General features: G+C 47.4%; 1 protein-coding gene across 4 annotated transcripts; it reads left to right on the top strand.

The window, feature by feature from the left end:
• The first annotated feature begins 43,800 nt into the window (after positions 1 to 43,800).
• Positions 43,801 to 71,860, top strand: B3gat1 (beta-1,3-glucuronyltransferase 1). Of its 4 annotated transcripts, none has more exons than XM_048458715.3 (8): positions 43,801 to 43,977; positions 61,597 to 61,707; positions 61,837 to 61,983; positions 62,174 to 62,270; positions 65,895 to 66,403; positions 67,046 to 67,342; positions 67,924 to 68,024; positions 69,729 to 71,860. In XM_048458715.3, exons 3-7 carry the CDS (start codon positions 61,840 to 61,842, stop codon positions 68,008 to 68,010), a joined length of 1,134 nt encoding a protein of 377 aa, XP_048314672.3. In that variant the 5' UTR covers positions 43,801 to 43,977; positions 61,597 to 61,707; positions 61,837 to 61,839; the 3' UTR covers positions 68,011 to 68,024; positions 69,729 to 71,860. The 4 variants fall into 4 exon arrangements, with proteins under 4 accessions (XP_048314672.3, XP_048314671.3, XP_048314674.1 ...); XM_048458714.3 differs by having other exon boundaries at positions 43,806 to 43,977; positions 61,597 to 61,691; XM_048458717.3 differs by lacking the exon at positions 62,174 to 62,270 and having other exon boundaries at positions 43,816 to 43,977.
• Positions 71,861 to 72,089: the final 229 nt, after the last annotated feature.

Below are 72,089 nucleotides of genomic sequence, written 5' to 3'. Positions count from 1 at the left end.
AGTCAAGACACACCTTTTCTCTTTTTAAAGTATGAACCCTATAAATATTCAAGATTCATGATCAAAGATGAAGGAAATTAGGAAGATGAAACCATTAATTCATCCTTGGTTGCATCAGTTTTGAAATGAAAATTTAAGATATCTACCATCAGGGATATTCATTCAGGAATCCATTCCTGAACCTGGGGTGTGACATCCACTCTCTCAGACACCCCAAGTACTGCAGGACAGGAGTTAGAATGTAGAAATAATGGTTCCCACTCCAGAGAGATTCTTAGTCTTGTGGGAATGCAGGGAAGCTATAACTATCAAAACTGGAAGGACAAACTCCCGGATGTACCTGGAGGACCATTTCTACATCTAATAGACACCTTTCAGCATAGTGAAAGAGTCATACCACTTATTTCCCATGGCTCTCTCTGTGAGGTCATAGAAAGTTGAGTTTCATGAGAAATGTTCATAAAAACAAATTGAGACCCAAAGGAACTTGCCAGAAGGAACTCATAGAACACTGCCTGGACAAGCTTGTCTTTGCCTGAACTCATAGCAAGGGAAGGAGCCTCAATCGGTGCTTTCATAGCATCACATAAGTGGAGTTTGCCTTTCATTTGAATCCCAATTTTTCCCTCAGTTTCTTTTAAAAGAAAATCAACTGTTCCCTACGACAGACCCTTAGCTATAAGAGCAGCAACCTAGCAACTTAGATGCAAGCATTCATTGAAAAGCCACGCGATGACAGGACTGGAAGCTGGGAGCTCCTGACATAGGCTACAGAATCTTCAAAGCTGGGGAGGGATGTCAGTGTACCAGTCTGGAGGAACTGTCACTCAGTAGCAGAGCAGTCTGTGTAAACATGGCGCACTGATTCAGAAGACAAGTTGTTTGATCCCAACAGTATATGAAAATACAGAAAAGAAAATTGAGTTTAATCACATGGCAAAGCAGAAGATGCCATGGCATCTTTCAATATTTTTTTTAAAATAGGCAATCTGTAAGTGCTCCAGAGGCCCACTGTGAGCGAGGACTGGAGTGACTCTCCTGAGGCTACAGAACCGCACTGCAGGGCGCTGATGGAGAACAGTCTTGGCACCTAATGTAGAGGAAGCAGGTCCATACATTCATCCTGATCTACTGCAAAGGACCTGTGATGTCTTGGGTAAACTCATAGTATCTCACTAATCAAAAACAACTTGGTGTGCATTTAAGCAGTGAAGCACTAGTCTGGGGGTGGGGGGGTCCTGTTTGAGCCACCGTTCTTGGCCTTGAAGTCTCACAGCCATTTATGGAGTGGGTTGTTGATGAGCACCATGGCCAAGGACCAGCAATGCCACTGTCCTCAACAGCAGGTGGAAGGTTTTGTAGTCAACAAAAGAACACTAAACAGTGAGAAGAAGGGCTGATAGACTTGCTGGCTGAGAGATAATGATGCAACTTTCCAACAGAAAAACCAGTGTGGCACTCTGCAGCAGTGGCAGGGAGCTCAGGGCTGTCTGGAAACCTGGGAGATGGGAAAGAGAAGAATGGAGTTGGAATTTCAAGTTGCAGCCTTGTAGAGCTAAGGAGTTTGCCTTGGACTTCACCTTGCAGGCAATAGAAGGTTGAGAGAGGATCTGGGTAGAATGATGATAGATGTACAGGGTCTTCAAAATATATATATTTAAAATATATAGATTTATCATGTAAATTAAATTATTTATATATGAAATATATTTAATAATCATATATTTATTATAAACAAATTGTTTTTATTACAAATTTTCATAAATATAATTTATAATAAATATGTGGCTATTAAATATATTATCTATAAATGTTTATTATTTCTATAGCTTATATTTATTAATAAATTATATATTATTATAAATGTATATTTATCAATGAATATATGCTTATAAATAAATATAAATTGTAAAAAAAGATAGATAAATACTTATAATTATTTACTTTTATATGTGTGTGAATATATACACATAATTGTATTATTTACTTCTCTATGTGTATGTATATGCAAACCAGAAGAGCATCAGATAACCTGGAGCTAAAATTGCAGGTGTTGTGAGCCATGAAACACAGGTGCTGGGAATCAAACAGCCAACATCCACAAGAGCAGTAAGCACTTTAAACTACTAAGTCATGTCTCCAACTTCAGGTTGTACCGTTTAAAGGAACCAAAATTCAGCACAGAGAAGGTACGGCAAGAACCATTAGGTGAGTTAGGAACCTGCTTCAGACACCAAGGAGAGAATAAGGGTGTCTCAGACCAAAGTGATGATGCAAGATGGGGAAATACTAATGGATTGTGGAGTATTTGGGACATGGAAACAGTGGCTTAGAGGGAAAATGGCAAAACGATGCCCAATGGTAAGCAAGGAAACAATTGCGGAAAGTGGAAAATCCATTTAGGATTCACCTGTGGTATTTGGAGCTGTGTAGAAAACAAAACAGCCCAAACTTAGTTTCTCCAACCATGTGCTCACAGCACAGACTGGGTTTTGCTCCAAAATGTGTGGGGATTGTTCATTTCCGAAAGCAAGAGGTGTTAGCTTGGGATCTTCTAATTTAATTAACTGACCAGAAGAGAGTTTGGATCCTCCTAGTTTAAAGTTGATACCCAAGACTGCCCTTTGCAATTCTGATGTCCAATCTCAAGGCCCAGACTGTGACATGAAGTCTTGACTAACTAGCCATCAGAATGCCCAGGCTCCCTCATTCTGAGTGCCTCATGGAAAATGGAAAACATGTATTAGGCTTCTTGCTGTGTTATAAAGGATACTACAAAAGATGAAGATAAAGAGATTCGTGTGTGGCATTGTCCCTGGGCAGATGGCAGCAAATATCTACTCACCCAAGATTGGGGACCAATGACATACCAAAGTAAGGATACCACCAGAGTCCAGTTTGAAGAACAAATGAGTTTTACTACGGTTACATACAGAAGTGTGGGTGAGGGGTTATTTACTGAAGCAGAAATGACTCAAAGACAGTAGCAGCACAAGAATCTCCAGCATGGGTCATGGCTCATTATCCATTCAGTGTTGAACCCTGGAGCTCACGGCACAACTTGCAGATGACTCAACAGGTTAAGGAGTATCTTTTCCAGGTAGCTGGGCTGGTCTTTGCTTCCTTAGTCCTTGGCTGCTCTCTGCTCCTTTCCCGCAGCTCTCCTGGTCTGAGCCTCTTCTAGGCAGCTCTGTTTGTCTAACAGTATCTCTCAGGAGTCCTGACTACATACACTGAGGGAGGGAGGAACCTGGTAGATCTGATCAGTTTCAGCAACTTCCTGAAGTCTTTGAGTTGTTTGTTTCCTGAGCTTAAGGTAAGGCCCTGCAGAATGGAATGGTTCACCTCCTTTTAGAGCATTCTGTTCTTAAGCTTCTCTCCAAGATGGTGTGATGGTTGCATTTGAAGTTTATACTTACTTTGCTTGAGAGGCCAAACAACAAAAAAAATGCCTCTAACATGTAAGCCCCAAGCTTGTATAAACTGTGCCTACACATAGACAGAATACATGTAATCTGTGGTTATTAACTACATAAGCCTTGGGCTGACCAGGCTCAGGAACACCTTCTAGTGCTCCTCATACAGCCTCGTCTTTCTCTGGATGACTAATCCCACACTAATAATGAGTCCTAAAAATGATAGTTAGGAAGAAATGAGGCTCTGCAGCTTCATCAGTAATACACCCAGAATGTTCCCCAAGATCTTCCCTTCATCTCTGGGTTCCAGGACAGCACTCCCAAATGAGGGACAATAGGCATTTCTACACCAACACCGCCCGACTTTGCTCTCCTGTTGTCTCTGGCCCAGCAGTTAGAACCACACGCACGTGTGCGCACACACGTATATTCAGGTGTAGCTTCTCCTCTGAGACACACAGCAGCTCAACTGTGGTTCTCTATGTGTTTTCTGCTTAGATTCCTGATCCCTCTTAGCATTTCCAAAGTCCATGCTTCAAACATCAGGAACAGAGACAGAGAATTTAGAATGATGTTCTCTCCCCTAAGCAGCATTTCCTCCCTTCTGAGTGGGCATGCAGATGCTCAAGGAGCCCCTCCCAGACAGTATGCCTTCCCACCACAGAGACCCTATTCACATTTTGGTCTTATTCTGATTCCAATAAGGTGAAAAGATGTTTCTGGGAGCTCCCTATTAATAATGTTGAGTCACTAGGGCCCTCCTCAACCCTGGCCAGGTCAGAACTGGCCAGAGAATGTCCATGCAGATGGGCCTCAAGTCCTCAAATGAATTGCTGCAGGGAAATGAGATTAATCATGCTGCTTGGCTGCCGGCTTCTGCAGCAGAGCCCACAGGAGCCAGCTGGCCAATTTGGCTGGACTAGATCCCTGGTTGTCCTCTCAGATTCTTATACCCTCATTCCATGCCTTCATTGCTGCTTTCTCCTTAACTCACGCCTAAAATCTCTGCTGAGGAGAGGCCCTGTGCCCTTCTCCTTCAGGCACAGGTAACATTCATGAACCTTCAGCACAAGCTTCTGCAGTGCCGGGTGTCCCCAGAGAAAGCCATCTTCATATGCCTGCTAGCCAGGGCAACGCACAAAAACCATCCTGAAAGGAACTCACTACTGGGCATCACTAGGTAGACCCAGGAGGGGATCTGCTTCCCTGAGATGCACTGCGAGTTTCTTTTCCAGTAGATAAGAGAACGGAGAAGGCTTCTGCAAGGCAGAGCAAAACTGGCCTCTGTAAAAAGAATCAGAAATAGGACAATGGAGATTGTTCACATACAACAACATGGGCCAATCTGAGCTGTTCCTCAGCAGATGCTGCAGTTTTTAACAAACTCTAAACACCAAAGCTCAAGCTACACAGAGTATCTCTGCGTCACGCTGTCTTTACACAACACAATTTAGAAATGGCCTGAAATGAGATTAAATGGCACTTTGGTTGCGCTTTAATCACCGCAGGCAGATCGAGATGCCACCGTGATTATGACCACGGAATCTATATTTGTCGTCTTGTGGGGATTTGCATCAGAGATGTAGTGATCTTTCCGCAGTCACCCAATTTATTCATAAGGATGTAACAAGCCAATGCAACTGGTGGTGAATCATTTAGTGTGACTTTCTCCTGTCTGGCAGAGCCAGGGAGCAAGCTCGTCCACTCAACAGGCACTTTGACATCCAACTCTAGTCTATAGAACCGAAAAGTTATAGTTAGACAGAAACAGGGTAGGGCAACAAGAGCCACTTCAGACCTCATTCCCTGAAATCACCAGGCTGTCTCTAATGTAAACTTAAAACACACACAGTGAGGAAGAAAAGCCCAGGCCAACCATCCAAGACTCAGGCAAAGGGCGGTTTCAAAGGGCCTTGGACTTTCCTAGCTAGTTCTCATGTGGGACTTGTGATTGGAAACCTCCACACTGAACAGGGATTCATATAACGCCTACACCATGCCAGGCTGTGGATGAGGAAAGTGTGGGAGGATGGAGAACACAGTTGCAAAAGTGGCTAAAATGTCAACCAGTAGGGTACAATGTGACAACCAAGTTGCTCAGACCCTTGCAGCATCTGAGACTGCTGCACTGTGAGCCAGCAAGGCAGCCAGGTCCGGTGCTGATTCCAGACCTGGTATGGACATGGTAAATGAGTGAGAAAATGGACATGCTAGCTCCATCATGCTTTAACAGGCGTGAGCGGAGTGAGACGTGGTTATGTGGAGACAGTCAACCAGGCAGGAGCCTAAACTCCCTTGTGTCTCTGTCCTTCCTCAGCTCACAGCAGACTCAAGCCTGCACTGGAGAGCTGACTACACACACTCTGCCAAATTCCTGATGTAAGAATCAGCCACGCAGAGAATATTTATGCCACCCAAACTACCAAATATTCCTGCTGTCCTTTTAAGAAGGTCCCTTCCAAAGCCTGTGTTGAAATGTAACTGCTACTGCCAAAGTAGTGGGAAATGAGAGAAAGGTGAAACCTACTAAAGTCAACTTCCATCGAGGGGCAGATGCCCTTGTTTTCAGAGAAAGGGCTTCTCTCGGTGGTTCCCCCATGTTTGCTTGCCCTCCTGGCACATTCTAACACAGCACCAAGGCTCTCCCTTCTCATACAGAGCTGCCTCGATCTCATACTTTGCTCTCATTAGATTCTTGAGCCCTAGTCACCTCTATTGCTTACAAATAGCCAAGCCTGTGCTACTCTGTTATAGGAGCAGAAAACAGGTACAGGAACCACAACCGAGGCCTTTGGTTCCTTGCCATCTGATAAGCATTTATCGGAACAACACAACCTCTAAATCTGAATGGTTAGAATATGTTGGATTTGAGTGACCTTCGCTTGTGCTTTAACCCATTCTGGTGCAGCCTGTCTTCAAAGAATCAAAGAGTTTGATTAAGTAAAAGGAGATTTGGATCTGTGTCCTACCTATCTCCATGAATGGCCACCAAGCTGTGCTGGGGGAACTGAGGTTAGCAATTGCTAATGTTTACATAAGGCAATACTGCCTCTCTGATGCACACACATACACACACACACACACACACACACACACTGATACACATACACTTATGTACACACAGATATATGTATACACATATATACAAAAACATACTCATAAACATATACCTACATATGCTCATACACATACATACATATACACACACATACACACACAGATATGCACACACATTCGCACACACATATATAACATATACTCACACAAATACATACATACATACACATACACACATATACACATATATACATACACACAGAGAAAGAAGAGGGAGAGATCATATATGGACTTAGTATTTTCTCTGTGCAGAACTGGGGGGTGGTCTTTCTTTCATGGCTGATATAGAGCTTTCACAATTGTACTATTTATTCCATTATATGAGAAACACATGGATATTTGCCCATTGTTTAGATGAGGAAACTGAGACTAAGCATGCTGACTTGTTCCCATGTCTAGGAACACCTCAGACCAGACAGTGTTATTGAGCCGAGCTTCTGTCTCAGGGTTTCCATGGAAATTGTCTTGTGGGAACCAAGAGAAAAACCCAAGAGCACAGTAGCATGTGCGTGTGCACAGAAGCACCAGGCAGGGCCAACTACCAACAGAAATACAACAGTGTCTCTGCCCATTTTGTGTCGATAAAACAGAATAATGCGAACTGCATGAGTAATACTGAATAAAGTTATTTGACTCATGGTTTGTGAAACTGGGCCACCCACAATTGCAACTGGGGAGAGCCTGCATGCTGCATCATGATCTGGACATGGGTAACATGGCCAGAGAGTGAGACTGGAATAAACACCCTTCTTTAGCCTACTCCCATGGCAATGCTAGTTAGGAAGAGCCCCTGTGACCTGAGGGAAGCCTCCCCATCCTGCTACACTGGAAATAAAGTTTCCAACTTTGGGAGGCACATTCAGGCAATGCAGCCTGAGTTTGGGACAGAGATACCAGGGAGCTGGGCAACCATGATTCTCTCAGGTACAGAGTGTCAGAAACTTCTCCCCCTTAGTCCCCGAAATGGGAAAACTACTCATATAACACTAACAGAAGAATGGAAACGAAGGTCCACTCTGTCAAAACCAAGGCCACTTGTCACAATTGCTGCTTCCTTCCACAGCTGAGCCATGGGGCTAAAAACCAACTTTAGGGGAAACCAGACTGGGAGATTTTCAATTAGTCTATCATCTACGGTCTGGAGGTGCCAAGGACACTAGAGATCTCTCTGAAGCCAGCAAAAGAATCCCTGAGAGCAGGTGAGCTCCTGAGAGAGTTGCCTGGCTGAAGCAATGCCATAAAGCAGAAAAAGGCACAGCAGGCTGTAAGGTAGGATGCGGTGCCACTACCTTCATGGAGACGCTGAATGGGAAGAGGGTGAGACCTATGTCTCTGAGGCCCTGGTAACTCAGGCTTTGTGAGTGATCCTCTGATACACCCTCGGAAGAGCCCAGAGCATCATCCCAAGGCAGACATCTCCTCTTGTTGTTTTGGGCAGTAGTGGCTTCTTTCCTTCTCCAAATGCCACATTCTGCTTCCTCCTCTTTTAAAGATGTACTTTAATATTTATTTTTGAGTCTCTCTCTCTCTCTCTCTCTCTCTCTCTCTCTCTGTCTGTCTCTCTGTGTGTGTGTGTGTGTGTGTGTGTGTGTGTGTGTGAACGTGTGTTGTGCGTGTGTGTGTGTGTGAACGTGTGTCTCTGCATGTGCAGATGCACGCACACCCAGAGGCCAGAACAGAGTGTCCGATCCACTGGAACTGAGGTTACAAGCTGGTGTGAGCCACATAACATGGACACTGGGAAACTAAAAGCCGTCCTCTAGGAGGACATCAAGTGCTCTTCGCTGCAAAGCCATCTCTCCAGCTCTAGCTCTCTCCTCTTTTGTCTCTCACCCATGGACAGATAGAGAGATTCCACCACACAGATGTGATTAAGCCGTCTGAAACCATTCGGCAGAATTACTAGCTAAAGAGTACTAAATGGGATTCAGAAGCCAGACACTTAAGACATCCAGGGTGATGGGAGAGAATGAGCTGTCTGGCCTGTTGTTTAGCGATAGATTGTAATTCTAAACACGATGTTCGTTATTCCACTGTGTGGATTCTAATTAACTGCCAGAAATGCATTGTTGAGGGGATGATGGATTATGCCGGGGAAACTATTAATACAATTCACTCACTTCTGCCCACGTGCAGATCAAGCCCAGAGCAATTGAATCTTGAGAGGCTGAGCCGTGAAGAGAGGACTGGAGACGGCTGCTTCATGCCCACAATGAGGACATAATCGGTGCCACCACACTGGCACCTGCGAGGGCAACGCCTCCATCCACCCAGGTTCCATAATTGCAGCTGACAGGTCTCTCTCTGATGGAGGGGCACCAGAAGACACCCCACTGAGTGCTAAATAACACACACACACACACAAAATGGGCCAAATTTAGTGAAGTGGTAATTACTTGAGACAGATATAAATTCCTGGATGAGTCAGCCAAAATTAGTCACATGAGTCTACAGAAAATGTGAAGATCACGGATAGGCATATGTTAGGAGTCTGTCATCCTCGGGAGTTCCCTGCTCCTTCTGGTGCCTTGCTAGCTACCTAACCTCTACGGTTATTCAAAGTGAAACACACAAATCAAAAGCTTAAAAGCTAACTCACACACAGAAGAGGATGCATGCAATATTTGTCCTTTTGGTTTGAGTTACCTCCCTCGGGATGATTGCTTCCTGATCCATCCATTTACCTGAGAATTTCATTTTTCTTAACAGCTGAATAATATTTCTCTGCATACATGCACCACATTTCTATGACCCATTCATCAGTTGGTGGGCATCGAAGTTGTTTCCAGTTTCTGGCCATTATGTAGAGAGCAGCAGTGAACATGAATGAGCAGGAGAGAGAAAGAATTTAAGTTTGGTGAGTAGGGAGGTGTTGCAAAAGGAACGGCGGGCTGCGTTCCTGCCGCCCAGCTAGCTTTAGCCGAAAAAATTACATGGAAACTATATTCTTTTAAACACTGCCTGGCCCATTAGTTATAACCTCTTATTAGCTAGCTCTTACATATTGATTCAACCCATTTCTATTAATGCGTATTGCCACTTGACTGTGGCTTACCAGGATGAGTCTAACCGGTGTCCATCTCGGACAGGAGAGCTATAGTGTCTACTTCATTGCCTTCTTCCCAGCATTCTATTCTGTCTATTCCACCCACCTATGTTCTGACCTATCAGGCCAAGTAGTTTCTTTATTAATTAACCAATGAAAGCAACAAAAATACAGAAGACCCACCTACATCAGGTTGGTGGGGAAGATCTGAGAGGAGTTGGGGTGATGAGAAATAATGCAATAAAAATACGCTGTAGGAAAAAAGTTAATAGAAGTTTGCGTTGTTTTTTTTTTTTTTTAAGGAGTTCCCCAGCCTCAGACAAAGCCAAGGCAGACACAGTGTATGGCACAAAGCATGCATGTTATCTCAGTGTGTGACTCTGCAAAGCTACTCTCTGCCTTTGCTTTTCGGTAATCTTTCTGTGCAATACTCATTTAGGAAATAAAACCCTTACATCAGGGTCTTCTAGAGAAGCAGACTGCATGCAGAACTGACTCAAGTGATCGTGGAAGCTGGCAAAGCCAAAGGCAGACAATTCAGGGAAACTAGCGTTCCTTCCCCCTTGAAGAACTTCAGCTTTTGAGGTCAAGGCCCTCAACTAACTGGGAGGATTCACAGTACGGCAGATAATCTCTAATCTCTTCTACTGTTTGGAGTCATCTGATTATCCATGTTAATCTCATCTATGAAATACTGCCATGGTAACATCTAGACTAGTGCTGACCAAACAACCGCTCCACACTTCACCAGGTTAATACACACACACACACACACAATCAGCCGTCGTAAAGAATGTCTGATATAACACCTGAAAGCATCTAGAAGGGAGAAAACACAGCTAGAGGCTATGCCTTATGAGGAGTACTTACAGGAACCAAAGGGGCTTGTGTCTTACCTACTGTAACTTACATGCTACATCCCACTAAATCTAAGACACTTATGACACTATTATATTTATTATTATGCTTACTGTGTGTTAAGAAAAAGATTGCCAATTAAAGTACAGTGCATTCTTATGACATGGTTTTTACTTGATACTTATTCAAAGAGCTGTTGAGGCTTATTTTTGGCAGTGCCTTTTATTATAGATTAAGCTTTTACATATGTAAAAAGGAAAAATCAGTGAAGGAAATTAAGATATTCTTAAAACCTCTTCACATTCAAATCCAACTCCTCTGTATCATTTCTTAATTCATAGCTTGTGATGCTCATTTTTTTTCCACATGATATTGCCTCTATCTATCACAAGGGGGCTGACGCAACACTTTCATAGGGAACTATATAATATCTGAAAGCCTGCGGGAGCCCTTCAGAGAGTTTTGCAATTATGTACAGTGAGCCTACTTTTGTCTCTTGCTCCAAGAATATTACTAAGCATCCCCGAATCACTTAATGGGCAGCCTTATTACTGCAGGCCTAGAGAACCCATCTATGTTGTCTCCTGGGTATGTTTCTGGACCACAAACTCTGAGTCTGCAGGTTGTGAAGCTGGAGTTTGGGATGTAAGTATATCCACTGGCCATGAATACCATGAAGCAGTCAACTCTCAATTGAAACCCTTGCAGGGAATCTAGGCATAGTCCAATTTCTGTTTGTGTTGCAAACACAGTGAGATGCGAGAAGGAAGTGGACATTTCAAGTCCACAAAATACATTTGTATGAAGAAATCGCCAGGCTTTGGCAATGTGGTGGTCTCTAGTGCCAGAGCCCCACACGCTTGGCTTTACTTAATGGGCACACCAGTTTACTGAAGGGTACTGCCATGTTCCCTGCCCCACAGAGAAGCATTGTGGGACTTCGGCAACTGGCCCTGCTTTACAATGAGTCTAAGAACGAGGCAAGTGTGTCCAAACCAAGTGTCTATCCAACCAAGGTACACATGCTTGCTCACAGCAAATTCATGCTCTTCCCAGAGATGGTAACAAGACTAGCAAATGCCTCAGTGTTTCTCATGGGGAGAGTTCTGGTAGCCCTGCAAAATTTTGATGGGAAAACTGCAGGTTCTTAAGAACAAGGAGCTTTTTAAAAAACAGAAGGCAGCCATCCTAATACTGACATTTCAGCTTGTATGGTGGCAGGGCCAGGTTTCCAATGCTATTGCCCAGTGGCAACAATTAGTGGTTGAAACAATGGGCATGTGTGGAAGAGCATTATGGACTCATCTCTGAAAGAGATCACACCGAAGTCACAGGCAGAGATATCTGGAAGAGCTGCTGACACTCCCTCTCCAGGCAGGGGGATCCTTGGATAAGGAAACTGATACACATTTGGACACACACATCTCACACTTAATAAGGCAGTGCACCATGTCAATAGTAGAGAAAGAAAGTCAAAGTCTCGACTCACAAAAAGAGTATTAACATTTTATTCCCTTGGATAAACACCATGAAGCCCTTCTTGATCTCAAACACATTATTGGACAAATATTGCATCTTTCAATAGGCTTTGGGTCTCCTTTTAAAATGTTGCCAACTGCACAGAGTTCATCTCCCTGTTGCCCACTGAGTCGCAGTTGACTTCTCTCCAGCTGTCCATTAGTGAGTACTCTGAAGGCTGCTAGGATGAATCCTTGGGAGCCAAGGGCCTGTGGTGGCTCCCTGTGCAGAAATGGGATCTGGGCATCTAGGACTCAGGCTGATAAGCACGGTCTTACCTCTTTCTTCAAGCACAATCCTCAAAAATGACAGGGGCCTCTTTGGAACTCTCGGTATCGGGCTGATGATACAGTTCAGTGGTAGAGTACTTGTCGACCGTATGAGAAGTCATGGGTTCACTCTCCATTATGACATCAACCACAAAACTGAATTATTCCCCTGCCTGTTGATTGACTCGCTGCAGTGGAGCATCAAGCCCAGGTATCTATCTATACAGTATGCTAACTAGAGAGAGTGTCTCAGGGATCCCGGGAGAGAGCCTAAGAGTCTACTCAGCATGTTCAAGCTCTTAATGAATATGCAGTGATTTATTACATGGCTGCATATTGCAGCAATGAAGATGTGTGGTGGGCTTTGGTGCCAGGTACAGTTCTTCATCGCTGAGAAGGTGAGGTAGAAGCTTCCTTTTCTAACTGAAAGCTCTCCTGAGACCTTGTACACATAAAGGGGTCTCTGACAGCGCTGAACCCTTCTGGAGTCCCAGGCTCTCTGCACTGTGTACATGATGTCCCCTTCCTGTCTTCTCTGTGTGCAGGCTCACAGTCCAGCTAGCAGGCGCCACCACAGTCTTAGCGATCCATGGCTGCCCAAGGCCTGGCTCTGCCCCCAGTGTCCTCAATGGTGCAGTTTTGCGCATCTGGACTGAGCACACTGATAGTGGATGTGTTGTCCTATGGTATCTGGACATCTGACGACCTTAACAACTGCCACCCCTATCGTCAACCGTTACCGTCTACTGTTCCAACTAACTACCTTTAGTTGAGTGAGGAAATTCCAGAGTCAGGGATGGGAGGCCTGCTTTGACTATTAGCAGTGGGATCTTGGACATGTCACTTTTCATAAAGAAAAAAAAAAATCAGATTTTCTTCTCTCTGCTCTCTCACTTATGTGACCTGGTGGGAAAAGGGTCCTTACACACACCAAACTGTGATGTATTTGATGTTGCTATGGTACATAATAATTCGTTATCTACCTTAAACTTGGTGTCCCATCACATACATGAGGGTCCAGTTCCCAAGACTGCCTCCGCCAAAGCACATGCCTATGACAAGCTTTGCACTGCTGCTTGCACTTCTGGTCACTGTCCATAAACCCTTGGGGGCGCTAATTTGCTGGTGTTGTTTCTTGGACCCGTAACACTTTGCTTGTCTATTCCACTTTGCTCTACAGACCGCAGATCAGCAGTCAAGGGACGGGGTACTTGGGGCATAGAATGGAGAAAGGTGGCGCCATTTCTCTGCTCCCCTTCAGCTCAACCACAGAAAGCCCCTCAAATCTTACTGTCGAAGAAGTTTTTTAGTATTAATCCTTAGTCTTCTGCTCTTCCCAGAGGTCAGGGTGTGGCTCACATTGATGTTCCAGGGGCCATTATCCACTTTCCTGGCTCTCTTTTCTGGGACCCCTTGGAGACATCTACCAGATGTTCGCAGAGCCCCAGGAGCTGGCTTGGACATGCACCCTTGAAGAAGCAGCATTTTACTACTGAGACCATCTCAGACACTCAGCATTACTGTCCATTAAGCAAATGGTACCCAGGCCTTGCTCTAAGGAAAGCGTGAGACAAGAACTAGTCTGTTCTAACTTTGGGGCTCCACGTGCTGAGGAGCGAAGACACTAACCACTGGTAGAGAGAGCAGCCAACAGAAGTCAGTTTGTCGCTTAGTCAGCTAGCTGCCGACAGGGAGGAAGCCAGCACCTACACCTTCCAGACAGGACACCATCGGCCTGGGTGCCAGACAGATTAGTTCAGCTTCTCTGCCCGGGAGCCTGCTGGGCAGCAGGACTGTGAGCTGTTGCCAGAGATTTGCATTTGATCTAAGTTACTGATCCAGAAAACGGGCTCTGGTCACTAAACTGTTCCCTGCTGATCCCTAAACAGACACTGGGATTATTTCTGCTGGTTGTGGGGGCTCGGTACCCTCAAATGGCAAGGCATAAAATCCAAACAGGAACTCAGAGAAATAAGGATAACTCCTTAGATGTCCCCATGTCCGGGATCACGGAAGAACAAACAGGTCCTGTGCCTCTTCCACAGGGTCCCACCTTCTCTCCTGCTGCTTTATTTCCATGCCCATCCTTCCAGCAGAGGTAAAAGGAGCCCTTGTGGCTAAGAAAGGAGCCAGGGGGAACATGTTGCTGAGACAGGAAAGAACTAAGACTTGAAAGGCAATCATCAATGTCTGATCACGCAGCGAGGCGGGAAGAGGAGAGCGAGGAAATGCCATCAGGCTGGTGCTTCTGTCTCCGGTGACCTTTGAGAAAGCAGTTTCTGCTGTGCGATGATGCAGGATCCAGATGGTATGAAGTTGGAGGCTGAGTGGGCAGAGAGGAACAGGAGAATCCAGGCAACCCATGTTCAGATAAGCCAAACAGTGAAGGAAACATCAGGAACAGGGTAGAAAAAGAGCGTATCGGGGGTCTCACAGAGGAGAGGGTCTTGGGGGTACCAATGGAGCAGAGAGAAGTGTGGGAGATACTCAAAAGAACCTAAGCATGGAGAATCATATGGGGCATCGAGTCTCATCTTCATCTATGTCACCCATACATGGGCTGTGTACACATTTGCAAATAAAAACAGAGGAAAGAGGGTGGATGGACCAACGGCAAGGTAGTAAAGTATAGGTAAAATGAATGTGGAAGGTGGTTGGAATACCAGGGCAGAGAGCTTCATGAACAAACAGGGAGTAAGAGGAAAGGGAAATGAAGGAACAGAGAAAGTCATAACAAAAATGAAGGGACTGTGGGAAAAGTATGTGAAAACCTATGATCCCACAACCCATGTAAAAAATACTATTATAGGGGAATAAGAGAAGAGGTATGACATAAAAGGATAAAGGGGGAATACTAGGAGGGAAAGGTTTAAGCAGGTATGGGTCTAGAAGATGGAAAAGTGGAGGGGATAATGGGACTAACCAAAACTAAGGATCCTGAAGAAGCCTTATGGAAACCAACAAATTTGGAAGCTAATTTTAAAAAATTCAAAGAGGGAGTTTGAACTGAGGTACTTTGCCTGGGGGACAATGCTGCTCCCAGAAGACATTAGTTGTCAAATGAAAATCTTAGTACCAGGCTTGGGATACTTCCCTATGTGTTATTGGGCAGGGGAACCCTATAAGTACCCCAAACAATACAAGGCATTGTCACTTTCCTTCAGTTGCCCACCATAATGAGATGGCAAGACCTTATTACTAAAAACATGTCAGATTTGGACAGAACACAGAGAAATTAATCTTGATCTGACCGGGAAAATCTCCACTTGCTGTCTGGCTTTCATAGTGTCAGAAGGTCCTATGCAGGCTGCTATAAGAAAGGCAGGGGGCAGAATAATGCCATCAGTGGTCTTACTCAATGCTGGCTTCTGCATGGTACAATACCAACCTGCCAGGCAAGATAGACCCACTGGTGCAATCACGGCACATAGTTATAGGGAATAACCAGCTACATTCTGATTGGATTTGAGGCCTGTTTCACAGGATTTCAAGACTAGCACAATAAGCTTGTTCAAAATCCCATGTTTGGGGAGTTCATAGGCCCCGGGGAAGAATACCAGTGTTACTTTCCTAAATGGTCATGTTGTCAAACTGCCTTCTAGATATTACTTTTATACTCATGGATATAAACCTCAATCTCAGTCAAAGAAGCTTCTTTTCGCAGTTGTCCATGGTTGATGCACAGATCTGTAACTTTCAAAGCTCTGAGAATAAATGACTCTGGCTGCTCAGCCATAGATGAGCCACGAATGTCAATCTCCCCACACAAAAGGATGAAGGAACATTGGAGAAAGGGAGGCAGAAAGTTAGCGTAGGAGGATGGGGAAGAGATCTCTGAGACACTGTCTTCAAGACATGAGGCGATCAGCCCACACTCAGCAACTGCGGTTACCTGTTCAAGACCTGCATGAGATCCACCAGCAGGGATGTGGGAGGGACTCCCAAGTCTCCATCTTTAGATAAGGAACTATTGTCAATTGATGGCTGTCTGTGGAAGGAAGGAGAATTGCTTGGGGGTGGGGGAGGGCAGTGAAGACGTAGCCACAGGTAAGCTGCCCATGCCCCAGTGGACAGTCTTACACCCATGTGCACATGAGCAGCACTAATTTAATTCAGCAGCTTATTAATTATTTAAAGAGGAAGAAAGCATAAAGTCGGGAGGGAGATGTGTTTAGAGGTCACAGGGGGAGCTGGTGGGAGATTGTAGGGATGGATATCATCAAAATACATTGTATAGATATATAAACATTTCACAGAATAAAATTTTAAATATTACTAAAAATAGGAGGAAGAAAAAAGAGTTAAAGGACAAAGCATTAATGGGTATCTGCTGAAGCATCCCTACTTCTTCAGTCAAGGAGGAGCAGAAATGGTACCTGCTCAGTACGCAGCAGATGGACGAAATGCTAGAGGGTTAAGAGGCACCGCGAGGGGGCTGAACTGCCACCATGCACAATATGCTAAACAGCTTCTCACAGGGTGGTGGGACCAGTCAGTGGGTCAGGACAGCTAGCAGCCAGTCCTGAGGACAGAACACCAGGTTAGCCCAGCAGGTCTGCGCTCTCGCCTGTGGCTTCTCAGGGTAGCTCAAGCCCAGTAGGGTGGTACTGGGAGTATGGCCAAGGAAGGCCTCTACCAACTGCCCTGTACTCCAGCATCCTCCCCTACTGGCTAGCAGTGGGGGGTCTGTCCCCTGCCCTGAAGGCACCCACAGCCTTCCTGGGAGCTGGGCCAGGACTTGCTGCAGTTGGCTATAGGTTAAAAGCAGGAGATCTGTGTGATGCACCTAAGATTGGCTGTCCATTTGTGCCCAGGGGTCAAGTCATTTATCGTCTGAGCTGGTCATTCTCCCTAGCCATGCCCACAGCCTCAGTTGTCCCAAATATCCACTTTGAAAAGGTATAGTAAGAACTCCATTGGTATTGCTACAAGGCATCCCAGCATTACTTTTATTGGTGGGGAAAAGGAGGAACTATTTGAGGCTTTAAATATAATTTCATCTGTTGTAAAATTCTGAATGGTTATAAAAATGACTTTAAAACCTTTAACACCTCCTCGTGTGAGCAAGTCCTTGTCACGGGTATCTACCTAGAATCTGAACAAGTGATCCCAATGTCTGAGGTGTGAATTACAGCATAGCTCCTTTGCACACAGACACTGACACATGAAAAGGGCTAAGCTGGGTGGGAAAAGCCAGATCCGCTTCCTCACTTACAAGGGTTTATGGATCTCTATGAGCTTCATACAAATTTATTATGTACTCTCCTTTATTATTTGTCTAATACTGTTTCATATTTCTTAACACTGGGAATTTTGTAATTTCTCATCCACATTAGGCAATGTAAGAGAGACGCTATGAACATTTTTGCCAAGTCCCACATAGATGCCCAAGCCCATGGCTGTGAATCATTCAGACGTGTTTGTCACAACACGCAAAGAACATGTGAACAAGAAGCCTTGGGAGAGACAGTAGAGAAAGTGGGCAGAAGAAGCTTTGAACTACAGGGAACAGTTTAGCAATCCTCCCCACAAAACAGTGTGAAGGAGGAGCATCCCTCCAGCTGGGGAGAGCACCGTGTACCACAAGGGAGGCTTGCCAGGCCCAGACCCAAAGTGTAGATCCCGACAGACACAGCCCAGCTGGGCCAGCCTGAAGTAGGAATCCTATGCCTGGATTGAAGTTGATCTCCAATTCACTGAACGTCTATGTGGCTGAGTATGTTGACCTGTCCCTCTTGCCCTATAGATAATCCTCCCGGACTTATTCTAACACACACACACACATGCACACACACACAGACACACACACACACACGCACGCATGCACACACGCGCGCGCACACACACACACACACGCACACGGCCACTGCCATTTTTCACAGGTGTGACAGGTTCTTAAGCAAATGTTTCCTTCTGTTCCAGTTTTTAGTCACCTGAAGTATTTCCTCTTTTCCAAGAGAGGCCACATGTGTGAACCTTTGAGCCATCTACTCTGTGCCTAACTAACATTGAGCCTAAACCCGAAAGTCACGGGGTAGCAACCACACAATGGGAAACACTTGACACACTTGAGAAAGTCCGCCTTGGTGGAAGAGGTCTGTATTGATAAGAATGGTAAGTCCTAAAATGCCAACGTAACCCCAAGGAGTCCCCAACTCAGTTCGGGATAGAATGCATGTATGAAGGCCCTGTTGGAATTTCACCTCCTGTGGCTAACCCCCGGCTATTAATACCACTCCTGTCCCCCTGGCTAACTTCTCTACAGTCAGTTTCCACTCAAAACAAATTCTTATATATCTACTTCAAGGCTCCTCACCACACAGCTCCAGAAGGTTCCATCTACATGGTGGCAAATGTGCCGGGCTATCTGGTGACAGCATCCATGGGTATTGTACTCAGGACAGGAAGCCTGGAGAGGAAGGACAGGCTCTGTCCTTAAAGACAGGACATGGGATGGGGGATGATGCAGCAAATGCTAGCTGTAGAAAGTGAAGCAAGTTCTGACCCTGGGCCTCCCCTCACCCCCTCATTACCTCGTGTATTTAGCCGCATCACAGGCAACTGAGAATGTCCGTGGCCTGGGCATGCCCTTGCTGGAAACGCTGAGCATCTTTGGCAAGGCCCAAAAAGCAGGTGTGTAATGACTCAGAGCTTTTCCAACCACAGCATCAGAAAGAAAGCAGCCCAATGTGGCTCTCTCTTCTGTTACAGAACTAGGTCAGCCCATCAGAGGCAGCTAGTCACATGCCACCCATCAGCAAAAATCTGGAGCCCCGTGTCCCTCACCCAGGCTCACACAGAGCTGATGGAAAGTGACCAGGACCCAGGACAGCAAAGCCTGCTACCCCACCAACTTCAGTATCTTTTTAAACAGACCCAACTCCCTGAGAAGAGGGGCATCTGTCATCTTTTGAGAAACTGCCTCTCGGCTTGCCTTCAAACCTACATTCTCTCCCTTCTTACGGCCCTCCTGGAAACACAACACACAGATTAAGTGAAAGCACTCAATCTAGCCTTTTACCCAGACCAATGTGTGCTTTACTCTACAAAGTACTGGTTAATTATTTAATGGCATAACAGTGCCAGCTCCCTGCACAGGCTACGGCTGCAGTGTGTAACAGAACTACCCACCTCGTAACTACTCCTCAAAAGCAGGAAGGCTCCAGCCTGCCCTGCCCTTGCCTTGGGTGCCCCAGGGCTAAGTGCACACTTGGAGAGGCCTGCACTTCCTGCAGTCAGCGTCTTGCCCCTGTGACCGCTGAAAACAACCACCACCTCTGACGAAATTACTGGCTAGGTTTGTGTTCCCCCATAACGTGGATGAGGGAAGTAGCCTTCCGCCTTTGAATTCCAAAGGTGAGAGGCTGAAGACGCATTCCATCCACATCCTGCCGCAAATGGAACGCTTTCATCAGGGAGAGAACAAGACAGCACATTGTCAAGTTGATGGTCAGTGTCTCTGTGCATCAGCATCAACTCAGTCTCTGCTAGACAGCACACACAGGCCAGGGGAGCAGATCTTCGCTGGTTAGGCCGAAATCCCCAATAATTGACAATCACCATGCACGCTTTAGGGGCAGGAGGGAGTTTGAATTGACTCCGCGTGTTCAAAAGCTGGCAGATCAGTCGACAAAGCACACGTTATATGCATGAGTAGACACCCATCCCATGGTGTTACTGCCCATTAACAAGGAGACACATATAAAGTACTGGATAGACCATTAGAATGGCAAGTCGTGCGGACAATGAGGCCATGGTACGGTTTGCAAAGCACACTTGTAGGTCCAAGGAGAGACATGCCACATAAGCAGGCCAAGTATGGATGCGATATGCCAAGTGGGCAATGGTCGCCACCTCCTGCCTAGAAGTGGCTTCATAGGCACATAAATGTGGACCTTCAGGGCTAGTGACAATTTTGATGTGCCGCACTAAAACTTCTGTAAAGACGGTTAAGATTTAGCAGGACTGACTGCCTGCCTAAATGCTCCTTTTTATGCGTCTATAAAAGGGATCTCATCAAAGCGGAGCCTTGGGATGATTAATCGGCTGCAGCATTCAAGGAATCGAGGCAGGGCTTAATGCTAAGGCTAGATGGTGCAGCCAGGTGCCTGAGTCCCCGGCAAGGAGCCAGAAAGGAGGTAAGAAGGAGGCCCGTGTCATACACAGACATAAAAAAAACCTGGGGTAGGAGAGAGGGTCAGAATAGCTGGAAGGAGGTGACTCTTCTTTTGAACATGATCACTAGCGGCAGCGGTCACTAGAGGGAGAGAAGCTGTTTTCCAGCATCCAGCTTGAAAACGAGGGTCATGTTGTCCCTTAGTGTGAAGCATCCTGACATTTCAATGTACCATTCACGGAAGCAACACACAGCTGGCCAGTCTGGAAGAAACGATGTGGGCATCTGTCCTACCTACCTCCTATGTGTTCACACGACACACAGTCTACATAGACACATTTTTTTTCTTAGTTAGGGTTGCTACTGATATGAAGAGACACCATGACCACAGCAGTTCTTATAAGGGAAGCATTCAATGGGATGGCCTATAGCTTCAAAGATACAGTCTATTTTCAACATGTGGGATGTGGCAGCATGCAGGTAGACCTGGTTCTGGAGAAGGAGCTGAGAGTTCTACATCCTGACCTGAAAGCAACAGGAAGTGAACTGACACACTGGGCATAGCTTGAGTATATATGATACCTCAAAACCCATCCCTACAGCGACACAAGTGACAACAAGGCCACACTTATTCCAACAAAGCCACACCTCCTATTACTGCCACTCCCTATGAGTGTACGGGGGCTAATTACATTCAAACCACCACCATTCCCATGTATGAAAACCAGTCCTGGAGAAAGGAGATAGAAATAGTTAAGGAACCAAGTCCCAAAGATGGGAAAGGGCAGCATTTAAACCTAGTTATTACTGAACGGAAAGGAATCCTGAAGGGCTCAGAATGCTCCAGAAGAAAGTTTTCTTATCCAAAGATGATGAGCCAATGGATCAAACACCTGCCCATCTGTGACAGATAATTGGCTGGAGATGGCAGTGTTGAATGATAACATTAAAAATTATTGTGACAATAAGTATGCAATAATTCATATTTGCTAAACACTTGCTATGTACATAGTACTTTAAGCAGTATGGGGGAAGGTATAACACTGCTAACCTATAACCCATAAAACATCCAAACAGACCTCCAACCTCACCCAGTCTCCTGTTTTCATTGGCTCCTCATTGAATTACATCATCCTACAGGACTCTCCCACCGAACTAGACACAAGAGAAGCTAAGAGAAATTAATTTCTCCCTTTCAGGGAACATTGTCTGGGTATAAAACAAGTGGGTATCCAGAGCAGACTTTTTGAGCTGAGCCTCCTGGAAGTAGAAAGAGAGTGGAAAACTTTTCTCAATAAAGAGAACAGTGTTGTAATCATACAACAAGAGAGTTATAAACACCTTGACAATCTACTGGCAATAAAGGGCAAAATGATCAATGTCAGCTGAGCCTTTCTGACAGCAAATGGCAGACAAGTGAGAAGAGGTGTCTGTTTGAATTGGGGTGATTGGGAAAGATGCGCACAGAGAGAGCATGGTTGTTTTATCAGGTTCTAGAAAACAGGGTGAGCTTCACCTGAGCAGCAGTGGACAGGGGGTTTGTCACCAAGAGCATCGCTCATCCCTGGAAGTGGGCAGCTTTGAGATGGTTTGTCACGGAAGAGCAGGAACCAGAAGATGGAGAACTGGTTAATGGGGGCTAGGTTGGCCATCTCAGAGAAATGTGGGCTAAGTCTCAGGCTCTGAGGACATGCCCATCGCTTCAACCACTTGGAAAGCTGCTCTCACTCCATACCCTCCAACAGCATACCAAGTGGGGACACTTGATTGGAAGTGCTTTTCCTATCAAAAACAAAACAGAAACCTGCAGGTCTCCTGAAAACAGCTTATCTTAAAATTGCCATTTCCCACTTGCTCTCTGTGGGGGGTAAGGGCTCCCTTCCTATCCCTCATTGCTCTAGGCAATTTGCTGACTCAGTACGTGGAACCCAAATGAACATGCTGTGTTCTCTAAAAGACTCACAGATAGTACTGGAGTTACATGCTCCGTGATGTACAAGGAGAAGGCGGACCACCGAAGCCCAGGCTTAATCTGACAGGAGGGGGTAAAGTAGGAAGTGAACCCCACCAACTGCATCTAACACCGTCATTTATTTCTGTGTACACTGTTTCTGCTTTAACAGGTTCCATGACATTGATGCCCCAACAGGGTGTGAACGGGGTGTTCCCTGCCCTTTATGCACACTGCCCATGCTATTCTCTCTCTGTCTCTGTCTCTGCCTCTCTGTCTCTCTCTCTCTTTCTGTCTCTCTCTCTCTGTCTGTCTCTCTCCTCTCTCTTCCTCCTTCTCTTTCTCCACTGCTTTCTCCTCTTCCCTTTATTATTTATTTACTTTTTGTTTCTGTTGCTGCTGGCTCTACCTATGAACCACACACCATCTCTCCTCGCTTCTCTTTTTGCCTGGCTCATTCCTACTTGTTCTTGGGTACCAGCCTGGATAGTGCTAAAGTTTGCTGTGCAGCTTTCCCGCAAAGGTTCACCTGTTAGAAGTGTGGTTCAGAATAAATATGAAGGGAGATAGTAGAAAAAGTTAAAGAGGTCAGCCTAGTGGAAGGTGATTAGATTATTGGGGTTCTCTTCTGCTTCCTCTCTCTTCTTCTGTTCACTTTTTATTTTGTTGTTGTTGTTGACTTGGGTTTTGTTTTACTTTTATTATGCTAAGAATCTAACCAGGGCGCTGTGGGCCTTAGTCAAATGCGCCACCACTGAGGTTCACTACATGTCTCACTAAAGGAATGAATGCTGGTCTCCTAGTTCTCGTCAGAGGGTTGTTATGAAGCCACAAGCCCTCTCCCATTTCTTCCGCTGGCTTCCTGTCTCTGTAGGATCTCTCCTTGTCACACATGCTCTCACCATGATGTGACACAGAGACAGCCCCTCAGTAGAGGTCAAAGCAAAGCATTTGCTGTCTCTTGGATTTCCAGTCTCCGCATGTGAGAGATAATAAACCCAGATTCGGTTGTGGTGTGTTGTGGCCATGGAAAACAGCCTCACAGGTAAGACTCCTTCCAGGAAGTTAGCTCTGCCCACTCACTATCCACACCCTTCCTATAGACTTGTATTTTTCTTACAGTCTCAACAGTATCATAGCTTCTAGTTTGGGGAGACCCGTGAGTCTAGGAACTACACCTGACTTAATGGTTGTATTCCTACGCCTGCCATTGCTCCTTGTGTACACTAAATATTTAATAGACATTTGTTGGAAGGGTAGATATCATCATTATTTCTTAAACATTACTTTTCATGGTCATACAATACTTTATTTTAATGATATACCATAATTTAGCATATTCAATCCAATGTCCAATAGTAACTTTCAAACAAACTTTTATTATATATGTTATTCAATGTTTATCTTTCCCCACTAAATTGAGAAATGCAAACTGGTTTCTTGCAATCCAGAAAGAACACAGATCATTGTGATTTCCACTCAGCAATGTGTCCCCCAACAATTAGTACGGTATTTATAATAAACAGATTTAACAGTTATTAAAGCTTAAAATAATTAATGACCTTGGGAAATGTTTCCAATGTATTGTCATTATCAATAAACCGTAAGGGGCTGGAGAAAAGCTCAGTTACTGAATACTTAGCAATACAGGTTCAGCGGGTGGTGGTAGCGCACACCTTTAATCCCAGCACTTGGGAGGCAGAGACAGGTGGATCTCTGTGAGTTTGAGGTCAGCCTGGTCTACAAGAGCTAGTTTCAGGATAGGCTCCAAAGCTATAGAGAACCCCACCCCAATAAAAAATACAGGTTCAATGCTCAGCACCTACATCTGGTAGCTCACAAACACCTTTAACTCCAGTCCCAAAAGTTCTTATACTCTCTATCCTCTATGTATACATGAACATGTGCACAAAAATTACAAGCACATGCACATAAATAAAAGCTAAGTCTTTCAAGTCACCATAAACATTCTCATGTGACCCTCATTCTCTGATTACTTACATTGCATATAGAATGGTTTCTGTTGCACAAGTGCACAGTTCCAATTTATCCTTCAACCATCCATCATCATTGGAGAAGGCTGTTTGTCATGTCCTCTACACACAGAAGCACATTAAAAATGTACCTGCCAGTTGGGCAGTGGTGGCACACACCTTTAATCCCAGCACTCGGGAGGCAGAGGCAGACAGATCTCTGTGAGTTCGAGACCAGCCTGGTCTACAAGAGCTAGTGCCAGGAAAGGCTCCAAAGCTACAGAGAAACCTTGTCTCAAAAAACCAAAAATTCATCTGTAAAGAATTTGCCAATAAGGCAGATGAGAATGGAATTTTTGTTTCTGCTAGTTTGTATGTATTTTATGTCAGGGAAGAATTAACAACTTTAACTTATTTGTCATTGATTCAATTGTCTGTGAGCTTTGATTTTCCTACTAGAGTCTTCTTCATGGTTTTGTTGCAGTACAGGTGAGCTATTCAGAGCATCCATGCTTTGTCTTTTATAGCTGTAACATTTGTCTCCTATTATAGACTCTTTCGATATATGAAGAATTTTTTTTGAATTGTCAAATCTATTGTTATTCATTCCATTATTTTTTTGCCTGGAATATAATGTTTTTCATTTAGAAACAAGCACAAGCTTAAGTTTGCTTCTAATCTTGAAAAGGCTTGATTTCCTTCACTGATGTGTGTGTGTGTGTGTGTGTGTGTGTGTGTGTGTGTATCCCTTTTAGTATATAGCAAAAAATGAGGTTTGAAACTTTACATTTTCCCAGATCTGATGGTATCTGCAGAATACCATCAGGTGACCCCCTCTTCCCAGCCATAAAAGTGTACATCTCTCTGGGCTACCCCTTACAGTAGGTTCCTCTGCTCTTTCATCTTGCATTACAATGACTTGTGATATGTACTAACGCATGATAAAATGAGTCTTCCTATATTCAAAGCCTTTGTCATAACTCCAGGCTATTTCCAAATGTTTGATTTTTCACATAAACTTTAAAATTATTTCCAAGTCTTCCCCTCACCCTGAAAGAAGTCAGACTTTGGGGGAAACAAATGTATATGTTAATATGAGAGCCCATTTAAACGTATATGTTAATATAAGGAGAACCTATTTAAACGTGTATGTTAATATAAGGAGAATCCATTTAAATGTATATGTTATTAATATCAGAGGAAACAGTTTAAATGTATATGCTAATATGAGGAGAACCAATTTTTTTCATCAACTTGGCTTTCCCACTTGTCTTTCTTTCTGAGGATCCTGGGTGTTACTGGGAGGACACGGTGGGAACCAGAAACACTCTATCCCAGGCAGACATCGCAGGCTGAGAAATGCCCAGGCTGGTTCGGGTCCACAAGCTGTGGCATCTCTGAAGGGGGTGCTTCTGTGAGATTCATATGGCAATTATCCATCTAATTTACAGCCCAAATGAATATTTCGATTTGAAATCATTTGGTAAATTGAGCCAAAATTAAGATGAGATAAAGGATTTAGGAAATAGCAAAAGCAGGACATAGTTACAGATGGAGGGGGGAGGGGAAAAAGAGGAGAGAGAAGAAAGAGGAGAAAGGGGAGGAGAAGGAGGGAGAGAAGAAAATGGGGAGAAGGAGGAACTTTGAGACTCTCAACCTGCCTGCCAGGCTCTTCCCCTTGCAGGGCTTCAGTTTCTGCATCTGGGGGTTAAGTAGGATGGACCAGAGCAGTCTGAAAGTCCTTTCCTCACCAAGTTCTACCAGCCACTCACACACTGCCCGTGCCAGCCTGGTCACTGAGTAGCAAATTTTGGAAGTTCTCATTTACTGGCCCTGCTCCAATCACACAAAATGCAATTTTATTTTGCATCACGCCTGTGACTTCAAGGACAAGCCAACGTCCCAGATGGCTAAAACAGGACATAGGGATAGGGGACACTGAGGACCCTCCCACTAACTACTAAACTTTGAAATTAAGATGGCATAATAGTGGTCCTGTCCCAGACTCTGTAGAGAGTGGCGCTACCTTGGGCGGGGGCAATCTTCTTGCTCTATGAATACTTTAATCCTATCTACAGTAATTGCAGGGCACTCCATTCCCCAATGCCTCACCACCACAGAGATAAATTCTGATTCACAGACAGCCTCCAAACCCAGAGGACAAGGCTTTGCAGATCCCCCAACACATGGAATGCTGGCTAAATGAAGGCACTGGCTCCCTCTGCAAGGCTAAACTGCACAGATCCAGATCCAGTTATATGCTGTGTCAACCCTCATGGGAATGACTGAGAAGAGAAGCTCATGGGCCCGGGAGAGTCCCAGGAAAGGAAAGGCATCGTGAGACAGCTCTGGGATCAACTCTCGGCACTCCGCTCAGCAACTCGGCAATGCTAGACTACGTATTTAACATCCGTAAGCTGCAGTTGCTGCACCTGTAAATGGGCATTGCTAACTTGGCGGGTTAATGCAAGGAATGTGCCTCCCACATGGAAGGAACAACGATGTGCCCTTTCTTTCCTTTTCCCAGCTCAGAAGGAGAGATGGCCCAAAAAGAAATATAATTCAACACCAAGTAATCCCTGATCTCTGCCTATTAATGAGGCAAGTTAGACCCTCTCAACTCTTCCTCTTCACACCAGTTAAATGGCAATAAGAACATGCACAACAAATAGACCAATGGATGTGAGCCTTCTTCATCAGGCAAAATGCATCATAAGGATAGGTAAGATGTCAAGCTTTACAGAATAGAGGAGAAAGAACCTGCCTGGCATGCCTACAGAGCCTGCTGTTACTGGGTGGTGGTGCAGAGGGCAGGTCGGAGGTAATTAGCCCCTGATTCCCATCATTAGAGCATCCCCTGAAGGCCGCCTGGGCCCTGGAAAAGGGCCTTCTGTCTGCTGATGCTAATGATGATGTTCCTGTGTTAACCTTCCCCCAGGGTGTTCTCCATCACCAGGCAGCCAGAAGATGAGTGATTTCCTGGCTTGGCTTTGCCTTGCACAGCTGGGCAGCTGCCTGTGGGCTGGAACCAGGGAGCTCTTCCTGGGATATTTTCTTTCACTCTGACGGTGCTTTCACCATCAGTGAAAATAGGATCAGAACCTTCGGATGCACTCCCTGACTCTCTAGAAAAGATCCAGCGCAGGCAGCATGCCGTGGGGGCTTTCAGTCAGTCCTGCATCTGCCATTCCCTGCATGCAAGGTACTTTCCCAAGCTGCCCCATGTTACTCCTTATCCTCCTGTGACCCCAGCACCAGGTCATAGAAATCTTCCCGTGACCCCAGCACCAGGTCACAGGAATTCTGATTATTTCTGTTCCCACCCCACTGCACCCCAGCCCATTCCCTGCAAGCTCCAAGGAGGACTCATATCCTGCTTCTGCCTTCAGCAGGCCTCCTGGTTCAAACAGACCTACTGAGGGCCTGACCGCAGAGTGAGGAAAACACTGGAAGACAATGGAGATTGGGGGCTCCCCAGATCACTCTGTCAGGTGAGACCACCAACCTCACTGCAGTCAAGGCAGTCACAATTTTGTTTCTTCTACCTAAAGTGACTTTTTAAATTTTTTTTTGTAAATCCCAAATTGGAAAATGGTGCCCACTAAGAGAATCTATTCTGCCAGAATAAATGCAAATGTGAGAACTCAACAGTATGTTGTAAAGTCCAGGAGCTCCCACGACTACACCACTTGGAAAAGGCTGCTACGGAGTTGTAGGAATAGTCACTTAACTTCGGGGAGCTTCGGGTTAAGGTGTACAGTACTGATCTTACACAATGCTGGTAAAATAATTTGCAATCTCATGTAATGAATGGCGAACCAAGACAGTTGGGTGCATCCCTGAGCAACCCTACAGCCTCACACTCAACAATGAGGCTCACGAAGTGCTACAGAGGTCTATTAAGAGGAGCAATGTCCTTGCTGTCCTTCATGTTCCACCTTGATTGTTAGGCCTAGTGTGACCAACTGAAGGACCTCCTTCAGTGATGCGAGAGAGCATGTGAGCTCCACACAGACCACAGGCACAGAGGCGAGCAGCACTCAAGACTTTCTTCCCTCCCCCCAGGAGAAAACACAGACTTGCTGCCTTAAGAGATAGTCTTCATTGAGGCTTATTCCTTAGTAGAGGATTGATTGGGAAGGAAAAGCATATAATATTCTAGCATTGTTGCTAAAACCACACTTAATCCCACTGTAGAGAGCTGTGGTTTACATAGGAAGGGGTTCAGAAGGTGGGAATTGGGCCCCCTGGCTACTAACAGGATACATCACTGCCCTACTGATATACTAGATGTCAGGAGGCAGAGAAAAAAATAACCACTGCCCTGCAGACCCTCCCTTCAACATCTCTTGTGAGCATTAGCATGCCCCACCCAGTGGCCCAGGAAAGGGAAGGAAACCAGTCCCTCCTTCAGAAAATTTGGTCTGCAGTGTACACAGAGGTTGCCATAGGTGATGTGGGGCTTAGAGAGAGAAGCACCCGAAGACCCTACACACTCCGTCCCTGACAGCCCTGCCTGCCTCGTTCCACACAAACCTATGCCTCTTTTCCTAGCTGAGCACTTGCACACCCCTAGCTGCTGCACCCCCTTCTGCTCCTACTCAGGGACAGACTCAGAACCCCCAGTACACACTGCAAGTTCTATTTCACAGCCCTACGAGACAGCACCAAGAGACAGCACCAAGTGTGTGAGCACTCACCTGCCAGCCAGGTGGGCTATCCTTTAGTTCTGGCTTTGTTCCTGTCCCCTGTCTTTCAATAAGATAGGACCAAGGTTGCCTCCACCATGTGCTTAGTAGAGGATTGATTGGGAAGGAAAAGTATATAATCTTCTAGAACTGTTACTAAAAACACACTTAATCCTGCTATAGAGAGCTGTGTTTTACTTAGTAAGGGGTTCAGAAGGTGGGAAATGGGCCCCTGGCTACTAACAGGATACATCACTGCCCTACCGATATACTGGATGTCAGGGAGCATAGTGTTATATATTGCTTCTTTGTGAGACTGCTTGCTATGTTACCACCACCAACTGCTCTCATCTGACATATTCTGGGCTCCCCACAGCCTTCCGCAAAAGCTGAAAATAAATGTCTTCCTCCGATGACACCAAACTAACACTGCAGGATTACTAAGAACTAATAAAGTTAAGACGTGAATGCAAATCACATTCCGCCAGGTTATTTCAGTGTTAAAACTCTCAGTCTCAGTAAAGGGAAGCAGTCGTTGCTGGTCACACAGCAAGCACTCTCTCAGGGACCGAGTCTAGATCCCTCTGCACCCACAGCACACCGTGGAGGTAGCCTTGGTCCTATCCTATCCTATCGGGAGACAGAAGCAGAACCAAAGGCCAGAGCTCAGCAACAGGAAGAAGGAAAGAAGTTTTGAGTGGCACAGCTTCTCCGGCCCTTTTTAGGTCTATGTCTGAACTTGAGGCCCAAGAGAGTGAAGGAAGATTCTAAGATAGTTGGTCTATGTTCCCAGAATTTCAATACCCTATATTTTCTCCTTATGAGACAGTTCCACAAATTCCATTCTGCTGCCATAAATAAGCTCAGTGTCATCAGCCAAACATAAATTAAGACAAACTGGGTAGATACGGCTGCTTGAGTTCCCAGCTACTCTAACTGTGGGCCTGGGGACACATTGGGGGGATAGTGAGCTCCTGTAGGCCACCCAACTCCAACTGCCTACCTGGCCCATTCAAGCTGTATTCCCACCAATGGATGGAGGGAAAGAGCAGGGGCAGCTGAAGGAACACCCTGCGTTTCTGTCATGTTCCTTGTGGGGGTGTCACTGGACCTAGGTACTCAGCGCCTGTGCTGTTCTCATTGAACTATGGGATGAGGAGGAATCTGAATCTCACGTGCTAGAACGCGCCAGCTCAATCTGCAGCTTGTGCTGAGGAGCTAAACTGCGTGTAATTCAGTTAAAGAAGGAAGCAAACCTCATCACAACAGTTGCAAACACGAGAACAACAAATAAACAGCTGCTTTGAGTCAGAACAAGGAGGCCAATTTGATCCTTACAGAAAGAAAAGTGCGATCGTGCATGCGCCTCTGTCTGTGTGTGTGTGTGTGTGTGTGTGTGTCTGTGTGTCTGTGTGTGCGCGCGCGTGTGCACATGCAGGGAGAAACAGCTCCCTTCAAGGAGCTGCAGCTGTGAGTACAGCACTAACCAAGTTCCTGGAACAATTTGCTAGATTAGATCTCTGCCACTCATGGCACGCAGACGCAGCCAAGCCTCAGTACTAACAGACAGCCCCTCCTGCACTTGTATTCCATGCGCTGTCGCTGGGCTACATAGGAGGAAAATATTTGTACTCTGGAAGCCCAAAGCCCTGGGTTTGTCAATGCACTCCATGCCCACCGGCCACAGGTGAAAGTGTGGCACATTACAGACTTTCTTCCCATTCCCTGTGCAGTAAGCAAGCAGGCTGCCCCAGAACTGTAAACTGCTAACTTCCTTCAGTGCACCAGAATCTCCTAGGGGTCTATGAATTGGTATTTTTGCAGGAAGCGATGGTAATTCTCTTGCATAAACTCTCTAAAAGCATCAGTTCATATTGCCATAATAATTCCACATAACAAGAATAACCCACAGAATCTCAATTGTATGAAACAATAGGCACTTTCTCCTAGAAATCGTCGGTCAACAGAGGCAGCTCAGCTCCCAATAGAAGTGCTTGGAAGGTGGGAGTAGGAGTCTGCTCCCAGGCTGAGAGGGTACCAACTCCTTTCACAGCCACAGCAACAGGGGAAGAAGGCAATGTGGGAATCCGTGCAATCCCTTTAGGCCCAGAGTCAAACTCGGTTCTCTGACACTTCTACCCCATTTAATGTCCAAAAGGAGTTACATAGACGGCTCCACATGGGGGGAGAGAGAGAGAGAGAGAGAGAGAGAGAGAGAGAGAGAGAGAGAGAGAGAGAGAGAAAGAGAGAGAGAGAGGTTTCATTGCCTACAATAAAACCACAGCAAGGATTCATACTCAGAGAGGGGTAGAGAATTGTACCCATCTGGGCCTTACAACTATTTCCTTTAACAAGAACTTCAATTACCCTATCTATAAAATGGGCAGAGTAAGTCATACCTTGATCTACCTTCTGAAAGTATTGTTGACAAGTAGTGAGTAATTGCATTTGACAATAATTTCTAAGAAGTATAGGTGATGTGTCCATTTATTGATTATCATTCCCGTCACAGGAGCCTTGACAGTTGGAAGATTGTGGTCGACCTGATGACCTTATGTTCTTCCAAGTTCTCCTAATTCTTATTGCAAGGTTAGATTATATATTGATGCACACTGTTACCCATCCATGCATCCTTCCTGATCACATGCTTTCAGCACAGCACAGAGGTCGAAGGAAGGCATTCTGAGGCAAGCATAAGGCTTCTGCGGGAGACACCATGATGAGACTTCTTGGTACCCATCACAGTCCAAAGAACTTCTGGTAAAGGTTTATTATATTCAATAAATTGTGATTACCATGTATTTTGTTTGGACATGTTCTGCTTGGTACCTGAAAATTACTATCAGGGGCATTAGAAACTGATACTGTGGTGTCTCCATACCAGTACCTTAATCATGACAACCCAGTGGTGTAGAGGCATAGTCCGGGTTTTAACCATTACTTTCTCAGAGCTCTGTAATAGCCTGGTGCCATTCAGACACACTGGTGTGTACACACAAGAAAGGGAGTGTGCAAAGATGACCACAGGTGTCAATCCCCTTGGCTTAGACTTGTAGACAGGCCCTAACCCTGAGCCTTCCCTTTACACTAGAAGACACATGAGATTCATCACATGTGTTTATGTGGATGCCCAGCATCTTTGCACTCCAAAACTGAGCCTTCCCATAAAGTCCCACTTGGGAAATTACCAAGAGAAATGGCATGCTCAGGTGAATAAACCTGTTTCTTAAGGATGGCTGAGGGCTTTGATGAAGACCGCACACCCCTGAGCTTCTCCAAAGGCATGCCTGTCTGGGGAGGACATTTTTGTCAGTCTCGCCTATAACTTCAGACTTTTGATCCCTCAAGTTAAGTATCTGGCAAACCAAAAACAAGCAAACAAAAAACCCTGCATTCATTCTTTTTTAGTGATATTTCTCTATTCGCTTTTCCAAATTTCACAAGCAGTGTTCAGAATCCGTCTTCCAAATACCCTATTTCTCCTTTGCATTTTCAACTATTTCTTATTCTATGATTGAGCTTCTTCCTCCCACTGATCTTAGAAGCCACTAATTTACTTCTCAATCATTGCCATCTCCTTTAGTTTAGCTACTGAATTTTCTGACTGGAAAATGGGTTTTTCAGTGCCAGAAAGTGTTCACTGTGCCATGGCTGCCTCTTCCCCAGGCTTCTCTCTTATGACTCCTGGAGCTCTGAGTTTTGCCCAATGGCACAAAGCAGCTATGGGGGAGGCACAAATGGTTGCCTTATTTGTGTTTTCATTCTTCACAGCTTACCTTTGAGTCTTCCAAGCTGTCAAGTTTCCAAGAACATGGTAAGCTGTTTTTTCTCTATAGATATTTAAGAGGAAATCACCATGCTACCCCTCCCAGTATAATAATGTGTGTGTGTGTGAGAGAGAGAGGGGGGGGGAGGAAGGGAAAGAGAGAGAGAGAGAGAGAGAGGGAGGGAGGGAGGGAGGAGAGAGAGAGAGAGAGAGAGAGAGAGAGAGAGAGAGAGAGAGAGACCTGCCTCTACAGTCTTCTAAAGTTTTTCTGGACCCAAGAACAGTCACATCCAACTGTTATCATCCTTCTTGAAATAGTTAATATATGTCTTAAACCAAATTCCCAACACAGAACTTTTGCTTTTTCCTAAGGAATTTATCACCCTAACATCTACCTCCTTCCTTAATCCACAAGCTAGGAGTTACCTTCATCATATAACTTCCTTCACAGTGTGGAGCCAAAGTCATCAAGCTCAGCTACCAGATTCTCCTAGCAAAATCTGTACTTCTGTCTAAGTAATCAAGATGTACAGTTCTGCATTTTGACATTCTACTTCTAAATATTTATTCAACATTTAGGCGTGCAACAAATATGCATTAAGTATCTACTATATACAAGGTCTCAGGATAAGTGCTTAGGTATAATGATGTGCAGACCTTGCTCCTGATCCTGGGCTGCTTATTGCATGGAAATTGGAAAGCATATATGCAAACAGAAGATGCTGTGCAGGGACTTAAGGATTGTATGAAGATGAGGGATAAGTACTGTTGGAATAGGACTATGGATGCCTGTTTTCTCTGAAATGTGTGAAGGGATCCAGTTCCTTACTTCCTCCACCTTCATCATTGCTTTCTCTTTATTAGAAGGTTCTAATAGCCTGTTTCCATTATGCCTTCACTGTGTATTTTCCTTGACAGCTGCTTTGCCTCCTTTGGAAGAGAAGATTCCATCAAGACTGGATATTCTGTGAACTCCTAAAACCTGTTTATTCTGTGCTTACAGAATGTATGTCTTTGATCCTGGTGAAGAGACTAAAGGTGAGCACCATCCCATGTAAGTGTGAGCACCATCCCATGTAAAGGTGAGCATATCCTATCCAAAGGTGAGCATATCCCATCCAAAGGTGAGAATTATCCCATCTAAAAGTGAGCACCATCAAACCTAAAGGTGAGCATCATCCCACCTTAGCACAAGTCAACCTGTGCCTGAAAGGTCTTGTTATTACTCCAAGGGACATTTGTAGGCCAGAAACATCCTCATCACTTTGAAAGGCAGTACCTTGGGGCTCATTAATCAGAATATATACTTTAATCATATGCTAGTCAGGAAGTTCATGGGTATTTTAAGTCTGAAGGATACTGTACAAAATAACAAATCCACAAGTCCCCATGGGAGGCAGGTTTCAGTTTGATTAAGAAAAGCTTTCTTCTGTAGGGAGGAGACTGGAAATGAAGTAGTGTGTGTGGAAGGCCATGGGGCCTCTGCCATTACAACTACTTCTGTTGAAACAGAAGTAGTAGGACCAGCTTTTCTCTGAGATGAAGGATGGGGAATCCAGAGAGGCTTGGAAGTAACAAGTGGTTGCCTTCTAACCCTGAGGCAGGAGGCTTCTTTCAATCGGCTGTTCTCCATTGCTGTGATTTCATTACGGGTGGCAGTGGAGCCAGAATCTTTGTCACTGTATTTTGAGCAGCTTTAAGATAGTATCACTGAGTGTGGAGGAAATGGAAGATGGAAGCAGAACAAAAAGACAATGTGACCAGATCGATCGTGAATATAATTCTTGGAAGTCTGTAGACTTATTCCTTGCTGGATGGCACAAAGACCCTCTCTCCCTTCCTGGTCGAGGGCCTGGATTCTCAATTTAGAAGCTAATTCTCTTTCAAATTAGTCCATCTCACAGATAGAATTAGAAGCTGGGCGATGATTTGGAAAATACAATCAATTTAGTCCAATTGTTCTTGCATGTCAGCTTTGTCCAATAATGAAAAATGTGTTCCTCAGGCTCTAGTGCTGACAAGGAACCATTATCCATGGGAGTGAGCTCATCTGCCAGGTTACAGGAGCTAAGTGAGTGTGGGAATGAATGTAAGACAGAGCCAAGAGGGAGACTGAGGCAGAGATTAGATGCTCAGGAGGAAGGGAAACCTGACCCAAGCATAATATATCTCCATACAGTCAGGCCACAACGCAAGGTCTATTTCAAGACAATGTCCTGTGCATCTATTGCTTTGGATTCCGATAAGGATACGGTAACAGAGAGAAGCTCATCTCATGGGGTCACACTTAAGAGCAAACAACATAATTTATGTTAAGGCTCATTTATTTATCCATTGAATAATATTTACTACATCAGACATTCATTGGGCATGTACCAAACATTTTACTCAGTGAAAGAGTAAGACAGTCTATACTTCTGCAGAACTCTTGTGAACTTACACACTGACTGTAAAAAGAAATAACGGGATGGTGATAATGGATCAGTGATGATGATGGCAATGATAAGAGTTCACCCCCGAAGACAGCGCTGGCTGACCACTGATCTTAATGTGCACTGAGAGATTCTTCCTCCCGTTGCTCATCTGGGCTATGAGTTAAGAGAGATTAAAGCGCTGTTGTTGGAAGGAAACAGTATGCATATTTTATGAAATACGTTTCTCTGCCTATTTAATTGTGGGATCTTCAAGCAAGGCAGGAATATTTGCTGCTTACCACTGTGATGAATGGTAGGGTTTCAGTTCAGTCACTGAAGGCTCCTGACTCTGGGTGTGCCCTGGCTTTCCAAGCCTGCTGGGGTTGGTGCCTACTGAAAGTCATGCCATGGCATAAGGTTTGGTAGCTTCCTTTCCTCCCTGGGCTTTGGTATACCCAATTACAAAATATTTACTTTGCCTTATTTTTCACAAATAAATACATGGAGATCTACAAAAATGATAGCAGTGTACCACAGAATAAGAAGAATGGGCATTAGAAAGATTTGTTGCAGCTGTTGAGACTATAACCTCATAGGAAAGAATTGCTTTGAAACACCTGGAGTTAACTCATAATGACTTTCTTGAACTTTGGCCTTCCAGCATGCTCACATGTAAGGGCATCCCCATTCTTGTACCTCAGCCTCAGTCCAGAATGCAGACATCCCATTCCCCTTTGCCACCCCTAAAACAGCATTTGAAGATCAAATGGTAATATCCAGCTAGGACTTGCTAGGCCTTCCTCTATAGCACCCATGGGGCTCGGTTGTCCACAACCAAGGTAGACATATATGTGGACTTTGTAGTCACACAGGTTGAAATAACAGGCAAAAGCCATGCTCAGTTTTATCAGAATGCTTGTGACCCACAGTGGGGGGGGGGGCTTGCTGTAAATATCAGAGCTTCACTCTTAGAAACCGCTGTTCAGAATTTCCACAGGCTGCCCATTTGCAGAAATGATCATAACTTGATTTAAGCAACTCACTGACCCAGAACTCATCATGATTTCTGTGCCCCAAGAACATGTTCACCAAGCCTTCCAGGCAATCTTTATACCATAGTTGTATCTGCTTTCATCACTTTAGTTATAGACTCTAAGATAAGGCTGGGGTAAATAGAATGTTATGCATGGTAGCAAGAGTCTAACAAGACTCAGAAAATGTTAATTAAATGAGTGAACAAGAAAAAAGTACATACAATCCTCAAAAAATAAATGTATGTTAGACATTTAGATGATATCACCTAGTTACTAGAAATGACACCATTCTCTCTCTCCTCTCTTTTTCTCATGTGAATGCGAGCGCACACGCGCGCGCACACACACACAATTATCCTAACATCCCACTACCCAGTCAAAGCAAACATCACTAAGCAGTCATGGTGTTCTGTTCTGCTTGGCCCATGTATAACTTCAGAACACTTCACAGCATTTCATACATGCCCAACAAATTTACAGAACTGGCATGCATAGTAAAATTAATTTGTTATCCTAGATAGATTGCTTAGCTTTATCCTGGAATCCCTGAACACCCTGTTTCTACTTATAAAAAAATGAGCCTATCGTTTTTTAAAGATGGGTAACTACCATGTCTAGAAGAGGCTTCATATAATGTCAGCCTGGCTTCTACAGTGTGATGTTCTCCTGCCAAGCACAAGTTGAGCCCCCAGAGCCTGGACATTGCTTGAGTCCAGATGTGAGAACATATGCTGCCTGTGAGTGGTGCTGGCCTTGGTGCTGAAACACAGATAGGCGTGTCAGGCTGTGAAACCTACATTATTGAGGATTTAGGGTGTTTGCTTTTCTGAATGGGGGATTAGAGACCAGAAAGCTCAAAATGACCATCCATTTGCAAGAAACAGAACTAGAGAATTAAAACTGTCAGTTGTGTGCTCAGACCCAAGGGTCCTGATTAACGCTCTCCCTAACTCTGTGAACCTTTTATCCCTCACTGGGCGGCATGAGAACAGATAGCCAGCTTCCCCACAGAGATTTCAGTGTGCCTTCAGGCAGGAAGAAACCAGAGGATAAAATACAGTTTTTCCAGTTCTCAGAACGGGCGAAGACAGCCCAACAAGGACTGCAAGCTTTGGGATCTTAGTGAAGACCTACTTGCTGCATTATTTGTTGACAGTAGGCTCCAGAGATTTCCATGTGTCCTTGCCCCATCATGTCTCCCAGATGTCTGCAGAAGAACAAACTTTGTCTCAACATATAACCTTCTTCCCATTTAAAGTCCACATTGCCTCTTCTTATCCCCTAAAAATCCTGACAGACTTGGGTTTGTCTCACAAAGCCAACAAGGGAATGTTCTTCAGTGATTTTGAGTTCCACCATTGGTGGCCATCAGAAGGCAGCAGGAACAAGTCCCCCACTCCCACCCCCTAGTCAGCACAGCACATACTTCGAGCCATAAGCAGACAGTCCAAGAGACATCTGTGCACTAATTCTTGATCATCCTCTCCCCAGCTTCAGCACCCTCTTGGTTCCAGGAAAAGCACTGGGGAAAATTACAGGCCCAAACAAGCTGGAAATGGACAGAAGAGACTGCCTTCCAATGTGCTGAGATGTTTCTAAAGTTTCAGAACAATGATCTTTTATTCAAAAATACATCAAATTGAAATTAATTCCTGGATCTCTGAAATATACTTGCATCTGTTATAGGCATCTCTTCCTTCTACCCCAGATTCCCAAAGCTCACTGTATACCAAACCTCTACATGAGAGCAAGAAGAATTTGGACAGCTTCCCACTGTTTGCCTCTGTTCCTCTCCCATTTCTGCCTTCGGCAGCAGCCCCTTCCTGGATCTCCATCTGCCCCAAAACCTGCCCTCTGCCTGCCTCTTCCTTTGTGGTAAAGGAAGAGGGAAAGCAGATGGGAAAACTGAGATGCCGAAAACTCATTCTTGAAAGAACAATTAGCCTAGAAGTAGAAACTCATCTTTCACTTTTATGATTCCAGCCCCTAGAAAATTTCATAGCTAAAAAAGTTCTTGAAGTCTGGAAGGAAAGATGGCTAGATAATGAATGAATGGATGGATGGATGATGGATGGATGTATGGATGATGGATGGATGGATGGATGATAGATGAATGGATAGATAGATGGATGGGTGGGTGGAAGGATGGATGGATGGATAAATGGGTGGATGCTGGAGTTAGAGAACCCATGAGAGGTGTCATTTTATTCCTTTCCTATATTTTCCAAGTCCCAAAAGGAAGTTGTGCAGAGTCGTTTGTGCAGAAGCTCTTCCAATACCCAGAGGTCTAAGATGTTTGCTCATCACCCAGCTATGGAGGAACATTTAGGCAGGAAATTAAACAACTACATCCATCATATTTATTGAACAGTTTTCTTCTGGAAGACACCAGTGCAGGATATCAGTCATGGTCAAAGTCCAAAAAGAGAATGTCTTTCTCACTTCATGGCTCTCTCGGTTCTCTCTCTCTCTCTCTCTCTCTCTCTCTCTCTCTCTCTCTCTCTGTCTGTGTGTGTGTGTGTGTGTGTTTGTGTGCATGTGTGTGTGTGTGCATGCGTGCGTGTGCGTGTGTGTCTATCTGTCTATCTGTCTTTCTCTCTTTGTCTCTCTTTCTCTATATCTGGGTGTGTGTGTGTGTGTGTGTGTGTGTGTGTATGTGTGTGTGTGTGTGTCTGTATGTATGTATGTATATATGTCTCTCTCTTTCTCTGACTCCTTACCCATTACTTTATAGCTTTGCTTGCCTTGATTGGTTCCTTTTTCTAGCACTGTTTTTGCCTTACTAGTCCCTTGGTGAGCCCCAACCACCAATCCTAGTGTTACACTCTGCAGGTCTCAGCTCAAATGTGACTCCCTTAAAGAGACTTTCCTTGTCCCAACAACTTCTATGAACCTTGACTCTGTTATTTCTCTACTATAGCTCATTTAAAATTCATATGTGCCCTGGATCCTTGCATTTGGCATCCAACAGCCCCCAAACCCCTGAGGTACTCTGATGATGAAGAGCTGAGTCCTGGATTTCAACCACCTGATTCAAAGCCAACTTTGTCACTGTTTAGCCGGTGACCTTGATTAAATTACCTAAACACTAAGCTCTGGATTGCTGACCTCTACAATGGAAATCATAATATTGCCTTGTCTTTAATGTTTCCTCATAAATAACACCTTATGTCATGAAATCAGTTAATGCACATAAAGACTTAGACGCTCGCCCGGTCTATGAAAAGGCCTTATGAACATTAGGCTGTTCTGGTGGCTGTCAATCCTTGTTCTAACTTTGTGGACTGAGGTATGACAGAAGCTCAATAGAAATTAGGGGAACGAATGAAAGCATGTGCATCTAAATAAAAGCTCCACCCCTCCAGATAAGCGTAGCTTACACCTGAAATCCAGCAGAGGCTGTGGGATAACTGTGGCTCACGCCTAGCTTAGAAGGAGTTCCAGGGAGACTCTGGAAGAGCAGGTAGGAAGGTTGTAGGTAACCTCAACTCTTCTCACTTCCCCAGAACGCACAGCAGAATCCTCGACTTGCCTCTGAGAGAGCCTCTTCCAAGGCACAGGGCTCGACTCCATTGACTCTGCTCCCATCTCCCTCAGCCCCCCAATGCAAAGGGCAGTCAGTAAATTACAAAAGTACTCTAAGCTGTGCAGCTGTACCATGGCAATGAATGGAATTCAGAGGCAGCAGGAATGGGGCACAAGAAGGGAGCTCGAGAGTCTTTGTGACCAAATGACCATTTCCAATTTGCTCTGGAGATATCTGGAGATAAACAAGGATATCTGAGATTCCAAACGAGGACCAATGGCCTCTAAAAAAAAAAAAAGGAATAGTGGAAAGATGTGTTCACTTTTCTCAGAACCATGAACTTAACTACCGCAAATAGTGCATCCACACAATCAGAAAAAAAAAATATCTCTGAAAACATATATCCTATGAAATTTCCTGCCAAACTTTGCAAGTAATGACCCATTCCCAGGGACCCTAACCAACTCTTCAGAGAAAAGTCCTCATTCCACTGTGTTTGGGTAAGAGTTACCTGGTGGTAGGAGGGGACATGTACACATTTGTATGTCCTTGCCTGGGCCATCATGGGTGAGCTCATGCACTAGGCAATGAGGGATTCCTCACTGGGTCTGTCCATTCATAGCAGTGAAATTACTACTGCAGACTCCCAGTGCAAGAAAAGCCATAGCAGGAGACTCCCTAAAAACAGAGTCCCAACCATCAGACAGCTAAGAGAGGCTAAGAGGGCAGGCAAAGCAAGGACCTGGTGGAATATCACTTTAACTAGGCAAAGATGTGTTACATTTGTTTAAATATGTAAAGATGTGTTTACATAGTTAAAAGGCTGTTTCGCCTTGCCTGCCTAAGGCACCTGATAGGTCTAATAAAAAGCTGAACAGCCAATAGCTAGGCAGAAGAGATCTAGGAAAGGCAGGCAGGCAGAGAAGATAAGAAGGAGGAGTAATCTAGGCTTGAGAGAGAAGAGAATAAGGGAGAAAGAGAAGAAGACACTCAGGGTCAGACAGCTGCCAGTAAACAAGACATAGAATAGGACATAAAAAAGTTAAAAGAAAGGTAAAAAGCCCCCAGGCAAAATGTAGATGAAGAAAAATGTTAATTTAAGTTATAAGAGCTAGTACCACAAGCGTAAGGTAAGACTGAGTATTCATAGCTAATAAGCAGTCTTTGTGTCTTTATTTGGAAGCTGGTTGGTGACCAAAAAGAAAGCCTGCTATAATCTGGGGCCAGGGCATGGCTCATTTGTCTTAGTTCCTTGAATAGTTAGCTAAAAGGAATGGATGGCCTGAAAAGAAATCACCAGTGACAGACCTGGGAAAGAGCAAAGCTCTCTATGAAAGAGGGCCAAGCAGAGAAATCGGTAGAGGAACCACGAACCAGCAACACTAAACCGATTGCTATTCATATTAAATTTGGACACAGGTGATCCAGTTCCAGATGGTTTTTGGTTTTGCATTGCAGATGATGCTTTTAAATGGTACCCTTCTGGGATTCAGATTATGGGAACCGGGGTTTCTGTCCTGCTTTAAATGCGCAATAAATGTGTAACAGCTTGCCCCAGCAGACAGACAGGACCAGAGCTTTGTGTACTAAACATTCTGGTGCTAGGCCTTGGGGGGCCTCTAAGAAGAGGGGTTCTTTCCTACAGAGGAGGGGTGGAATAAGAAAAAATGAGTCATTCATGGAGATCTAGGAGCTGCTCCAGATGTTTGGAGCAAGGACCAAGTTGTGTGGATGCAGGAAATTCAGATGTGGAATGGAAACACTGCTGCCTTTCCTCAAAGAGCATAGGAAAGTGGTAACTATGACTCAGACCCCTGGTGAAGGACTGTTGGGGGTAGCAAGTGAATGAGGCAGGTATGTACACACATTCACACATGCACATGAGGTATATGAGAGACCATTTGTTTTCACTCATTTTTCTGGGCTTACTTGTGTATCTGCTTCTATGTGCACCACTTTGTGGGTACATAGACATGTGTATCTGTGGGTCCATAACCGGGGGATACTGCCAAAATGAAGGCAAGCTGTTGTCTCCTCGCCGACCCTTCTCATACTAATTTTAATATCACATTATTGTTTCAAATTGACTTTATAAATTAATATTAAGAAAACACAAACAGAGCCTGAGGCTAACTTGCAAGACAGGGCTCCAGAATGGGGTTTTATTATCACTGTTGTTCTCGCGAGAATGGTGAGATAAAGGTTGCAGCCATTCCTGTTTCATCTGATTGAACTTCAAGCTAGAGGGAACCAGAGGCCATTCACTGGCCTTGTGGGACCAGACAAGAACCTGACAGCTTACTGGAAGCCTGTCTTATTACTGAAGAGATGGGCCCAGAGAGTGATCTTTGGCCATGACACTTGGCTACTGCCTTCAACCTGTTCATTACTCCACCATTTGTCCTGAATTCCCCACCTGGGGATTGGGCACAGTCCTTGGGGAGAGATGAGGAGTGGGTATGACAGGACACGGGTGGTCCTGTCTGAGGCAGCAGTTTCTCTGTTGGTAAGAGCCAGTTTCCAAAGCCATATCTGCCCTGCCACTCAGTAATTGTAAGTGGTATGGGTAACTCAGAAGGAGATGCAGAGGGGCAGCATGCCCTCCAGGAGCTCCTGGGCATGGAGGAAGGGGAGAAGAGTCTAGAGGAAGTCTCTCCCTAGAGACAAAAATTATATTTTTCTAGCATCTATGAGATGACGCGGTCAGTGGCTCCTGCATCACCTCAGAGTCCTGAACAACAGAAGTGGCTCTGGAGCTGCTAAACCACTCACCTTCGCCCAAGACGAGCACCGGACTGAGGGACTGGTAAAAACCTGAAGACTCAGTGTCAGTCCACAGGTCCAGCAATGCCGAGCTGTGAATCTTTGAATTAAGGAAGGAGAAGACAGCCTGGAGAAAGCACTGACATTGACAGAAACCGCCCTTTGGAGTTTTGAAGAGGACACAGCTAGAGGCCCTGACCACAGGTGTCATTGAGGACTGTCCAGAATGTAACCCTGAAGGAACATGAATGCTGTCTTAGGCTCTGGCAAGTGGCATGGCCTCAGTGCAAACACACACACACACACACACACACACACACACGCACGCACGCACGCACACACACACACACACACACACACACACACACACACACACACACGCCGTTCCCTGCCTCCCAGCTCCCTAGTGCTAAGAAATACCTGGATGGCTTGCCCACCCACCTTGGCCATCTCTTGGTCCCTCTGCACCAGGCAGTGCCTCCTGCCTCCTTGTTAGAATGCCCAGTGCACTGGGGAGGGAGAGGAGAGAGTGACACTCCACCACTTGACAGGCTTTTAAAGAAAGAAACGGTGCCCACAGGTGGGGCCGCCCCACTGGCAGGCTACTGGGTACTCCCATCTCCAACCTATACAATCTACCCAAAGCCAAGCCAAGCGGGGGCCGCACCCTCCTTGGTTTCCTGCTCAGTCTTAGTCCCTTAGAACTGTCCCCTCTCCAGCACCCCACACCCCCAGCATCCCAGCCTTGAAACAATCGCCCTTTGAGAGAGTCTGCCAAGTCAGGGGCCTGAGCAGCCAGGATCGAAGGATGGAGGCGGATGGGCTGGGGGTGCGGGTCGGGCGGGCACGCTCTCTTCTCTCGAGCCAAAGCTGGAGTACCCTGGGCCCCTCCCGCGGCCGCTCCAGCACCCAAAGCCCAAGCCGCCCCTGCGGGAGGGCCACTGCGGGGAGTGCGGGGAGGTGATACCAAGCTAGGGGAGGGGTCCAGTGTCGGCCCCCGCCACAGTCCGCGAGGTTGGTATGGACCGCTAGTGGCTCTGGTCCCGCCGGCAGCTCGCGCTCGCGGGGGCGGGGTGCGTGGGGGCGGGGCGGGAGGCGCTGTCACAGCCGCGGCCGCACCGCGCATCCGCCGCCGCCAGCGCCGAGGGCACCACGCGCTGGCCCGCTCTGCTGGGCTCCGGCCGCGCGCCCCGCCACCCCGGCCCGGGCAGCCCGCGCGTCGCCTCTTGGGGCTCCTTTCGCCGCCCCGCTCCTCGCCGCCCGCGCCCTCCCGAGCGCTCCAGGGCTCCGGCCGCCGCCTGGCTGAGCCCAGAAGCAGCCGGGCGGTGGCAGCGGGCTGGCAGGAGCTGTGGACGAGCGGGCCCGCGGCTATGAAGTGGCCCCCGAGGGCACGGAGCCGAAAAACGCCCAGAGAGAGAAGCGCGCGCATCGCACGGCAGCAGCCTTGGGGCGCTGGGGCCAGAGCATAGGACTGCCACCCACGATGGACCGCGCTGGGGACGATATGGACTCGCCACCGCAGGTCAGTGTCCCGCGCCCCGTGCCCCTATCGCCGCGGTGCACAGAGCCCCTTTATCCGTCCCCATCAGTACCCACGCCATGTACGCCCTCGTGCACGCGCGGTGTGTGTGTGTGTGTGTGTGTGTGTGTGTTTTGCACAAAATGGGGACAACAGGAAAGAGAGGGCCGGCTGCCAGGGCCTGCACCTGAGGGGTTAGGAAATAAAGCTAGGACGCTGCCTGGTCCGCTCCATCAGGATGAAGGCAAAAACTGGTTCTGAGAGTCTTCTAACAACTGGTCTTTTTCTTAGCTATTTTGTCCCTTGCCACCTCAGCAGGTGGTTCCTGGTGGCCCACAGGACCACAGGAGGTGTGGGGGCCAGCTCTAGCCGCACCCCTGCTCACCAGCAGGTACCCCAACCGATCTCCTTTCCTGGGCATTTGCAATTTAATTCTTTTCAGGGTAGCCAAGCGCAGCGTCTTTTCTGTGGGTGTTGAGGCAGTATGTCAAAAGTGACAGCAAATCCCTGATTCCTTCAGTACAGCGAAGAGGAAGGAGGCAGGACCAGGTCGTCACCTTCCTCTGTGCATTTGATCATACAAGTTCAGAAAAAGAAACGGAGATGTGAGACAATAAAGTATTCGATCCCGCACCTCAGGAAACAGCGGCGCCAGCAGCTCAGATCAAGACGCCCCCACACACAGTAACTTGGTCTTGACTGGCTACCACTTTCGCACCCAGGCAGATCTAGTCTTAGGTTATGCGCTCGGTAATAGCGTATAGAAACTGGAGCTGAGGTGACTCCCAGATTTCCACTGCACAGGACCCTGAGAAGGGCCTTTTGTTGACAGTGGCTTCCCCCATGCCTGCGGAGTACTTGTCTATGGAGTGCCCAGTAGGATCTTGATCTTGGACTGTCTGGCACACAGTTTCAAGCAAATGAGCTGGATATAAATGCGCTTAGGAAAGAAATGATGGTGGGGGGCAGGGTTGTAGGGGTTTATGTGTTAATGGCAGGCACATGGCTTCCTAAGTAGCTGGTGGTGTGGTGCATATTTAGCTATGTAGGGCTATTGATCTAGGTCTTCTCTTCTAGGTCTTCTCTCCTTACATCTCATTTCTTCTGTCAAGAGTCACTACAGAGCAGAAGCATTTCCTTTTAGAACCTGCTCAGTTGGTGACCACTCTTGACTGCCCTGAACCAAACCTTGAGTCCTCTCTGTGTTCATGCAGGATAAAGATCCTTCCCCCATGAAACCCTCACAAAACCTCCCACTCTATTCACTTCACTTCCAGGATCTCCGAAGGTCTTGGGGTTGCATGCCGTCTCCTCCCTGCCTCTTTCAACAAGAGCAAAATGCTTCCTGGGGGAGGGGACCAGAAGAATGAATGCGTTTGTGCCCTTGCTTGGCATCGAGGCCATTGTCTTGCTGCTCCTATTTGTAGAGCTGCTCCCCCAAGTGCTTAGGGATCATCTGTGTCTGTGGATGGGCTGGATATGTGCGTGTGTTTCTGGATGGGATGCTACTTCATGCTCCACCTGAAGCCTGGGGCAGGTAAATCATTAAAGGAGACTCCACGACAGAATGGGAGCCTGTAGCAGGGAACAGCTGCCCAGAGGAAGAAGCCCATTTCTTCTATTCAGACTTTTTAATAGACTTGGATTTTCTCCCCACCATTTTTAGGGAAGGGGACCAAGTCTACTGTGCCTTCATGATACGGATGGAGCCCAGAGTGATGAAATTTTGTAAGGATAAGATATGGAAGAGGGTGAGCTAACCAAGGAACCAGGCTCTGAGCCAGGGATTCTGGTGGCCCCATGTGGTTCTAAAAGAAGATTGAGGATTCCCGGTGCTCCTGGGCCTGACTTCTGTAGGAGAGGTGAGGCCTCAGCAAAAGGAGAAATCGGAGCCTGAGACAGGCAATGAGAAGGAAGCAGAGTGAAACTTTAGGCGAGGTGTGGCAGAAGTTGGAATCTACAAAGCCTTCCTCTGCAAGTTTGCAGTATCCCAACGTTGTCAGTCATCCTCTCCTGGGGAGACCCCTCCCTAGAGCTGGTGGACGGTCTACCGAGAAAGACTGATGGAGTCAGGATGATTCACAACAGGGATAGGTCATGGACTAAAAAGCAAAGTGTTCCAGCAGTATGAAGGAGATCTTCCTGCTGTGCTTTTGCCCATCTCACCTAGTCCTGGAACGCAGCGTGATGGGGGAGAAGGCAGAGCATGGGCAAGCCTGAGGGAACCCTAGGGAAGAGGGAGAGAACCCTTCTCCATGTAGCATCCTTCTTGCCAGGGCTCCAGACAAGATCTTTGGCAATCCCCCAAAGACCAGCAAAGAGACATGGTCATGGTAGAGAGGACACAGGCTGCTAGATGGGCTCACCGAAGTCCTGCATGTCAGTATCTCTATTCCCTGCTAAGTGAAGACTTGGAGGAGAAAGGAGTCCTCTAAGGCATGTTTTCCTGATGGCCTGCAAATTGGGAGACCATCATCCTTTTTGACTGTTGAGTCCATGGCTATGAATGTTATATTGTGTGTGTGTGTGTGTGTGTGTGTGTGTGTTGCATTCTGCTTTCATGCCCTACCTCTCCCAGTATCTGGACAACTCTACAATGGGAAGGCCAGTGGTCAGGCCTGGCCAGTTCAGGCTGGCCCCCTCCAAACCATCTATGGAGATCCCTTTCCCTATTCAGACCTCCTACAGTCAGGCTCCCTCCCACCTTAACCCATGTAGGTATCTAACCTCTGACTTTGAACTAGACCCAACTCTTTCTGGTCCAGAACCAAATTACCCAGAGCATCTCTCCACTAAAGAGCAGCAAGAATGATATCCTCATACCTAATGACTTGTCACTGTAGTCATTCCATATTACCAGCAAATGGTTATCTACAATTTTTTTTTTGAGATTTACAAACACTCTAAATCTATGACCACTTACCCTCCATGCTGGAAGGTGATTATGTCCAGAAGACACCCCGAGTTCAGTCCACTTGCATTGGCTCTCCATACCTACCGTGGCCCAGGCTCTGTCCCTGGTGACGAGGACATACTGCATCAGACGGTCTAAACCCTGTGCTTCTATTTAGCTTTGGGAAGGTTGTGTGGATTGCTTGCATTTTTCCCCTGCAGCCACAGCAAATTTACTTTTCTAATGAGGTTTAGCTCTGGCCAATATTAAAATGAGTCTGTGCTCCCTGCACACACACCAGCTGACAGCAGCACGGGAGGCAGGTTCTGCGCCAAGCTCCTGGCGTGGATTAAGGCTTTGCCATCACCAATAAGCTCCAAAGTGGAGATGCTAAGCCTGGATCAAGAGCTGGATGGGTTGAAGGACTCACCATGCCCAAGAGGCTGGAGGTCTTCGGCTCAGTGTGCAGAACCACAGGCAAGGTTTTGCTTCTCATGTGTATAAACTCTGTAGTCTAGCCACATGCTTGTGTGGAGGAAAGTGGACAGGGAGGGAGGGCAGAAAGGACAGAGACAAACATCTTGATGGTCAGTAGTGTCTCAGTGCCAGAGATCAACTCCCCATTCCCACAGTGTGACCTGGACCCTAAGGGTGATGCTCCATCATCTCTATCCAGCCTGGCTTCCTTGTTTCTAGGCCAGATGAGGATCTGCCCACTGGGGCCAGATCTAATTCTCTAAGCTCAGGGTTATTGGGGCTAGTTGTTTGACTGTGGTTTGGAGCTTGCAACAAGCAATGTTGAGTGTTGGAAGGACTGCTTCCCTTGGCACACCAAGCAGTCTCTCACCACCCCAGTCATAGTTCAAGGGCTCAAGAATCACCTGTGGCCAATGGGTGCCATCTTCAACAATACATTCTGAATGCTGCCTGCAGCCCAGAAAGCCCTTAAACGTACCTTTGCAGAGAGGGTTTGGCATAGCGTGGTCGCAGGAACCTCAGTGACTGGACTCAACTCCAACCTCTGCCTCATCTTCACCGTATGGCCTTGGGGTGCTGCTCACCTCTCTGTGCCTCTGATTCCCCATCTCTGAAATGGGAGTACTATTAAGATGTTGAGGAGGGATGAGTCATTGCAGTTCATCGTGCTAATCGCTCAGAACGCACAGTAGCGGGTGCTTTTTGGTTTTCTGAAAACAGAAAGCAATTTGTATTCTTCATTTATTTAGCAATTCACAGAAGCACTTGCTGAGCAGCCCCCTCTGTGCCAGGCTGTCGGCCATCAGCACGTGGCCTTGCCTGCAACACCAACCTCTCCAGAGCCTCTATTTTCTGACCCGAGATGGAATATGACCCTAGGGACAAAATATGACTGGGAGTGTGTCCTTACTTGAAATGATTGATGATCTTTCTGTATGAAGATGAGGAAAACAGAAATTTTGGCTCACAGGAGTAGCACGCCACACACACACACACACACACACACACACACACACACACACACACACCAGCATCTAGGTTTAGCCACAAGGTCAGCCACTGTGACATCTTGCTGAGTGAGATAAAGGGATTTGAGGGGGCTCTTTCTGGGTCTACTCCCATCCCTGGTCTTGAGAATAGCAAAGCCAGGAGGCTGTGGCCCTGAACTCAATGGAGGACAGAAGCCAGGAAGGGTCTTGCCAAGCAGGAATCAGCTGTCACCTACCCAGCAACTGTGTGAGTGAAAGAACCAGCAGAGCCCTAAGTTATTGCCCGAGGTGGGTCGGTAACTTACTGGTGTGGCAGAACCTGTCAGGGACCTGTCTCATCATCCAAAGTCTGAAAGGCAGGAACCCAATAGCACATGCCCACTCAGCAAGAAGTCACACCGCACAGGTCCTCTGCAGCACACCCCAGGAGCCCGTGTCCCAGAGGTGGAAAGCAGAGGTGAGACAGCAAACAATGAGCCTGTGAGGAGCTGGTACATGAGTGTTCGGGCTGCCTGGGCCATCAGGCTTCCCCAGCACTGGGCTCTGCGACCCAGGCTGCTTTCTACACTTGTAGATGATGGGGCAGTTGCTACAGTGGCCCCACCCTTGTCTAAGACCACCCACCCAAGCCTATGCGTCTTCTCCCACACCATGCTCTAACTTTCCTGACACCCTGGTGACTGTCATTGGTGAAACAGAGGTAGGTGAGGGGCTGGGATCCTCACTGGCTTAAGACTTAACTACTCTTAGGCCAGGTCTGCAGCTTTCTGATTTGGAATCATGTTCTTGAGCCTCGGAGATTTGGCAATCATGTTCACCCCCAGACCTCACATCATCACTGCCCTGGCACCCCGTCATAGCAAAGCTGCTTCCAGGAGGTGTTGGTTCTTGGTCCCCTGGGAAGCACAGGGAATGAAGTGAGCCATATAACATCAAGGAAGATGCTGTACTTCAGAGATATTTCCGTGGCTATCCTAGGTGATAGCTGTTTTTTTACCTCAGCATCCTTCATGTCCTTCCTATCAGCTTCATCAATTCCCTCTCTCCCATCCCACCTTCCTTTGCCTACAGACCTCACAGTAGACGTGGCACTGTTCTCAGAGACTGAGGGGCTGACCTGCTGGCCCCCACACTGCTCAGCCACAGGCCGGGGACCCTGGTTCTGTAGCCTGCTTAGGATGATGAACAGCCTCCAGGCATGTGATTTTCTTTCTCCGTCAGAGTTTCTGAACTTAAGCTGACGTATTACTCTCCTAACTCATCACTTGTCGATATTAACTTCTTCTCCCCCTCATAAATCTCCCTCTGTGTCTCAGAGCAAGCGGCCGCTGCTCTAGCCTCCTCCCCCCGCCAGGCTACCGGCTGCTGCTGTGTGTGAATACCCATTGTCCTAATGGGTGCACCCATAGGTGTGTTCTGAACCGATTTCTTCAAGGTGACATTCCCAAGAGACAACCAGAAGGTACTGAGAGACTCACCTGGTATCACAAAGGACACCAAGCCTAACCCAGCTTCAGGGGAAACGAGCTGGACCTCCTTCTTCAGTGCCCTGGGCCTGTGGGGATGTCCTTGTTGGCCAGGTCTAAATGGCTCATGTGTGCAACAAGCTCTTTTTAATTTACTATGTTAAGAAAAAATATGTGACATAAAACTTACCGTCTTAGCCATTTTAAGTTTGTAGTTCAGTAGTCAAATACAGTCACTGTTTTATAAAGCCAGTCTCCATCTTGCAGACTGCAACCTCTCCATCTGCTGAACGCCACTACCCTGGCCCTGGGCTTCCACCTTACGCGAGGTACATCATACGTTCGCTCTTTGTCCTTTCGTGCTTAGTCGTTTCTCTTACGAGGTCCTCCAAGCTCATCTACGATTTGGCAACATGTGTCAGAATCTCCCCCCTCTGAAAGGCTGAGTGATGTTCCACCGTGTGCACATGCAACATTTTATTTAAACATTCATTCCATGGGCTGGTTCTTTGCTGCCAAGCATGGAGTACAAAGTGCTGGATCGATGACAGTTGGCCCTAACTGCCCTTCCTGATGCACGAAGCACCCAGCAGATATATTGGTACTCAGAGTAAAGTTATGTGCTAGATGTCATAGGAGCATAAAGCGGGCAGGAGAGCCCCATTTTATCTGGTGTCTGTTTGGGCCTCTGTTTGCTCCTTCCGGCCGTCCTGTGTTTCCTAAGCATCCTCAGGTGTTCGGTCCCCAAGATGAGTATGACTTTCCTAGTCCTGGGAGCTAAGGAGCTTAGCGAGTGCTGGGACAGACAAAGGGATGAGTCTTCCACACATCCTGATGCCACAAAGGATGCCAATGTCCTGCACCACCATCACACCTACTGTCTTCCTGGAGCCCTAAAGATGACATCTACCTGCCTTTTTCAGATATTTGTCTGGACCCAGAGCCCGTGAGGTCCTGACAAACCCTCTCTGGGGGTGTAGCATGCAAAGCTGCCTTTAGCGTGTGCCTTTGCGCTATCCAGGCTCCTTCCCCGAGAGGTGATCAGTGATGTATAGCCACCCTGCAGCCTGCCGTGTAATATACAGCCCATGACACACATAGATAGTGTCAGCATAATCTCCACATGTGGGAATGAGATTTAAGGGGCCCTCCATTCATCACATCCACACCTGCTGTGTTTGCAAGGAGTGGCGCACACAAGCTGACCGCTCTGGCTAATACACATTTATTAGCATGCTCGCCCAACCACCTTCAGCACCTCACGTTAACTGTTTCTTGTCCTGTCGGTGGGGACAGCTGATGCCACACAATATGAACCTTAGGGACAGAGCAGACATGCTAAGAGAGAGAGCTTAGAGTTGGGGGTAACAAGAATGAAGGTCCCAGGGACCTACAACCTGGGGTAAAAGGACAGGGAAATATTGTATGCAGGAGTCCCTAGCCCTAGATTCCCCACTGATGTATCTTAATGTCTTAACAGCTTTGGCCGTAGGACCTACAGAAATCCGTAGACCTTCTTTAGTTGGGCATCTTGGAAGCTAGACAGACTACCCTGTGCAGGAAGAAAGGAAGGAAGAAATAGTCCTCAGCAGAGGACGGACCACAGAGCAGCCAGTGTCTGACTCTCGTCTCCACTGGCCTTTAGTCCCAAGTCTCTGCTACTCAGAGTGAAAAAGCAGCGCCCTCCTAAGGCTGTAATGGAGAATGCATGGTAAAGGGCTTTGGGATTTTTTAAAGGAAGCCTGCCATGAACAAAGGCAAAGTGAACCAGGGCCATGGTGCCAGGTTCCAGGCAACACAACACATGGGAAGCCTACCTGCCTCAGCCCCCCCACCCCCCACCCCATTTATCATGTAACTGTATGGCGGCAACTTACATTTGCAGAAGCTGAAATCACTGCATCCCTGCACCACCTAGCTCTATGGAAGGAGGGATATGCTAGAAACACTGCCCAGCAAGCAGTTGGTGCTGACCCCTGGAAATAACTGGAGTATCCCCTTCTCTGCATCTTCTCTAGCTTGTGGGTTCCAACTAAATTTTTAAGTTTTTATTAGCATATATTAATTTTATATAACAATGTGTTTTGATATTTCCATGCATATGTAGAATGTACTTTGATAATGCTGTTATCCTTTCATGGCCCCTCCCACTCCTGGAGTTCTGTGTTTAAAACAAGGTGATAGCGCTGGCTGCCACTGTTATATTTTTCACGGTCTAAGAAATTGGAGTGCTAATTGTGAACCAGATGCTCCCCACGGATTCCCTCAACTAACTACCAATCGCCCCACTGAGTTTTACAGTCAAGGAAACTGAGCTTCAGAGATGTTGGTGGTGTTTCTGCTTTGTGTTGGGCCCAGAGTTCCAGGTAGGGATGCACAGGTTTGACCTAGGGGACAAACATCAAATCCAGCAAGTGCATGGCAGCTGACAAAGCTCAGCATCTGATGACTGTATACCGGGTGCTTGGGCTTGGGTGGGGCAGGAGTAAGGCTAGGAAGGCACAGGGCTCAGGGGCATCTCACCTTGCCAGCACCCTTCTCTAAACACAGCACAGGCATCAGTACCAAGGGAATGTGAGGCAAAGGATGGCCCAGGACACTACCAGAGTGAGAAGGACAGAGCTGGGGGAGAGAAGGGGTGCCAGCTGATCCATCCTCCCTCTGGGACACAAAGTCCTCAAATAACTTGAAAGGCCCTGCATGTTCTTCTAATATACTCAAGGTTCAGACGCATGGTTCCAGGTGAGACCCACCCTGTGTTCTTGGACCTGCTTGGTCCCAGTACCCAGTTCTAGAAAGGATCCAGTAGGTCTCTTGCCAGGTTCCACCTTAGATACAGTCGCCCTCACCCCTACTTCATTCAAGCAACATAGTCATGGGCTGTCCTCTATCTTGAGGGTCTCATAGGGCAAAGGCAGTGTCTCTCCCTACCGCAGAGCCAATGATTCCGGGGGCATTGCAGTGTTTCTCAATTTAGGACCATTCCCTGCCAACTGTTGGAGCATGGCAGGCTGGCAGAGGGGGAGATGAGGCCTCCTGGCCTGCTGCCCACGTGGCTTCTGCTGCTTCTGGTTTTGAGCAGCTGTAGCTCTACTAGTCCCTGCTGCCTGCCTGGGAGAAAAATCGGCTGAGTCCCTCCTCTGCTAAACAGGCATCCATTGGTAGTGCTAGCCCAGCTGGTATTCACTCACTGGAGACCCAGCCATCCCACAGATGTCCTGAGCAGCCCACAGGCCTCTCATGGGGCACTAAGCATTACAGTAGGCTGGGTGGAGAGATTCTCCCAAACCAGAATGGGTAAGTACTTAATAAAGAGAATGTTGCTAGACTGTGGAGAATCTAAAGGCAGGACAAAACCCTCATGTGGTCCTTTGTGGCGCTGAATGAAGTACGCTGCCAGTCCTGTGCCTGTCTCCAGGTAGTAAGGTGAGGTGGGTGGGGAGAGGATATGAGATGGCTCCTGATTGGAGCAAGTCAGACTAGCTCCCAAAGAGCTCATAATGCAGGAGGGAACACTGCCATTTGGATTTGCTAGCTCTCGAAGGTTGATCGTGAAGCCTGGGAGAAGGCTGGTGACCCACTCAGGGAAGGGAAGAAAGAAAAGCACCCCTCTCCGCTCAACACCCACTCCCCGCTCAGCACCTCCAGGAGGGTTGAGCCGTGGGTCCTGGGTCTTTGGTGATACCCAGTTGCCCCGCAGTCTGCCAGCGGCTGATCTGTTGGCCCCTGTGAGTTATCGCATCCTCTCATCACGCTTTTAAACCTGTCCTATTTGAGAATGGTTTTTTAAAGTATACAGGTCGCACCAGCTTTGGTGAGCCAGGGGCAAGGGAATCTCAGTTTCTCATTTGTTATTCGAATATGCAGCTTTAACAGGGAAGAGCCCTTTGTCACAGACCTGAGAGGGAGGACTTGCCACTCTCAAGCAGGAGACTATCCCAACAGGCAGCCAACCACAGATTTTAGTTAAAAGAGATGTGGTTGAGTCACACTATCTGTTACTGGGACAGTTGAGGAAATGTAACCCCTGCCCCGTGCCTCACCTTCTTTGTCTATTAAAAAAGAAAGAAAGAAAAGATTTGGAATCATAAGGGTTTAATGATTAAATGAGATAAACAGCACAAGAGAACTTGGGAACCACCCTCATGAAATCTTTAGAGGGCTGCCTCCTCCTCCAGCACTGCAGAGAGAGCACACTGGCATGTTGGCATCATCTCTTCTATAATAGTCCCAGGCCCAAGCATTGGAAGCCAAGGGCACCTGAGATAGCCTTTCATTCCAACAGAGACCCAATCACAAGATTACCCAAGAGACCTAAGAAGCCATAACCAAAACTGAACGAGCTGTAAACACATGCTCTGTCACCCAGGTGGCATGCTAGACCTCTGCTCACATGTGCAAGTACGTGTGTGTGTCATGAAGAGAATTCTCACCCTCTGAAATCACTCTTAGTTGCTCTGTGGTTTGCCATCAGTCTTGATGTGTTGTCGGGATGAAAGGCTCAGTCGCAACCCCTTTCTAGATTTTAATTATAAATATCAAACCTACGAAGGTGAAGGGCGGAGATCTGAGACACCTTTTCTGAAAGAACACTTTCTACCCTATCAGCTCCTTAAGGGCAGTGGGGAGAAGCACAGTGCCTGATCTGATGCCAGGCTTCCACCTCCCGGGGTCTATAACAGTCACTGGACACAGGTGCTCACCCCCAGGCACACCAAGCAATTGCAGAAGCCTGGCAACTAGAAGTAGGGGAGGGAAGGGGGGTGGATGTCACGGCAGGGAGGCAGATTTTCAGTGGAAGAAGAGTCATGGGTTGGAAGGGCCCTCTAGGCTTCCTCTCAGAACATTTGTAAGCCCCTTTCCCTGGGGCTAGCCTTGACCCTGACTCTGGTCTGTGCCTTCAAGTCACGTGGTAAAGCCAAGGTTAGTCCTTGAGAAGGAACTGTCTCTGACTAGCCCAATCTCTCCCTTTCTACCTGCTCTTTTAAGGGAGCCCTGGGGGACCAACTGGAGTATCACTAGAAGTAATCAAAGGGAAGCAAGCTAGGAATCCCATGCCAGACCCATCCCAGGCTAAGTGGATCACAGTTCCAGGAAGGTCTGTTTATTGGTACCAGCTACATGATAGATTTGTTTATGCTAATTTTTCCTAACTACCTAATAAATAACCTACCTGGGGAAACACCATTTTAGTCCCATGAGAAAGTTCAACAAAGTCCCCTTGCCACAGTGTAGGAGGAGAGAGGTTCGCAAGATGCCCAGGGCCCAAGCTCTTGCATTGTTGAACCATTCCTCCCTGGATCACTCTTCCTAGGCAGAGGAAAGAGAAAGGAGCTGGCAGAGAGGTCATAGACGATGATAAAACATATGGCTTGGCTGGTCCTCGAGGTTACTGGTTACTGGTGAGATCTGTGATGGTTAGACAAGAACTAAGGAGCTAAAAATGGGGTGGACCACCTGGCTGCTTGTGGTAGGCAGGCAGCCTCTATGCTGGCCCCACAATCTTTAACTCCAAGGGATCATATATCAATATCCTTCCATTCCTCTCACTAGCCTCTAGCCAATAAAATATGGTTACCACTACCACAGTTAGATTCCATCATGTAGGACTTCAATTAACTCTGGGCTCTCTCCTTGCTGAACTCATACAGTAAGAAGCCAAACAGAAGAGAGCCTCATATGACAAGGTGCTCTGACATAGACAGGCTATAGGAGGTAAGCAGTAAGCACCTAGGGCCCCAGTGAGTTTTACCAACAACCCAAGTACTCATGGAAACAGATTCTTCCCCAGTCAGTCCTACAGATGAAAATGCAGCCCAGCCAATCCTTTGGTGAGACTTTGGCAACCCAAGCCTAGAGTCCTGACCTCAGACAATGAAGACAGCAAATACATGCTAATTAAGTTCCTGAGTATATAGTAAATTATTAGATAGCAATAACTAATGAATTTGACTCCCCGTGGGTGGTGAATTCCCTCCTAAAGTTGGCATGGCTTGTAGAAGAAGCCCATGGCAAGGAAGAAGAGATAACAACAGAGAAGAACAATGGAGGAGGGAGAAACTGGACCTCTGTCTGGCCTCAGATTAGAATGTAGGGTTCTTTACACACCGGGACTTTCTCCCGCATCATGGGGGCAAACGCTGAATGACCTATTATTGGTCGTTACACACCTTCCCCCACCCAACCACCGAACTCTGTCCCCTCAGCCTAAGCAGTCATTCATCATACCTCTGCGGCATGGTGGCTCCTAACTGGCGCTGCTCTGTGGACTGCCTGACCATCTCCAGCTGTCCTCAGTTCTCCAACAGCTCTCCAGCTGCTGTGACCTGTTTGGCTCTATTGTTAATGCCCTGCCTGTTTATACTCAACAATAGGCGTGGACATCTGATGGTCCCACAAGACAAAATATGGGTGTTTGATTAAGGTCCTCCTGCATAGAAGCTCCATGGAAGGTGGATGTCTCATGTATTTTGGTCTACAGATCACTAGCATAACGCAGGCAGCCTCAGGAAACCCAGCCAGGACCATTATTTATTTTGTTTAAATTTCTGCCATGGACTAGAGAGGACTCAGGATTGCAGAGGACCATGCAAGGCTAAAACCCAATTTCCATTTTTTCACATACTCATAATCTAAATCTAATTCAAGGTTATTTCTAGAAAATAAATATAAAGGAATAACTTCAAAAACTTCAGCATACCCCATGGTTTTTGACACTGCTGGACTGCAAGAAATACCACTGTTCACACCAAATCTGTGGTAACATAATACTTCCATCTTCTTGAGTCCTCAGCTTGGTTTCCAGGCAGGAAGGAGACAACATGACAGGAGACGAGAGCCTCACGTTGCCCTACCTGTCAAAGTCTCACATGTGCCAGGAAGCGAGGGCCAGACCACAAAACAGGAGGACATCACCATTTCCTGGTCTAGTCTTTCCTTTCTTCAAACAACATAATGCATGATGAAAAAACCCATAGCCTTGGGAGCCTTATAGCTCCTTCCTCAGGTAGAAGCCTCCAGTGTGTGGGTTCAAGGGTGAGCCAGAAGATCCTGAAAGCAAGACACAGAAGAATCCATACAAAAGAAATGGAGTGGATATTGAAGAGAGCAGGATTCAAGTTCCACAGCCTCACCTACATTTAACATTGAGATCTGAACCTATTGTGTAGCATCTCTAAGCTCCTCTTCCCTCCTCTGCAAGGTGGGGACAAGACCTCCTGCCTACCATGCAGAGCTGTTTAGACTATGGAGGAGCTGGGCTTTACAAAAATGCACACCCCATGTGTGAAGGTAGGATTCAGAGTGGAACTTTTCGAAGACCCCTTCCCTTTCCCTCCTTCTTCTTCCCTATGACAGAAGAGCAGAAGGCTCTATAAGCCCCCTACAGGTTCTAGGGGCTATTACTCTGGAAGCAGCCAATGCCCCTGTCCTGCACCCCAGGAGAGACCATGGGCCCAAGGCCGCGGTGCTGTGGCTGAAGGGCTGAGGCTGGGTTAATGAAGTATGGATTGACTAGGCTGCAAGCTGATTAGCTCTGGCATTGGGCTTTTCCTGAGCAGTGCCTGCAGAATCGATACTAATCCCTTGATCCCATTAGGGGCTCCTGTAGATCTCTGGAACAAAGTCTGTGCCTCTGCTTCTGTGCAGAGGCCCTGTGTGAGGAAGAGAGATGCTGGGGTTGGGGTCAACACCCCATCATCTTTATCCTCTTTACAAATCCCCCTCATCCTTCTGTTTCTACCCCCACCCCCAAGAAGAGCCGAAAATTTCCCCAGTCACCAGGGTCCCCAGTTTGGCCCCTCCTGAGAAGCTGACTGTGATCCCTTAGAAAGAGATTTTGTTGCTTGTGTCTGCTCCCAGGCTCCTCAGTAATGTTCCACATTCTTCTACATATGGATGAAAAGTGTTTCATGGGTGTTTGTTTGTTTCTTTGTTTGTTGGTTGGTTGGTTTTATGATGCTGGGAATTAAGCCTAGGAATTCACACACACACACACACACACACACACACACACACACACACACACGACAAGAATTATCTCACTGAAAATAAAACCACAATCCAGAGTCTGGAAGACACACATCTTCATAGGTCTTCTAATTGAAAAGCTAACTATGTTACAGAATTACGGGGCATAAATGCTTAAGGCACAATTAATATTTTTCAAGTGGAGATCAATAAGCCCATCTTCAGATATCAGGGCCATTGTTGAAAGCCCTGTGGGCTCAGAAGAAAATCACTCTGTCTCTGGGGAACTGGCCAGCCTTGAGCCTACCTTACACACCACCCAGGCCCTCTTGGGCCAGTGACTACTTCTCCTCCGGCCTTGGATGATCAGAGCTCTTCAGTTTGATTCCCCCGACATCCCACTTTTTTTTTTTAATCTGTAGCCCACAGCACTTTGAAGCCTGCAGAAGAAAAAATCCTGTGAATAGCTCTATCCCCAAGGGCTGTGGGCTTTCATCGTGACCCAGTTCCATAGGCAGCTGTAAGGGCAGCCCTCTGAAACTGACTCTGGACGGGAGGCACATCTGGACCTCTCTTGCCTCGTGTAGGACATGCCTTCATCCTCACTGGACCTAATCATCATTGCTTCAGGTTGTTGAAATAGCAGAGCTGAAAACTCATACCCCAGTCATCTCCCCTGCTTGGAAGCTAAAGCAGAGGCCAGGGAGGTGAGCAGTGTGAAGAGTCCATCCTGGTGTCCAGCTGTTCTAGCAGGCCTGCCACTGTCCTAGCTCTTACTCCTCATCCAATGGCCATTCCTCACCGAGCCTACCCATTGCACTCCCAATATAGGCTTTGTCCCTGTTCATGGGATGCTTAGAGAACACAGGGGAAACGAAGGTTCCTCATGTCCACACTTGCTGGGCAGAGAGGCCAGCAGTCACTTGGGTCAGTCAGGAGCAATGTGTCTGAGCAATGGCCTAGGAAATTATGAACACAGCAGACCCTCACCTCCCAGCCTTCTCCACACAGCTGTCCTAACTCACCATAAAGCCCCATTCAGCCACCTGTTTCTCAAACACCATTCTCTCTTCCTTGTCTCCCAGCTTTCTCTTGGTTCTTCCACTTACCCCAGCAAGGCTCCGGAAATCATCCTGGGGTCCGTGCTGATGCAATCACCACAATTCCTCCTAGCCTAGGCTGAGACTACAGCCTCCATGTGACAAGCCACCTTGGTGTCAGAGTCCAGCGTAGGGACAGGCCCACCCTCTGACCTCCTGCCCACACCCAGGCACCATTGCCAGTAGACTCAGCCCCTGCTGGCCAGATGGTATTCTCCAAGTCTGGGGGCACTCTCTGCTCTACTTAATAACCGCCTGGTAATTAGCTCCACGATTTTGCCACTATGCTTATAATAGCCTCCATTAAAGTTATGGGGTTTTCGAGCTGTAATGGCTTCCAGAGTAATTAACGCACAACTGGGTTTATTGCCCAGCTTATTTTTAGAGCTTGTCTCTCTGTCTCCTCTCCCTTTTCTTGCATAGATTTTTTTTTGACCAAAAATATGTTATGGACTCAGACACTCCTAATGCCCCCTACATCATGCCCATAGCCTGCTCATTGTCCCTTCCTGTTCCTTCCTCCTGCTACAGCATCCAGCAGATGTAGGAACTCCAGTTCAGGGGGGCTACGATGGAAAAAGGTGGTTCTTAGCCCAGTGTTTATCCAGGCAGCAGCCTAGAGCCACGTGGCCTTGATGTAATTCTGGCTCCATCATGTCATCTCTGACCAGGGGCAGATGCTTACCTCTCGTGCTTCAGTGAATCCAGCTGCGAATGGAGACGCACGGGCACCTGCCTCTCAGGGGAGCCGAGGGCAGCCCAGAGAAGACGTGTAAACACTGCCATTTCTCTTTGTCGGTGGACACCATGAACGCTGTAGGAAAGCTGGCTATCATGAGCCGTGGCGCCGTGGCGCAGGCAACTACCAGAGAGGCTGGGCGAGCCACAGGTCTAAGCAGCTGCCCGGAAGAGGGGGTGTGAATGCAGGAAAGTGAGCAGCCACACAGACCGAGTGCTCACCTCCTCGCTTCTGCTTTTTCCTAACCTGAACTCAGAACCTTCATTTGAGGACCAGACATTTCCGAAGCCCCGGCCAAATCTGGCCTCCCTGTGTTGACCCTGTAGTCTGTCCCTGTCAGAGGATAACCGAGACCGGGCTGTTTTTAATGGAAAGGAGTTTTTTGCTCTGTGGTTCTGGAGGATGAAGTGCAAGAGCCTGGTCTTGTGAGGACCATCTGCTGCTCAGAGAGGACGGCAGAAGGTTGAGTAGACAGCCGTGGAAGAGAGGAGGCATGAGGGGTGCCTCTGCTTTAGAATAACTTGTTCTCGAAGGAGTGAGAAAGACATTAATCCCTCTTAATTATATAATCAGCTCTTACAGGCCTCCCCTCCCAACACTGCTTCAGAGGGGAGAGACTGCATCCATAGGGAGCTGCAGGAAATGCTGCACCTAGCTCAGCACTGGCTTCTTCCCGGGTGCCTTGCCATTGGCCTTTAATGTGGCATCTAACCCTCCGGTTTCATTGCCAAAAAAAAAATGGGGCAGTGGGCAGCTAACACTAATTCTGGAAGCTGTGAGCCTTTCATGAGAAGGACTGGCTATGGGATGCTGGCTCACCCAGGGCGCTACTCTTAAGCAGAAAGCAAAACCTGGTCTCCCAGAAGACACTAGGGCTAGGAGAGAAGACATGAGAAAGAAAATAAAGGCACGCGATTTCCAAAACTGGGTCACAAAATGTTCAGGTTGGTCATAACTCTCGAGCTCGGCAGGGACCAAGAACACATGTGGGCCGGGTGGGGCAGACAATATGGCCTTGGATGGCTGTCGGGGTGACTGTCTATCATGTAGTGATGGACTTCGGCATGATGAGGGCCGGCCGGGTGCTAAGGGCTCTGCCAGCCACGGGCCAGCAGCATCTGCTCAGGAGGGAAGGAGGAAGGAAAGGATATGAGCATTCTCGAGGGAGCTGAGAGTTGCTACGTTTATTCTCTCACAGCGGAGAGCAAGTTCCCAAAGAAGTGTCTCCCAGCAGATCCTCTGCAGAATCCGGGGTGAATTCCCCTGGGTGACTCTACAGCAAGGGTCTTCCTTGGGGCTCGCGCTGCTGCCGTTTTTGAGAGTGTCTCCCTACTACCTGACAGCTCCTCAGGAAACAGCCCCCTCTCCCTGCTGACAGCCAGCTCTGACCTGAGGCTGACTCTGTGAGGAGAAGGTGCCCTACACAAATCCCCTACACACATGAACAGAGGAGCACACCTAGGGCATTTGTGTGATGTCCAGTCTAACCACCTCTGCGTACCCTTGAAGGAGGCCTAACTATGACGCTGGACCAAAGTTATTAAGGAACCACCGGTGCTAATAAGAACGTCACAGCAGCCATAGCTGCTGTCAGGGACCACCGCGAGTGCTTCCTGAGGATTAATTCATTTATTCAGAGGACAGCTTTGGAAAGCAAGGGACTGATTAATAGGTGAAAAACGAGTACAAACTAACTAGTTGGTGGAACCGTCCAAAGGAGCTGTGGCCTTCTCGGTTTAACCCAGTAAGAATTAAAGCAAGGGACATGTCTCTGAAGTCTGTGTCTTTAGGCACTACATTCTACCATTCTTGTACATGTCTGCCTGTCAAGGGAAGGATGGAGGCTCATTCACCCAGACAGCTATACAGAAAAAGTTCTGGGGACATGGACGCTCAGTTGACAAACTCTGGATGGCGTGGGTGTAGGGTAGGCCAGTCTCTGTGATCCATGCCCACATCTCTGGTCATTTCCCACTGTTCCTTCTTACAGGTATCAACCTCTGAAGGTTCCTGACCCTGCCCTGGACGACTGCCCCTTCGCAGACTCCCATCAGGCTGGACTCGGCAAACTTGCTTCCGCAATGGGTGGGTGTGAGCGCTGGTGAGAGTTACTGGCCAGTGTTCGGCTTCTGCCTCCTTGTGCCTGGCCGGCCGGCCCAATGCCTATTCTTTTCTCCTTTGTGCTGCTGACGCTCCGTGGCCACTCCCCCCCGACCTTGCCATCGCCCAGGTAATGAGGAGCTGTGGGTGCAGCCAGCCTTGGAGATGCCGAAGAGACGGGACGTCCTTGCGATTGTCCTCATCGTGCTTCCCTGGACGCTGCTCATCACCGTCTGGCACCAGAGCAGCCTCGCGCCTCTGCTGGCCGTGCACAAGGGTGAGCCCAACCCCACTCCCACCCTGGCCTGGCTTTGGTAATAAAAGCTATCCTGCTATCATTCTTTTGACACCTGGGCCCTGGCCTTACCTTGGGGGAATTTTGGCCTTCTAAGACTCCATTGAAAGCCTCCCCTCACCCTCTTCCCCCACCTCCCCGTCCCCCGTCTCCCTAAACACATAATTTGAAGTACCTGGGATCCGTTATAATCAAGTATGACACAATCCAGACAGACAGCAAGTCAATGAGCTTGAAAAGCAACTTGTTATTTTCGTCTCGCAAGAGGAGTGGGTATACCGTGTGCTGTGAGGCAGCATGGGGGAGCCCTGGGGCTCTGGGTGGGGAAGGAGAGGGGGCAAAGCAAGCTAGGACAGAACCTGCAATGTGGTCATTTCAGATAGAGAAAGGCCGTATGAGCAGCTGATCAGGCTTAGAAGTGGATTGTTTGGTCAGATTTTCCTTTTTCAAGACAGGGTACTATTATATAGCTCTGACCGGCCTAGTACTATGTACTTCAAGACTGGCTCCACACTCCTGGAAACTCTCCTGCCTCACCCTCTCAAGTGTTAAGACTACTAGCAAACATCATCATGTCAGGCTCAAAAGGGGATAGACTGGATGGTTTCTGTGGAATTTTGGGTGTTAGGATGGGTTCACTTGCCCTGTACTGCAGTCTTGGGTGATTTTAGGCCAGAGGAAGACTGACCTACAGGTTGTCGGATGTCAGATGTCCACAAAGCTCTGAATTGTCAAAGCAGTATCAAATTTTAAATAATGAAAGCAAGCAGGATTGATGTGTATGCAAACCTGCATACCCAGTTCCATACTAGGCAAGGATGGGCCACTCAGCAGGGGTGCCCAGGAAGGAGTACAGTCCTAGTCCATATTGTGGTTTGAGGGAGTGATTTTGTTTGGACTTTAATTTTGAATTGTTGAGGGGCTACCCAAGGCTTACTGCAGGGTAGGTAAGTGCTATAACTAGAGAGCTACATCCCAAGTTTGTCCTGCAAAACCTTTCAAGGACAGTACAGGCTTTGCCCCCTTATTCCTGGAGATTAACTGGGCAAAGGCCTGAAGAGACAAAGTGTTTTCCCAAGAGCAAGGGGGAAAACTGTGATTAAAACAATGTCCTTCGGGCTATGAGTCCTGAGTCATCTTTTTTACTCACAGCCAAATCTCCACCCTCAGACCTTCCTTGCGTCCCACATCGGGCTACCTCTCATTCAGTCTTACTAAAGCTACCTTCCGCCCAGCCTTGTTGTGACAACCTCAGACAGGCAGTTCTCCCATTGCAATGTGCACTATCTTCCCTGGGAGCAAAGAAGATGGTGCCCAAGTTCTTTTCATAACAGATGGTTGCTCTGTGGTGCAGTCAGTCCTTCATCCTCCCTGAAATTCCTCAGTCTTCTTGCAGCCACCCCAGTGCCCTTGCTGGGCGCTCTGGTTCTCTGCATGACGTCATCCCCTGCTCATGACCCCATCATCTCTCTTTGGGACTTGTCAGTTGAGACTCACTGCTATCCTGTGAATACATCATTTCAAAGGGGTTAAAGCTACCATATATAAAATGACATAATGTCTGTCGTCCTCTTGGCAGAGTGAGGGTCAGAGACATCATACCAAGAGCCTTTTAGGATTCAGGGTTGCAAAAGCCCCGAAGTCAGGGGGAAGGGGAGCGTGCAGGCTATAGCCTAGCCCTAACACATGGAGAACTTCCCCAGGACATGGGCTTCCACCTGTTCAGGAAGATCTGGGTAAGCAGAGGACTGTACAAAATGCTTCTGAGTCTTCATCCTCAGCCCCAGTTTCCAAAATAATATTGGCTACTAGATAGATGATAGATAGATAGATAGATAGATAGTTAGATAGATAGATAGATAGATAGATAGATAGATAGATAGATAGATGATAGATAGATTCTTACATCCTGCTCAAAATATCTGGACATTATCACTTTTTCCTCAACATTGTTTCTTTTCAATTAAACCCCAAAGTTCCCTTTGAAGAGCTACATCCCTGACAGTCCTCCTATTCTCCCCCAGCCCCTTCCCCACACACTCAGCATTGATCTATGGCCTGGGTAACAGACTCCGTGCCTTGCAACGTTAGCTTGTAAGCAAATCCTAGGAGACAAAAGTGGATCACTTGGGTTTATCTATATTGGGCTCCACACTTTGCAAACCTTGGTGTTAATGGTGATGGCAGGACAGTAGGAGAGAACAAAGGAGCCATGACCCAGGACCCTCTGTGTCTACATTCCAGCCCTTTCACATGGCTTGCTCATATCACCCTCACATAAATACATGGAGTCACAAGGAAGCAGGCTAGCTAGTGTCCTACATCTACTATATCTACTGTGCTTAGTAGTGATTCAAGCCCTTGATGTGTGTTGTTATCTACACAGTAACGCGACCAATCAGATGTAATTAGCATTACTTAGTATTATTAGCTCCAGTTTATGGCCACTGAAATCAAGGCACCAGAAACTAATAAGTTTTAGACCTTGCAGTTAGTCACAGCAGACAGTAGGGTCGAGCCTAGGTTTCCAAGTCTGCCCTCTGGCCATTAGCAACCTGACTGAGATATGTGGAAGCAGTAGGCACTACACTATTTAACTCATGAATCCTTCAAACCCAAAAGTTCAACTTGGAGAGCAGGGATTTGATGAAAATGAGAATGCCAATAGCCCTGATCGCTCCTCCTAGGAGGCCTGCCAGATTCCCCAGCCAGGAAAAATTCCCAGATGTAAGAAAACCTTGGTTCTCAGAGCTGGCCCAACTTGAAACAGGTTACTTTTTAAAGATTAAGGAAGTAATGACTCCCCCACTCCATGTCTGTGAGCATGTGGCCAGAGGACAGGTATCATTGTCCCCTATAACATCCTTGGGATATATATGTAAAACACTTAGTGAATGCTAGAACAAGAGAACTGTTCAGAGGTCCAGAGAATCAAATCAACTTGTCTAGAAAGTACTAATTAGACTGGGTGAAGTGGCACGTGCCTTTAATCCCAGCACTCAGGAGACAGAGGCAGCAGATCTCTGAGTTCAAGGCTAGCCTGGTATACAGAGTGAGTTCTAGGACAGCCAGAGCTACACAGAGAAACCCTATCTCAAAGAAAAACAAACAAACAAAAAGACCAAAAAAAAAAAAAAAAGAAAGAAAGAAAGAAGAAAATACAGTATTAATTGGGAGATTGACATCAGACTAATTGGGAAACCTAAATAAGTATCTAACCAAATAGACTGCCTACACTCAAATGACATTCAGGATTCAAAACTGTATTGGTAACTGTGAGTCAAACCCACTGGAACCAAATGCAGTAGCTAAACGTTATGTTGTATGCCAACGTCCAAAGAACAACTTGCAAGGACAGGAGAAGGAGGTCTCGCCTGACTAGAAGGTTTGTGGGACCCTTAAGTTCCTTTTGAGATCCACATTGTGCTGAAGCCACCCACTCCCACCACTTCCTGACTTTGTGGCATCCACACCAGAAAACATGGCTGCTCCTCTCTGCTAGGTGATCAGTTTTACTATGTGAGGAAGATACTTTGGCGGCTGAGAGTCAGAACACTATCATTTAAAGCCTGATGCAATGAGGAGTTGGAGAGAGATGGCTGGAAGGTGGCCAGCTGCATCCAAATAGCTACAGGCATGTTACATTTGATGAAGTGGGGCGGGGGAGTCATTTGTATGTCATCCCAGAAATCCAAACTAGGAAAATTCTCATGAGAGTTCCAGGACCACAGGTTGGAACCTCAGGCAGGTCTAAAGACGGAAGCAGTTCTTCAGAGGGGCAGAGGATAGGACTGTCTTGGAAGGGTGGGTGACTTTGAAAGCCCTGTATCAGAGCCAGGCCAGCGCCCTCGTCCCCTACCCCCTCCCCGCACCGCCTTCTCCCACCTCTGCAGATGAGGGCGGTGACCCCCGGCGTGAGGCACCACCCGGTGCGGACCCTAGGGAGTATTGCATGTCCGACCGAGACATCGTGGAGGTGGTGCGCACAGAGTACGTGTACACGAGACCGCCACCATGGTCCGACACACTGCCCACCATCCACGTGGTGACGCCCACCTACAGTAGACCGGTGCAGAAGGCAGAGCTGACGCGAATGGCCAACACACTACTGCATGTGCCCAACTTGCACTGGCTGGTGGTGGAGGACGCTCCACGCAGGACGCCCCTGACAGCGCGCCTGCTGCGCGACACTGGCCTCAACTACACACACCTGCATGTGGAGACACCCCGCAACTACAAACTGCGAGGTGATGCCCGAGACCCTCGCATCCCACGTGGCACCATGCAGCGCAACCTGGCCCTGCGCTGGCTGCGGGAGACCTTCCCACGGAACTCCACGCAGCCAGGCGTAGTGTACTTCGCAGATGACGACAACACCTACAGTCTGGAGCTCTTTGAAGAGGTGCGCTAGGGACCAGAGGAGGGAGAGTAGCAGGTGGAACTCAAGGAAACTGAAGGATGTGGGGCCCAGACCAAGATTGGAGCAGAGGGTGGCCCCATGAGGGGATGCTAAGGCATGCACAGACACATACAGGAAGCCTTAGGCTGGGCTCCTTTCACACTGCAGAGAACCAGGTCAAGACATGAGTAAACCTCAGTACAAGGTAAAGGAACCCAGCACATTAAAAGGAAGCCTGTTGAGGCTTGTAGCTCCCAAACCCTAGTCCTGGCCTTAGAGATTTGTTCCCTGAAAGAGACCTTTCTATGGGATCATTTAACATGGTCACCAGAAACCTCTTGGGTGGACATTTTGAGCATGCCTGTTAAGTTTGGGGGAGGGAGGCTCGTTTCAGATTTTACAATGCCAAGATTAAGAGATTTTTGCCATCAGGCCACATTGAGAAGTTGACCAACATCTTAGCTGAACAATGTCTTGAATACCTAGGTGAGAGTCCTCTAGGGATTCCCCAAGAGATCAGGGGCAGCAGGTCCGCAGAGGGACTGGGAGGGACCCACACACACTCATTAAGTGATCTATCTCCTCTGGGAAAGGGTAGCATTTCCATCCTAGACCCCTATCCTGACTCAGGTTCTCACCTTGTAGATGCGCAGCACAAGGAGGGTGTCCGTGTGGCCTGTGGCCTTCGTTGGTGGCCTTCGGTATGAGGCCCCAAGGGTGAATGGGGCAGGGAAGGTGGTTGGCTGGAAGACAGTGTTCGACCCCCACCGGCCATTTGCGATAGACATGGCTGGATTTGCCGTCAATCTGCGGCTCATCTTGCAGCGAAGTCAGGCCTACTTTAAGCTCCGTGGTGTGAAGGGAGGCTACCAGGAAAGCAGCCTCCTTCGAGAACTGGTCACCCTCAATGACCTGGAGCCCAAGGCAGCGAACTGCACCAAGGTAAGTAAGACCCTCTTCAGACCTGATGGCTAGTAATGCAAGCACTGCCATGCACCCCCAGACCTGGAGATCCAAGAGAAAGAGGGGCCTCAAAATAGCTTTGTCTTCAGTCCCCATCCAGGATGGGAGCTTATTATAAGCTGCTAACACTGATAAGCAGAGAGATGGGGAAGGGTTTCTATTGGGAAATTCCAAAGATCACTGGCTCTCCATGGGGACGTCTGTGTTTCATGACCCTGGTTGAGTATGCACATGCATATACTAAGGCAGATGCACATATGCATACATGTACATATTCAAATATGTACATAGACATGCATACAGATGCCTGCATATGTGTGCATACACGAATACATATATGCATACACACATGCATATTGGGAAATCTTGAGATGTGTCTCTTTTCTGTAGTTCTAGAATGAGGGGGTAGATAGAGATAAAGAACAGTTAAAAAATCTTGATGGGGCAATGGTGGAAGGAGAGAGGGCAGAAGAAATACTTGCAGGGTGTGGGAGGGAGCCAGGCACTGACAGAATGAGCTGGGGATCCGTATCACTTATTTTGTGTCTCTGGACATGCAGATCCTGGTCTGGCACACACGGACAGAGAAGCCAGTGCTGGTGAATGAGGGGAAGAAGGGCTTCACTGACCCCTCGGTGGAGATCTGAGGATGAGGATGCAGGTAGGAGAGAAGGCCGGCGTGGCCAGGGCACCGCACAAGCAGCACCATCCTCCATCTCTTGGGATACATCCTCCATCTCTGAGGGCTTTTCCTCTTGGTCCTGAACTGTGAGAGGACAAGACCACTGTGGGCAGAAGCATGGCCAAAGTCCCCTTCCTATTGTGCTCCCAACAACTTCATGCATACAGCTGGGTCCTTCTGCAAGCATCCCCTTCTTTTATTGTTATTGTCATGCTGGCCATGATATGTGGTCCACAGTGGGGGATGTTTTCACCTGGTTCATGGATTACTTCAGGTATAGAGTGGGGGTGAGATCACACTACACCAGATCAGTGGTCCTGCGGCTTCCAGTAGCAGGAACCCTGGAGCCCACACCAATGCCAGGCTACCACTTTCGTGTTTCGGCCTGGTGGCATTTCTCTGTTCCTGGTTTTTCTTATATGTAGAATGGACTGCCAGGGCTCTGAAATCAGTCTGTAGCACATAACAAACCCTATGTAAGAGTTCTTAATTTTGATTATTTAAATCCCATTGGGGCCGACCACCACCATATTTACCTACACTTTAGAAGTGACAATGATGTTCAGAAAAGAAGCTAATGACTTGCCTAAAGTGACACATTAGCCCAAGAGATCTGCGCTAAGTGACTGACCAGGCCAAGTATTTTTGAGTAACTTTTTGTGCTCTGGACATTTGGAGGCATCACTTTCAGGACTTTTACTCCTCCAGACCCTGCCACAGATCTGAGGGCTCACAGCAGACTCCTACCATGACCAGACCCTGCCCCAAATCTGGGGACCCACAGCAGACAGAACCTTGACCAGACCATGCCATAGATGTGGGGGGCTCACAGCAGACAGAACCTTGACTAGACCCTGCCACAGATCTTGGGGTTCACAGCAGACTCAATCTTGACCAGACCCTGCCACAGATCTGGGGGCTCACAGCAGACAGAACCTTGACCAGACCCTGCCCCAGATCTGGGGGCTCACAGCAGACAGAACCTTGACCAGACCCTGCCCCAGATCTGGGGGCTCACAGCAGACAGAACCTTGACCAGACCCTGCCCCAGATCTGGGGGCTCACAGCAGACAGAACCTTGACCAGGCCCTGCCACAGATATGGGGGGGGCTCACAGCAGACAGAACCTTGACCAGGCCCTGCCACAGATATGGGGGGGGGCTCACAGCAGACACTGCCTTGACCAGACCCTGCCCCAGATCTGGGGGCTCACAGCAGACAGAACCTTGACCAGGCCCTGCCACAGATATGGGGGGGGGGCTCACAGCAGACAGAACCTTGACCAGGCCCTGCCACAGATATGGGGGGGCTCACAGCAGACACTACCTTGACCAGATCCTGCCCCAGATCTGGGGGCTCACAGCAGACACATACCTTGATTTTTGTCTCAGCACATCTGCAGGCTCCATGTCTTTGGGACTACAGGAAATCATTCCTCAACTTCAAGTCCTTGGCAGCACCTCTTAGAATGTGTCAGTACAGAGATTCATCCCACCTCCTGCCCTCACTTGGGTCAGTGGAATAATCTCCACCACTTGCTTTTCAAACAAGTCTCCAAAGGAAGCCCAGAGAGGCTCTGTGGGGTCCACTAGGGGCTCAGGGTTGGGCACTCTGTCCTATTGCTGTTCCAGCTCCACCTTGCCCCAGGCTGACTCCTGTGCTGTCCCTGCTTTCCCTACACAGGAATCTCCTTCTCAGACCCTGATCTTGGCCTTCCATCCTCTCCCATGGCTGATAGTCACTCTGAGGCAGACTCCAGAGGAACAGCATCACCTCTTGTCTATTCTGAGGGCTTCCAAGAAAGCCCAGCTTGATGCCAGGATAAAAGACAGAGAATTTAAGCACAGAATCCCAGACCTGTTGTTCTCTCCATCAACATGGCCAGGGGCTTGAGACCCGAGGGCTGGGGAGTCCAGTTGCCAGCAAAGCCTGTGCTCTGCACATCTCCTTGGAAGCGTCCTGCACTGATGGGGCTGTGTAAGCGGGTGACCCTACCTTGGAGTGATGCTGGAGCTGAGGGAGGTCAGAAAACCCCACTGTGGAGTCCAGCATGGTTCTCCATTGTTCCCTGCTCTTGGGCCTAGCATGACTACACAGCATGTGCCCAGCCAGGACATTGCGAAGACCAGAGAGCAGCCCGGGGCATGAAGGTGTCCCACCACTCCTCTTTCACACCGCTCTTCCGCAGAGCTGCTCCCAAATCACAAATACCTCTGGCTCTTCTCTGGTTCATGTTTACAGGGCATAAGGCTGTAAACATCAGCCCTGCATCGGGGGAGCCTGGGCCTACCTACAGCTCCCCCTGTACCTCAGGCTGTGGGAGAACAAAGCCCCTTCCCACGTCCCTCAAGCCTCCTGTGCCAGAACTGGCAAGGTGGTGGGCCTAGAGCCAGCACAGGTCATTAATTGACCTGGATTAAGAACCATGTGACCCCAGTGTCCACACTGCCTCTCTAATACCCCTGGGCTGCAACGCCCCCTTGCCTGGCTTGGACCGGGGACAAAATGCCCTCTTCCCAGAACCTGAGAATCATAGACCTCGGGACTGGAGTTAACAGTAATAAACAGGCAGAGTTTTTCCTGAAGTGTGAGGCCCAGCAACCGCAGCCCTTTCCTGCACTGATTCCTGTGTGGGGTGCATTAGCAGGGGACTTGGAAACAAGAGCGGGATTGTTTGAACACTGGAAGAAAAGGAGACTTGAGCACACACCACTTTGGAAGTCACTCTATCTTACACAAAACGGGAAAGCTTGCAAAGCCAACCCGGCCTCGTGCTCACTTACCCTCTCCAGAGAAAACAGTATGCCCAGGCTGTTGTCCCCACCCACCCAGGAGCATCTGCCTGGGGTCCAGCATCTGAGAGGCCCCCGGCTCTGGCTGGATGCGGCCCTCTGGTGTAATCTCACTCCAGCTCCTACAAGTTGGAAGCACAATTTTCCTCCAAGTGGGAAAAAGGAAAGGGCACCACAAGCCCACTGAAGAGGTGTTTATTTTTTAACTGCTAACAGCTCCCCCTACATTAAAACTCATAGGACAGGCCCGAGAGTCGTTCAGAACCCACTCCTGGGTGGATGGGACCCAGTTCACACATCTAACCTTCCGAGAATAGCATCGGCTGCCTATTTTGAGATGGATTTAACTTCCCACAGTCTTCAGGAAAACCTCCAATAGGATCAGACCCCACAGCCACCTTGCAGGATATTCCCTCCAACCACTTCTACTTTGGATGTTGCTTTGGGAATTGACCCCTTGGCATCACATGGGTGGCATGGGAGAGGGAGGAAATAGGCACAGGGCATCTATCTGATGAGTGAATTTATGTCTGGGCACTCTGCTGCCCATTCGTAGAAACCGACAGTGAATGCCAAGGTCAAACCAGCTGCTGAGGCTGCCTTCTTAGCCAGAACCCACTGCTCCTTTTTAGGAAATTGAAAACGAAAAACAAACTGGGGGTTTTATTATTGTTATTATTTTTGGCAGATGTTAGTTCAGTTGTTTTCCTAATATCCTCTCTTAGCTGCATGTGTATTTATTTATAATTCCGACCCCGGTGGACTGCAGCCTTTGAGAATGAGTTTGTTGCAAATAGAACTGGGTCCGTGTTGACAACTTGTTCTCCAAACCCAGGCTGTTCCCTGCTCCCTTGCTGGAAAGCCCCACCACAGAGGAGTCAAGCCAGGGGTTTAGGAGCTCCACAGGCAGAGGCTGATGTGAGGGTGGAGCCCAAGCTGCTGTACCATCTGGTCTGTTTTAATTTAACTCTATTTAATTTGTTTTCGAAATTAAAAGTCAAATATGGTTTTTAACAGTTGTAATCCTCTTCAGCCTTGCCTTATTTTAGTCTCATTTATTAATTTAGCCAGCCAACAAATAGTTCCCAGGTGCCTGCTATGAATAGGCATTCTTCTAGTCAGGATCCAGCATGACGGAGCTTACCCACCAAATCCAGGACACAGACAACGGAGCTCCCGCAGCATTTCAGGTGTGAGGTGCTGGAAGAAGGGCAGAATTGCTGGAGAGGATGGAGGGTAGTAGTGGGACAGG

Source organism: Myodes glareolus, chromosome 4, assembly GCF_982192425.1.
Source record: "Myodes glareolus chromosome 4, mMyoGla1.1, whole genome shotgun sequence".
Taxonomy (NCBI): Eukaryota; Metazoa; Chordata; class Mammalia; order Rodentia; family Cricetidae; genus Myodes; species Myodes glareolus.
The sequence above is the reverse complement of the archived record's forward strand: the minus strand, read 5'-3'. Positions and strand labels throughout refer to the sequence as shown.

What these genes read in the sequence shown, in the direction of transcription:
- B3gat1 (XM_048458715.3), top strand. Translation starts at nt 61,840, where the DNA reads ATGAGGAGCTGTGGGTGCAGCCAGCCTTGGAGATGCCGAAGAGACGGG. An exon ending in TCTGCTGGCCGTGCACAAGG is followed by an intron (nt 61,984 to 62,173) that starts GTGAGCCCAACC and finishes CATAATTTGAAG; the next exon opens with TACCTGGGATCCGTTATAAT. An exon ending in ATTTTCGTCTCGCAAGAGGA is followed by an intron (nt 62,271 to 65,894) that starts GTGGGTATACCG and finishes CCACCTCTGCAG; the next exon opens with ATGAGGGCGGTGACCCCCGG.